Source organism: Peromyscus eremicus, chromosome 14, assembly GCF_949786415.1.
Source record: "Peromyscus eremicus chromosome 14, PerEre_H2_v1, whole genome shotgun sequence".
NCBI lineage: Eukaryota > Metazoa > Chordata > Mammalia > Rodentia > Cricetidae > Peromyscus > Peromyscus eremicus.
The window spans coordinates 6,050,086-6,122,174 of NC_081430.1; the positions used below are offsets into that span (position 1 = coordinate 6,050,086).

Sequence of the window (72,089 nt, forward strand, 5' to 3'; positions counted from 1 at the left end):
TGGCCCCTGGCACACAGGGATGCATTTCAATGTATGTTAAGACTTAAGGATAAAATAGGAAACTGTGATAGAGAGACTGAAAGGATGTGTTGTTCTTCTTCCTATTCTAGACTGTTCCTTAGAGATGACATTTTAAACGAATAGACACATATAGGTCTGAGGAAGAATTTTTTTTTTCAGTATGGCCTTACTATGGAGCTCTGGCTGGCCTAGAACTCACTATGTAGACTAGGCTAGTCTCAATGTCACAGAGAGATCAATTAACTCACCTCTGCCTCCCAAGTGCTAGGATTAAAAGTGTGCACCCCCACACCCGGATCATATTTCAAGCAAAAGGAAGAAGGAAAAGGGTTTGCAGAGGGAGAGGTTGAGACGGTCTGTGTCTATGCTAATGGGAATGCTGGTCACGCTATTCCGACTACAGGAATTCAGACATGTCTTCTTGTATTTATAATATATGGATGTATTTTCTACAATTGACATGGATTTATTTCAACAAAGAATAAAAATGTAAGTAGTGAATTGCCCCTCCGTAGACATACACCAGGAGGGAGTTTCCCAAAATGCTTGCTTACAGTAGCAAAGGCGAGATCTTGATATGGACAGGGGGTGGGCCTCATTCTACCACCTACTGTTCTAACAGTCTATGTTGCTGTGGCACAGCAGTACTGATAACTGAGTGCCCCCGCCCGCCGCTCCCCTCCCTACTGTGCTGTGGCACAGCAGGACTGATGGTAGCTGAGTGCCCCCTGCCCTCTGCTCCCCTCCCTACTTTTCCAAGCCTCTGTCTGCAGCTAAACTATTGCTCCAGGTCCCTTTACATTGAGTTTTACGAAGTTTACCTGCCTTGAACATCACACTACAATGAATATGTGAATCATCACAATGTTCTATAAAATGTGGTCTTTATGTTCCAATTTAAATAAAAGGATGAAATTAGCAGGAAACAGCTATCCTTTTCACATGACTTCCAGTAACACAAGTCCACAAATAAAGACAGACCGGCTAGACTTGATCTTACAAATGGAACATTCCAGGACCAGCATGACTTTCTAGGCAGTAGCTAGGGGTGGGGGACCAATAAGACATCTGCTTTCTATTGATTATGTAGGGAGCAACTCACTGAATCACCGAATATCTTTCCAGTGAAATAAATCCTTGGGCTTCAGTCTATTTTCTGATAAGAGGTAAACAAATGATCACAGGGAAAAGGCTCATTTGAAATCACATACTAGAGCTTCTCATTTCAATGATACATTTTTCATTTATATCAATTTGATTTGATCTCCACACACTGGTTGTTTTTCATGGCAGCAGAAAGCAGTGTGATTAGAACTCCATGGCAGGCTGGTTAGCTCACTAAAGACACAGAAGGATAATATGAAGTCCACAGGGCAAATGTTCTTTGAGAAAAAGAGGGAGAGGCTTTGACCTCTGCTGTGCTAAATTTTTATGAGCCATTGCACCATAAAATCAAAATTAAATATGTGTGAGGTTTGGATAAATTATGCCTTGGGGGATATAGAAAAGGAGGGATTGTTGCTTTGAAGGAAGACCAAGAAGGGGGAAGTAATTTTCCACATAATTGTGGACTTTAGTTTGTTTCTGCCTATGGGACTTTTTGCTTGTATCTCTGAAGTTCTATTAGACACTGCCTTTTAATGAAAAGCAGAATAGGTTCAGCATCCAAAGGGATTCGCTGCACAGAGACAATAGTTAAAACGAAAGCTTGTACAACAGTTCCTTAAATATTTTTAGTCTATTGTTCTTTTAGATGAATTTGTTGTTTCAAAACATTAAATGTCTCTGGTGCTATTTTAAGTTTATGGTTTAAAGAAGTGTATAAGGGAGACATACCTGTTTGTTTCCTATAAACAAAGGAACTATTTCTGTACTAAGTTTATTATGTGATTTCCTTCAACACTATAATAAAATAAATAATGCCCTCCCGGGATATCTGAGTCTTATATTCATGGAACTATGCATACTTAAATGGACTTCAGGATATTGAGTCCTGTGTCCATGGAACTGTGTGGACTAAAATGGACTTCGCACATGCAGCCCGGGATCTTGAGAGGGGGGAATTATTGAAGTGGGCCTGATATAATTATTACAGTTTTAAGAAAAGGGAAGCAGGAGAGTTAGAGGAGACAAAAGGTGGGAATGACACCAGGAAGGGGCCACAAGCCAAGAAATACAGGCAACATTTAGAAGCCGACAAAGGAAAGGAAACAGAATTGCCTTCCCCAGAACAAGAGGCTCGAACCACACAGACATTATCCACGAGACTCATTTCTGATCTCTGACTTCCAGAATTGAAAATAGGGAACTTGTGTTATTTTAGGCTACCATGTGGATGGTAATTTCTTACAAAGGCAACAGGAAACAGACATAAACAGATATGTTCAAAATACACAACTGTATGTGCCACCTCACTTGTCTGGTTACTGGGGTTAGTATTTGATTTCTACACAACTACTGTAAATGGAACACATTGTTATCAAAGTACAATCTGCCACTGGCTCAGACTGCCTATGATGACCTGAGAAAGGATTATATACAGAGAGAAAATGATGAAGTTAAAAGTTAGAATTAAAAAAATCAGATAATGGGTGGCTGACCATTTACCAAAGGATGTTTTGTTTAAGAACAAAATGATTGCATGAGTTTTAAAAATTCTGAAACCACACAAAATACTTCAAAAGTAAGCAAATTATTGAAATTGCAAATTACTTCCGAATTCTGGTAAGTGCATCTACTTCATGCTGGAGCAAGCAGAGAAGTAAGAAAAGGACCTGACCATTCATGCAAGTACCCACTCTTCAGACTTGAGTGTTCAACCTGAAGGCTTCACCTTTGTTCAGCTAGTCCCTGTGCTGAGCATAAACACCTCTGAAATAGGTCTACATCCTGGGTCATCTGCTTTACTTTAGATTCTGCACTAGTTCTAGAGTGTACCAAATTATGACGATGAAACTCTCTGAAGAGGGCTGAATTGGGGCAGGTATAGAAGAAGTATTGGCAGAGTGAATAAAGGTACTGGCAGCCGCCGCAGGGGCCAGCAGTGTTTGCAGGAAAGCGATGGACCTGTCCCCAGCTAATGCTGTCCCCAGCTTATGCTGACAGATTGCAGCCTTTCATCTCTCTCAGTGGGACAGCAGGGAGCAGGCCCCTTCCCTCTGGCCTAGTGCCTGGGCCTCCATTAATAGCTCATGTCTTCCAGATAGCCTCCAGGGCAATCACTTCTTACTGGTATTAGAGAATCTGTGAGCAAGAACCATGAATTTCAAACATATGTATTTTACTTCAGAGCTCTCTTAAAAATGAGAAACCCTGTCTCGAAAAACCAACCAAACAAACAAACAAACAAAAGAGGGAGCATGAAAACAAGTGTTTATTCTGGAACATCATTTTTGTCTTTATGCAAAATGCCTGATGGCTTTCTATCTCTTCATTTTTGTCAACTGCATATCAGTAAAATATTTCCCACTAAGACTGTAGGGAGGAAACCTTTCTCAAAACCACATAGAGCATATAACCAGTTATGGCCTACCGTAACTGCTTGTCAAGAGAAGCTGTTCCAGAGTTCAGCTAGCTAGTGGCTGACAAGCATGCAGACTAACTCATTTTGGAGTGACTCTGATGACGAGTTTACACTTCACAGCAGATTGGAGGCGTCTCACCCTCCAGCCACGATCTGATCTGTTGGAAGCAGAGTAGAGTGCTGATCTCACACTTCTAGGCCTGCACTGAAGACAGTGGGGAGAAGTTCTGTTTTGTTCCCACTGCCCATCACATCCACATAATTTGAGACATTTTGTTTAACTGAAATCCATACCACTCAGACAGAAATGGAGCGCTGGTAGTGCCTAGAACTGACTAAACAGAAAGATTTGCAGTCAATAAGTCTTTCTAACCTAAGTCAGTGTGTGACATCCCCCCCCCCCCGCCCCCGCCAGTGCAGTGGAGTCTAAAGGTCTCTTGCTGTGTTTGCAGCTAGCTGTCCTCAACATTGTGTGAACCGTTTTAAAGCAGTATTCTCACCGGGGATGCTCTTGCTTCCTGGGGCCATTTCATGACGTTGGGAGCCATTACAGAACGCTGCTGGTGTTGGTAAGGAGAGCAATGAGATTCTGTGAAGCATCCTGCTGTGCTCAGCCCAGCAAGGAATGACACATTCAGAAATGGGATGGTACTAAGGCTGCTGGACAGCACCAGATGAGGGAATGATGAGAACGGGAGATAGGAGGAGACTTGCTGTGAGAGAAAGCAAGGGCTTTTGTTCCTACAAAGCCTTCTGCTGGTTTCCTAGCTGCAAATTTGCAAGGTTAACTATTACTGGAGAGGAAGAAAAGTGTCCCTGCTGAACGGGAGATACAGATGTGAACCCATGGTGGCTCTGTCACCAAGCAATGCTCAGGAGTACAGCCCCTCTGTCTACAAAACAGAGATTTATATGCCTCATCTTCTTGGTCTACTTCTGAAAGGAGCACCCATGAGGAATTCTATTTGCTCTGCACAGAAGAATTCTCTGATTGGAGTTCTGTCTGTATCAGGAAGTAATTAATTTACAGTGGGCAGTCCTGGATGCCTTTCTGCTGAAGACTCAGTGTATACAGGCAAACCCCAGGCCTTGCCTGTGAATCCTCAATATTCAAGGTGCCAGCCCCTGTTGGGTGCATAGCATGGGAGAGCTTGGTACAAATGTAGATTCTTAGGACCTGTCCCAGCTACTGAATCAGTCTGGATGACAACAGATCCCTAAGGGGATCTTCCTGCAGGAGGAAGATCAAAAAGCATTGCTGGTACTTCTCATTCCTAGTAACGTGGACCTCAGTTTTATGTGGACTTTTGTGAGAGCCGCTGTGTTGTATGAAGAGAGTTGGTTTACCTCTTGGACATCATAATTCTCATTTACAAAGGCAAAAAGAAAAAAATAAACAAAAAAGAGTGAGGACAAGAGGATTGCTAAGTGGCTTCTTCCTAATGTTAACCCATAATTATTGGGGTTTTCCTGGTGTGAGACAGTGTGAGAAGCAAAAGGTCACTGGCCAATAGATATATTAACTAACACACACTAGTCATATATGCTAGCTAAGCTATGCTAAATAACAATCACTTAATTCTTTTGCAATTCTACGTCCAAATTGGAACGGAACCTGCTGAGGTGATGAGGTGTGCCTGTCCCTTGCTACCTGAATCTACTCTTCATCTAAGCATTCTTTCACAATCTAGTTGCATGGACATCATTTATAAATTAACCACGAAGTACTAATCTGGTCTGTAGAGAGTCTGGAAGTAAGACCAGATGAAAACAAAAGGTCTGGGCATCAAGGGATCTCAAAACAGCCCAGAGAGTTGAGGAGGGACCTGCAATTCAGCATTTTCCTCTGGAGAGTGATTTGCAGAGATGCTCTCTTCCTTACACAGAAACTGCCTTGTACTCCTGTGGTGATCACTATGTGAAGTATGCACACAGCAAAATGCTGAACTGTGAACTTGAAATGGTTATCATTATTCTGTCAATTATACTTCAATAAGGCTATGGCCTAGCTGGGTGTGTGCTGCACAGTCACTTTAATCCTTTCACTCAGGAGGCAGAAGCAGGTGGATATCTAAGTTCCAGCCAGCCTGGTCTACATAGTGAGTTCTAGGACATACATAGAGATATTCGGTCTTAAAATAAAATGGGTGTAAGCTATATATGAAAATGAAAAAATGCTGAATTATGTACAACCCAATTAATATTTGTTTGGCTAAATTTTATTCTAAACAACAACACCAAAAAAAAAAAAGAAAGTGGACAATAAGGTGAGAGAAAATGATGCCAGCCTCCATTGCCCTCTATCCTGTGACATCGTGGAGGGGCATGTGGGGCTGTTTCATTTGAAGTACAATAATAAAATATCTTTGTGTCATTAACCAAGCATGGGGAAAATGTTTATTATGAGGCTGTCAATGAATGCTCCTCTGTGAGTTACACCTGAGCTCAGATGCCATTCACCAGGAGCAGCAAGTCCAGCCTGATTTCTGCTTCTTTCACTGAAGACCTCAGAGATCTGTGTCTGGTTCCTTGGGCACCTACCTGGAGTAGTTGTCCTGACTGATTACGAATGTAAACCCGTAGTAGGCTCTGGTGCCAGGCTTGACATACACATGGCTAGGTGGCATCATGGGCCCATCTACACTCTGCTTCCTGCCTGGCCCACAGGGTTCTCTGCAGATTGTGTCACACCATGGGAACCACTCAACTGCATTTAAATTGTGGAGAATCCCTATCCTCCCTCATTGCTGGAGGATGTCTTTCTGTATGCTGTGAATATGTGTTGTTCCCTTTGGTTAATAAATGGACTGCTTTGGCCTATGGCAAGGCAGCTTATAGGCAGGTGGGAAATCCAGGACAGAGACAGGAAAAGGAGAGGCACAGGCAGAGAGGAGACACCAGCGGCCACTGCCAGGAGAAGCAAGATGTGAAAGTACTGGTAAGCCACAGCCACATGGCAACTTACAGATTAATAGAAATGGGTTAAGTTATAGGAACTGACTATAGAGAAGCCTGAGCCATTAGGTCATACAGTTTGTAAGTAATATAAACTTTTGTGTGTTTATTTGTCCAAGCAGCTGCAAGACAGGCAGGATACAGGAAAACTTCTGACTACATCTCATAAGGCCAGCTGGCATAATTCATAATGATTTTGATGATTCATGTCATATCCTCCAGACCCTTGATGATTTTTCTTTTAATTGAAGCGTTTTAAGGATCGGATTTCTCAATTATTTACAATGTGAGCACTAAAAGAACAGGGGGAGAATCAGCTCCTATGAACTTGTGAACATGAGCTACAAGTTGAACTGTGAATATTATCAGTCTCTCCCAGCAGTAGTGATGTCTGGTATCAGAGTTGTGGGCAGAATGATTTTCTTTTGTTCATTACATTCCTTGCTTTGCTCTATTTTATTTCATTACTTATATGCAAATTATTCCAAAGAGAGCTGGTAACAAAGGGGGACTTGAGTTTGATGACAAGAGGTAAAGTAATACAGTACACACAGGAAAAATAACTTAGTAAAAAGAGATGAAATGGAATGGGTTAATGTAAGCCAGAGAGAGTGGGAACACAGCAACTGCATATGCGGATGTCACCAAGCATCACCCCAGTTCTGCCCTGTGTTCTAAGCCTCCTGGTGCTCCAAATAAAAGAGAAAGCCGCTTGTTTTTTGATGAAGAGAAAACACGTTCTTTTCCTAGTTCTAGCCATGAAAACAAAACCATGTGAGTCTTATCCAAAAGATTTAAATGTGATAGCTACAGTAAATTGACTCACATGTCTCACAGACTGCTTTCAGTACTAACTCTCGATGAAACTAAGATTTGAAAAACAAAAACAAAGACAATGGAATTTTCTACAGATTGTCGAAACAGCATAGCTGACAAGGAGTATTTTGATACTCAAGTTTGAACAAAAGAAACTTTGGGATCTATTTATAAATGACATGGAGCAGAGACCATAGCAAATACTTCAGGTGCAGAGATAATGTTAAGGTCTTCACAAAGTGAAAAACTTGACTGGGAAATGGGAGGCAGAGGGGAGCAAGTTCTTACGCTGTGAGTGCTGTGGGAAGATGGCGCATTCCTGTAGGATAGAAAATGCAGGGGATGTGTTGCAAATTGTATCTGAAAATACAAACTGAGCCACAAGGAAATATGAGAAAAGAGCCTGGGATTTCGTTCCACAAGAGAGACTGTTTCAATGTTTTCTTTGGAACACTAGCAAAATGTGAAAGATTTTTGTAAAGAGTTCAGATGTCAAGTTTGAAATAATCTGCACACCAGTTCTTTTGAAAGTTATAATCTACTCTAACACATTAAAAATGTTTAGCAAAGGGAACTAATTAACTTCTTTTTTGCCCAGGTTTTTCCTGAACTCATTTGATCACAAGGTCTCCATACCAACATCTTATATCACTTACATTTGTAAATAGAATATTAAACACTTTGTAGCTAGATTCTGAAAATAGGGACTCAACATGCTATTGAGATGAAATCACCAAGAACATGTCATTGTGAAGAAGGTTAGGGCAAGCAGAACAGTAGACATTAACACAAAGCTCTTGGATACCTTTCGAGATTCTTTCTGATTTACCTCAAACAAATGTAAAATGGAAGCAAGGAGTTCTCAAAATCCCCCAAACCCACTGAAAGTTTACACGTTGAAAGCATCAGAGCTACTCATATGTCAGCATTCCTTGCTACACCATGAAATCTGTTAATTACCTCCCTTGTGAAATTAATTTTTATTTTTGTATCTTTGAATATTTTTATTTATTTATTTGACAATTTCATGCATGTACCATGTTCAGAAGCAAGGCAAATTATCTCTCTCACCTCCCTGGACTCCTCCAATAGTTCCCCCTCTCACATGTAAGTCCTTTTGATAATTTAATAACCCACTATGTCTGGTTAGTGCTCAAATGGCATGAGCAACCTCCAGTAGCCACATCCCTGAAGAAAAATGACTGCTCTCCCACTGGAGCCCTCCCCATGCATACTGAAGTGTTGACTGACTTGATCTCTTGTAGGTAACCACAGCTGCTGTGAGTTCACAAGAGCAACGGCTAAGACCAGAAGCAGCACTTCCTTACACTCCTGCCCGTCTTCCAGCTCTCACATTCTTCCTGTCTTTAAATGTCCATTTTGCAGTTAAGGTTTTTTATTGATACATACACAGAGATTTTGCAAGTGTTCTTTGTACCGGGACTTACACTGATTTCTAGATGAATGTAGGAAAGAGAATGCTTGCTTTGAGTGTGCAGTGGGTTATCCTTCATTTCATACTTTCTTTGAATCAAAGAGAGAAACCTGAAACTTGGCAAGATGGCCAAATCATTCTAAAATATGTTTATAATACTTTTGTATATTTAAAAGAGCATTTCAGTTAAACATCAGTTTACATTTTAGCCTTAACTCCATCAGATAGAGGGATAATTCTTCAATAAATGCAAGAATAACCTGATTTGGATCCAGTGTAAAATCTTGGAGGAAAACTGTAAATGCTCAAGTCAGGCATATATTTAAATCAGTGATTCACACCTCATTGTGTCCTACCACAGAAAACCACCCGGAAATACAGCAGAACCCCCATGCAAGGATTCACTTTTGTGGTTCTGTTACTCACAGTCAACCATGGTCTCAAGACACTAAATAGAAAACCACAGGACTATAAACTGACCTTATTGTGTGATAATCAAATCAGTTCCAATATTAGAGTTGAAATTTCTGTTCAAATAAAACACTGAATCAGTACCTGGCAAGGTGTTTCTAAAGGACAATAGTTTAACAGCTTGTGATTTGTTCTCATTCAGTGGGCTTCCCTTGGACTCCATGAAGTGATAATATCCTGAGAGAGGTTTGAAAAAACAAACTTACTATTTTTTCACACAAGCACTTTAGTTACAGAGTTACAAAATTACCCTCAAAATACCTGTGTTAATTTTGAATGCAGAAAACTACTTGAAGATGTGTATGTGAGTATAATGTCTAACCCACTTCAGGAAAGCCTTGTTTTTCTTCTAGGAATCAGGCCAATTTGTATGGTGATTTGCAACCAGCAGACACATTATGAAGACCCTTCCTTAGAAACATGTGTGAGGCTGTGAGCAATGCGTTTCCTGACTCCTGACATGAGGCAAACATCTGGAGAAGGCAAGGCTGCAGTGTGCTCTTCCACACAAGCTTGCTCTCTACAGCAAGGTTGGAGCCTCCCGGGCACCACTGTCTCGCTCATAAAGTGCAGTCTCTTTTCTTGGTCCAGAGGGACTTAAAGGTAGGAGGATCAACAGGAAGTATTACCAAACCTTTCTGGCTGTTCTCTGAAACAGCAAAGTCGCTGTAGCCTGGGAGAATACACAGAGTAACTCTTCCTATAGAAATTATGAAAATGGAGATGTTTCCATTCCAACTGCATCATTCCTTAAAATCTGAAACATTTGTGTTGATTTCTAATGGCTACTATAATGAATTACTGCATTTATTGGTTTAGAATAACACAAATGTTACTTTAATAGATCCAGAGCAGTGGTTTTCAACCTTCCCAATATGAGCTTTTTTAATACAGTTCCTCATGTGGTGACCCCAAACTATAAAATTATTTCCATTATTACTTCATAACTGTAATTTTGCTAATGCTACAAACTGTAAATATCTGATATGTGAACAAAGGAGTCATGACCCACCACAGGTTGAGAACTTATGAACTAGAGGATGCTAGCTCTGAAATCAAGCCATCAGCAAGGCTAGGCTTCTTCTAGAAGCACTAGGGGAGCGCTACTTCCTTGCCTTTTCTGGCCTCTTGGACCATTTTGAATTCTTTGGCACGTGGTCTTGCATCTTCAACAGTATCAGCATAGTGTCTTCTAATATTTCCTGCTCTTCTTTGTTTCTGTTCTCCCTCCCCTCTGACTCGCCAACCTTCCTCTGGAAAGAACTTTTGGTGATTACATTGAGTCTCTCCAGGTACTCCAGGACAGTCTATATGTCTCTGTCAGTCCGTCCGTCCATCTGTCCGTCAGTCATCAGTCAGTCTGTCAGTCGTCAGTCAGTCAGTATATCAGTCAGCTAGTCGTCTGTCTGCTATCTATCTATCTATCTATCTATCTATCTATCTATCTATCATCTCTGTGTTTTGTTTTTTTGACAGGGTTTCTTTATGTAGCTCTGGCTGTCCTAGAACTCACTCTGTAGACCAGGCTGGCCTCGAACTCACAGAGATCCACCTGCCTCTGCTTCCCTGGTGCTGGGATTAAAGGCATGTGCCACCAGTGCCCAGCTAACAGACTTCTCTTAAGAGAGAAGGAATAAGTTGCGGTTTCCAGGATTTCCATCCATGGTTTCTTGGCCATGTCACTGCCCAGTCAGTACACCTTGCAGGAAGGAAATGTAGAAACGTCTGTTCATTTCACTGAACTCAGGAAACACAAAGAGGGGAAGGTTGTAGTCTCAAGTCCCCTTTCAGGACACAACTTCAATGCCTAATATCCCCCCACATGTCCTACGTTTTAAAGGCTCCTTTACCTCTCAATAAAGTGTAACTGAGTGGCAAGACTTGGAGGATGTTTAAGATCCAGTCCATAGCACCTTCCTATCCCTAGGTCCTGAACTCAGTAATAGCTACAAAATATCCCTTGCCACCAAATTAACATAAGCAGGGGTTCTGAAGAAATATAAACATATTTTCTTGACAATTATTCTGTGTATGACAACCATTTGGAGATTTCGATTGCGTTGTAGAAATCTGGTTTAGTAGTTTATTAAAATGGAATCACTAAATTTGCCTCATGGGGATGTAATGATCTAAACTAAGCATCAGGTGGAATGGAAGATAGAGGAAAGCCGTGTGCAGGGCCAGCAGCTCTGCGCTTCGGCAGCAGGTCTACTCAGATATCCCTCCTCATCACTGAATATGAGGCCATGCTACCTCTTTGGCCTCAGTCTCCTCATCTCTAAGAGTGTGAAGTTTTCCATGAATTATTTTTCTGCCTTTCTGTTCTGTTATTTGGAAGTCACTTACAATCAAGAGAATCAAGAGATGATGAGGGCCAGTCATGAGTAAGACAGAAATTTGAGGGTACTCCTCATGCAGGTAAGACTGTAGAATGGATGAGCATGTACAGAACCCAAACCAGAACTAAGACCTATCAAGATGGAAGAGTGTCTGGGGAAGAGACAGTGAGTGGAGACTGGAGAGCTGAGAGGGCTGAGAAAGCGTGAGAGGATAAAAAGGGGGTGTGAGGAGGAAAACTAAAGCCCTGGGAGTCAGGGGAAGAAAGAGTTCGCTGAAGGTATGATGTGATCATCCCCTTAGAAGGCACGTGCCAAGGACTGATGTGAACCACGGCAACCCAGTAACACAGAAAGGAAGAACTGTGGACGTGAGGAGACAAAAACAACTTCCGAGCAAGGCAAACAAATTAGGGGGAGGACCATGCTTTCCCAAATTTGATGGTAACCTGTCCACAGGGAGGTCTACAGAAGTCGGGAAGTTAAAGAAGAAAGCATCGAAGCTTATTTTTAACTCCAAAGAATAAAAAGAAATGGTTAGGTCTAGGAACCTCTCCTCCTATGTATTACAGGAAAGCAAAGGCTAGGGATGGTAGTGCTGAAGAGATAAAGGTATAGGGAAACACTGGGTGAGGTTACTGATTTTATCAGTAAAACTGGAAGCAAGGTCATCTGCAAAATGTAAGACAGGAATCACAACTACCACCCACTTCCTCGGAGTGTCCAACACCCTAGGGTCAGCAGTCTTGGAAGCCATTGAACTGAGTGCAGAGATCAGAAAGATTATACTCATGTATCATTATGCAGTGATATATAGTAAGAGATGTGATGCAGACTGTTTTGATGCGTACACATCACATCACCGAGTATACTGTCCAAACCTCAGGGGTGTGGTCCACTGCACAATTTTGCTGTCATGTATGGTCACCAACATAAACACACTAGTCGTTAGGGATGGTTAGGGATATCACTTTAAAGCTTGAATTTGCTCAGATGAAATACTGAGAGAGAACTTAAAACATTTTACATGAAAGACTTGGTGCTGGCCTTCCTATAAAGACGACCTCCACCTAGCAATCATGTGAGGGTACAGGAACTGCTTTCTTTATACAGACAGAAAGAAGAATTTGCATGAAAACACTTCTCATACTTGGTTATTTTATTATCATATATCATTGTTTACATTTTCTTTTTGACATTTAAGGATATTATAAACAAAAATCTCTGCATGGCATATGTAAGCAATAACAGTCTGAAGGATAGCAGGCAGGCAGCTGTGTAAACCTAAGATCTACTCACACTGAAACAAGCTGGCTTGTGCAGAGTAACAACTGGAAGAGGTTAACACAATGGCATATTGGTTAAGTGCTCAGGTGTGTTACAATAGCTGGATGGGAAGAACTCCAGTCTCACACACAGCCTTAGATGTGGATTTCATCTACAAGTTAATCCCTCGGTCCAGTAGTGCTTTGATAACTTCTTTTGTTTGGCATTTAGCAATACAGACAAAATGCATATTCAATTTAATGTGATTTTATTGTTCTTAGATGTTTTAGTCATTTTATATAGATAAAAAAACACACTATATTGCCTTTAAAACTTTCAGTTTTATAAGTGCATAATTAAATGTTACCATACTTACAACGTCCCAAGTAATTTTAATTGAACACTTGTTAACATGTAGCAGAGATTGACAAAATGGTTTCTATGACAACTTTTAATGAAAATGGAACATAAACCCAGACCACTGGACTAAACGCTTAGTGATACCTCATGCTGGAAGCAAATTGTGAAATGTCTTAGACAGTCGTTTCTCAATGCTTAATCCTAAAGATTCAGAATTTTGACTGAAAATGCATGGAATTGAAAAATCCTTTTACCTGAAGCCATGTTTACAAACCTTCATTTTCCAAAAGAAAAATAAAAGAGCCTGTATTTCAGTGGTTCTCAACCTTCCTAATGCTGCAACCCTTTATTATAGTTCCCCAGGTAGTGGTGACCCACAACAATGCATTTATTTTCATTGCTACTTTGTAACTGTAATTTTGCTACTGTTATGAATTATAATATAAATATCTGTGTTTTCTGATGATCTTTGGTGGCTCCTGTGAAAGGGTTGTGTGACCCCCAAAGAGGTCAAGACCTACAGATTGAGAACCATTGCTGTATTTTAATACTCCATCTCAGTTTGGGATCTCATCAGATTTTTTTACAATATATGAAAAACAGGTCCATGTCCTTCATATATTATATCTAAGTAAATGGCAAAACAATGACAGACCCCAGCATTTTTCTTTTCTTTAAGCCATTTTAGAAGAGTAAATTTTGCAGAGTGACAAATTTGCCATATTGGCAGCAAAGGTTATACAAACAATGTATGGAGGTGAACCAATTATATTTATCTTTATCTTAATACCAGCTCAAAAGCCTCAACTCATTATTTGATTTCTTAACAAGATACACTGAAAAAAATATGCATATGAGATAAGGACTAGTCTTCAATGAAAACTGAAAATATTTTACAGATTATTTTGTTCGTTACATTTATGCAGTGCACCATTCATTTCATTCATTAAACTACCTTGCACCAAACATGGCATCTTCAATCTTAACACTCCTCAAATATGAGAAAAACTAACAGCTTCCACTAGTCTAAGAAGTGAAATTTATAAGGTCAACATAACAAAAAGAATTGCAGACCCAACATAGCTTTTAAAGACAATTTATACACAATGAAATGAGTGCTTTGCTTACTAACTACAGAGCTAGACAAACTCCACTTCCCTTCCCTGCAGCTTGGTGAAGACGGCTGCCTTGAGCACTTTCCATGGTGGTATTCCGTTATCAATACGGAGGTGTCAGGGAAAGCAAACAGTGGCGTTCTCAGAAAACACTGTTAAAATGTAAGTGCTACTGTCTTAATATTTATGTAATAATTAAATAATTTTGGTAACATGTTATTTTCCAAATTTTCAACGTAAGGCACAGAGGAACATCCAAAGTCCAGAGTAAGTATGTTCCATAATAAATAGTTCTCTCTCAGTCATCTTTGCCCTTTCTCTGAAGGAAGAGGACAAGTAGTGCAGTAAAAACATGCCCGAATTAATAAAAATGATGGGATGTAGGAAACTCCAGTAATAATTGTGTGCAGAAAGAATATTAATTCAAAAAAAGATAAAAAATATTTATATAAAATAGACACCCTATTGTGTTACAGGTAGATAGAAAAAAATGTGAGGCACTTGTATTAACAGTGCAGAAGGAAAACATTGAGATTTTTCTTTTGATAAAAGCACCAAACCATTTATTTTAACATCTGAGACAAAAACAAGTTAAAAAATAGGAAATTAATTAGTCTTGTAACTCTGTATTTGGTATACTAACAAGAATCCTGAAGTTCAAAGCTCAAAGTACTTCACTGTTTTTCTGGCTGAAGTCACTGAGCAGAGAAGTTCAAATTTCCAGAGTCCTAAAGTTCTTCGCAGTGAGCACTGTGCACCCCGAGGTACGGAAGCCATGTAAATGCATGTGGTCTCTCCCTACGCTCCCAGGGAGCTTCCCATTCTATAGGTGACTGACAATATGTTTTTAAACTCCTTTTCTAAACACAAAGATTCAAATCTTGTTTGGAAAAAGAGTCCTGATGCCCAGCATTGACAGTTCCTGAATGAATTTCATCCTGGGCTTGAAGCTACAGGAATCCACCGGGTGTGATATCAGGAAAAGACCTGGCTTCTGCTGGATGATGAAGATGAGCAGCAGTCTGAGTGTGACCAACACTGTTTAATTCAGACGAATAGGTTTCATTTAACACTCCCCGATTCTGAAACTGAAAACAAAAACAGCAGAGTGACTTGTTAAGATCTCTAAACAACACCTTAAAAGAACGCTGTAGACCCTTCAATCTGCATGATTCTTGCTGTTCCAATAACATTACATGATAGGTATGATTTAATAAATTTATTTGTAATACATGTTTAATGAACTTTTCTGCGAGTTACCAAATGGAAAATGCTTGCCTGCTGTGTTGGCTGGTTTTATGTCAACTTGACACAAGCTAGAGTCATCAGAAAGGAGGAAACCTCAATTGAGAAAATGCCTCCAAAGATTGGATGGTAGGCCAGCTGGGGCTGAAGAATCAGCTGTTTTCTGAGAGCACAGAGAAGCTGTGTTCCAGAGGCAGCCAAGGTGGCACCATGTGCTGATAGCTGAACCTGGTAGTGTTAGCGTCACCCAGGTGGTACTGGTTTTGAAGGCATGAAAAGGTTATGGAGAGCGGCTGAGGCTTGGCGCTGTGAGAGGCCAGGAGGTCATTGGTGAAAATGCAGCTTCAGTGGCAGTTGAAAGCCCACAATTAAATGTGGTCATGAAGGGAACTTGAGGCTTGGCACCATGAAGAGAGTCCAGGACAGACTATTGGTGAAAGCGCAGCCCAGTTGCAGCAGAAGACCCCAGCATTTTGGAGATGCCAGTACCATGGGGTGACCACCAAGAACAGCAGCAGCTACAGTGGGGCCACTGGATCTTAGAAGATCAACTGTTATGCTGCAGAGGTGGAGCCTGAAGAGTAACCCATGCCCTTTGGAGGAGCCCAGAACATTGGACACTGAGTTATTTAGAGTTGGAGTTTGGTTTTGCTTTGATTTTATTGTGATTGTGCCTTGGCTCTTTCCTCTTGAAGTTAGACGGTATTTAATTGTATTTTGATTTATAGGACTCCGCAGCTTAAAGACTTTGAACTTTTAAAAGAGATTTTGGATTTTAGAAGATATTGGATATTTTAAAGAAATCAAACTTTGAATGTGTTCAAATTTATAAAGACCATGGGACTTTTAAAGTCATTTATCTTTTACATTTTATATATTTACATTTATCTCTTATATATCTTTTATATTAATATTAATGTGCCATCTTGGGGATAAATGAGAAAGGAAAGGTTGACTGAAAAGTGATGTTTTGTGTGTCAAGTTGACAAAGGGTCAGTACTGGCTAGTTTTATGTCAACTTGACTCAGTTAAAATTACTGGAGAGGATACAGCCTCAATTGAGAAATTGCCTCCATAAGATCTGGCTGTAGGCAAAAGCCTGTAGAACATTTTCTTAACTAGTGGTTGATGTGGGAGGGCCCAGCCCTTTGTGTGGGTTCCACAAGAAAGCAGGCTGAGCAAGCTATGGAAAGCAAGAAAGTAAGGAGCATTCCTCTATGACATCTGCATGAGCTCCTGTCTCCAGGTTTCTGCCCTGCTTGAGTTCCAGCCCGTTTTTTGATGATGAACTGTTATATGAAACTGTGAGTGAAATAAACCCTTTTCTCCTCAAGTTGCTATTGGTCATGGCATGTCACCACAGCAATAGTAACCATAACTAAGACACTTGCCTTCTTACACTAAAACTAGTCTCATTTTCAGAACTGCTGGAAAAAAGGAAGAACAAATATAAGAGTTCTGTAGGGGCCCACAGAGGCTCCCTAGTAAGGCCTTACTCAAGGTCAGAAAGTCTGAGCTTGCTTTACCCAGCAAGGCTGCACAATAGGATGATTTGGCCAAAGGCATAGTTACCAGGTGTTTTGAAGGGTCTACACTTGGTTGTACATTTTGCTTTGATCTTGAAAGGGGAGGTCTTTTGCTTCTCCCCTTGCTAATTTATAGAAAGCTCATTAGAAATAAACTCAAGGTTGCTGGGTATTGACCCAGGGTCCTCCCAAAGCTATCCCAAAGCTATCCTGCATCTCTATCCTTTTTCTTCATCTACTTCTATATTTCCTTACTAGGGAGCCTCTGTGGGCCCCCACAGAGCTCACAGTCTATAGAACCTTCACATTATAGTGTATAGTTGATGAAATAAAATAAAGTAAGATAAGTCATAAAATCATTCCTGAGCTGCTTCAATTAACTCATTTATTTTGTAGTGCTGGAGATCCAGTGAAGGGCCTTGCCAACCTTCTAGATCCAGCTAGTACATGCTAGTTCAGTGCTCCACCATGGAGCTATACTCAGGACCTTTTTGCAATTTTATTCTGTCTCACTGTTTTTCCAGGTTGCCTTTGAACTCACTCTATAGCCCCAACACCAGGCATGAGAAGCACCCTTTTGAACTGTTGGTCACGGTTTCATATACCTACAAGTAATGTATAGACTGTACAGGTTGTATTTGTATATTTTGGAACACACACACAACTGCACATGCCAACAATTAAAGAGATCATCAATTTGAAAGAGAGCAAGGGAGGATAGACAGTAAAGGTTGGAGGAAGGAATGGGAAGGGGGAAAGGATGTAATTATATTTTAATTTCAAAAAAAGAAACTATTTAAAAAAATAAAATTTCATGTGTATGGGTGTTTTGCCTGCATGTATACATGTGTGACACAAGTGTGCAGTGTTCAAGGAGGCAGAAGAGGTCACTGGATCCCTGGGAACTGAATTATCAACAGTTGTGAGCTGCCCGTGTGGGTGCTGGGAATCAAATACAGGACCTTTAGTAGAACAAGCAAGTGTTAATTGATGAGCTATTTCTCCAGGTCCAAAATGTTAGTTTTTGTAATTGTCACATAATGACTCATATGTACATTCATTTATCATTTACATTAGGAACATTTGGATTCCTTTTTCAAGTAATGTTGAATCATACAGGGAATTACTGCTGACTACTGTCGTCCTACTATGTGTTCCTGTTATCTGTCTATCAGTACCCAGTGAATTACTGCTGACTACTGTCGTCCTACTATGTGTTCCTGTTGTCTATCAGTACCCAGTGAATTACTGCTGACTACTGTCGTCCTACTATGTGTTCCTGTTACCTGTCTATCAGTACCCAGTGAATTACTGCTGACTACTGTCGTCCTACTATGTGTTCCTGTTGTCTATCAGTACCCAGTGAATTACTGCTGACTACTGTCGTCCTACTATGTGTTCCTGTTACCTGTCTATCAGTACCCAGTGAATTACTGCTGACTACTGTCGTCCTACTATGTGTTCCTGTTACCTGTCTATCAGTACCCAGTGAATTACTGCTGACTACTGTCGTCCTACTATGTGTTCCTGTTACCTGTCTATCAGTACCCAGTGAATTACTGCTGACTACTGTCGTCCTACTATGTGTTCCTGTTGTCTATCAGTACCCAGTGAATTACTGCTGACTACTGTCGTCCTACTATGTGTTCCTGTTACCTGTCTATCAGTACCCAGCGGCCAGCATGGTTCTGCTGCCATTTCCAGTGTCTGAGGAATCAGCCGTGGGAGTTTCCACACATGGATGTGCTAAACAGTTCTGTTCTGTGTTCTGGCCTCCAGAGGCACCGCTTTGGGGCAAATGATAATATTCCATTCTTTTATGACCAAGTATATCCAATGCACGATTAATCAATTTTCTTTATGATAAATATTAAATTTGAATGGACTTGAAGGCTATCAGGAAAAATATTAAGAAAAATCACCATCATCATTCTCCGCCAAAAAAAAAAAAAATCCCACACAATCAGATAAAGCAGACATATTAATAAAGTAGAAGAAACAATCAGGATTGAGATTCAAGCCACACTCAAACTGCAAACAGGGCAATGAACTTAATGTTAGTCAAGATATATCTATTCAGCTCTAAAAGCCCTTACCTTGTTTGGAAAAGCCTGGGAGGCTGGAATTGCAGGGCTGTACTGCATCTGGTCCACAGAGGTGGGCTGAGGCCCTGGCTGACACTGGTACATGGACATGGCCCCAGCATAGTAGGCCTGAGGAGGGACCACAGCTGACTGTGCATTCATCCCATGTCTTTGGTTTTCAGGAACTTGTAAACAAGTGACAAAATCTTCTAAATTAGAAGTAGTGGGGTGCAGGGGCGGCTCAAAACCCTTTCCAGGAAAGTCCAACTGTGCACACTTAGAGTGTTGTGGTAGCACAGACTGATTACAGGGAGCAAAGTTCTGTGTGTAAGGCATGCTGTCCACCTCCGATTTGTAGGGAAACTCCTGAACAGTCCCCTGTAAGTCTGAAAAGGCATTGTAATGTTTCAGTTCCTGCTGAGGACAGTTGAAAGGCACAGGAGGGGTGGGGTTCCAACTTGCAAACATGTCATTGACTTGCATATGCTTCATTTTCTGACCCAGCTCTTGATGCTGGGGTTCCATCTGAGGCAAGTGATGCTGGGGTTCCATCTGAGGCAAGTGATGCTGGGGTTCCATCTGAGGGCACAGCTGATGCTGGAGTTCCATCTGAGGACCCAGCTGATGCTGGGGTTTCATCTGTGCCAGCTGATGCTGGGGCTCCATCTGAGGACCCAGCTGATGCTGGGGTTCCATCTGAGGGCACAGCTGATGCTGGGGTTCCATCTGAGGACCCAGCTGATGCTGGGGTTCCATCTGAGGACACAGCTGATGCTGGGGCTCCATCTGAGAACCCAGCTGTTGCTGGGGTTCCACTGCCTGAATTTGGTGCTGCTGTAGCTGCTGCTGCTGTTCTAAATGCAGGCATTCCTGCAGCATACAGCTTAGGTGCTGAGTCACGGGCTGTTGCTGGCTGGCTGAATTCAGCAAGGTCGACTTGTTTAGAGAATCTTGCACATATGTCAGGATTTCGTCTGTTATGTTGATGTCTCTGAAGTCAACCTCACCAGGCAGGTCAGTCCTGAAGAACTCCTCACTCTGCATGTGTCTGATATCATCAAAATCAATCCCTAGGTTTCTCATGATGCTGTACAAGTCGTTGTTATTTTTATTGTCTGGAAAGAACCCCGGGGGGCCTCCAGAGAGTGCAAGGTTCATGTCCTGAGCGTGTCCAAGCTGCTCCTGTTTCCACACAGCCTCACTCCCTATCGGTGCAATGCTGTCTTGCCAGCCACTGCACTCACTCACAGAGTCTGTGAGAAAATGGCTGTTTAATGGTGCAGGACCTGAAGCAGGGCAGAGATAGACGGACTCATCCTGCGGGATCATGTCATTCATCAGGGAACTGGGGTGGAGAGAATCCTTACTTGGGGTTGACTGGGGAGCCCAGTCCTTCCCACTCGTGCTGCTTTTGGTCTGGGTTGGTAAGGACTCCATCATGGGCAGGAAGGGGCTGGAGATCTCATACAGTACAGCCTCCCCGGTAGCAAACATGAATGGCAGCATCGTCCTTCGCTTCTGTAAGTGCTCTCTTCCTTCCTCCTCCCTAACAGGGTGGGCGAGAACGTCCGCATACATTAACACTGCATCATACATGCTTTAAGCAAGGTATTTTTAAAAGGAGAAAAAAATAATTAAAATGTACTGGAGCAGAGCCTGATAACACAGAACATGGATTTTATTTTGAAACAAATTCTTATGATTACTGTTATGTGAATATAGCTAAAACTATACAGGAAAAATATATAAATATTGAAAAATTGTAAACAAAGTCATAACTAGGAGACATAAATGAAATAGAAGACAAATGGACAACAGTAAAATCAATAAATGAAATGCTTGAGCCTGGAGGAGACTAACGAAGGCAGAGGTCTGCTTGCTCTATCAGTCGATGGATCTGTGAAGCACATGTCCATGTACTCTTATGGAGAACACAAACATTCACTATGATTGATGACTTAGTTCTGGACAGATGTTAATTCTTCTCCCAAAAAACTACATCATCAAAGTCCCATCAGTTTCATTGTTGTTGGGAATTTACAATGAATTCTAAAGTGCATTTGGAAACAAAGTGTAATAAAGAGTCAACAATCATGAATGAGAATAACATCTATACAAAAACAAAATAAAGACATGCATTCACAAATCAAAACTGCTAATAAAGACAGGACATTCAGGTCACGTGATGAAAGAGACAGACAGAGGGACGGGACCAGCAACTCAAGAAACAAGAAGAAGGGCCACTCTCACAGGCAGAGCAGTGGGCCTAGACGGGTCTTTAAGAGTTTGTCTCTTTAATAAATTCTATTGGTCAATATTCAAAAGGAGAAGATCGGTCAGGATTCCTACTTCAGCTGCACCCAGAGAAGCAATTCTCATGGATAGAGCCCTCATAATGCAAACATTTCACAAAAGACTCCTTTCTGGAATATGTGAGAATCTTCCAGACCACTGGGTACACACCATAGTGTTCGCAAGTTTTTTTTTTTTAACTGTAAAGATGTCTTGGACTTGTCATCTCCCCTTAAATTGGAGGAGTCGGATTCTTTGGCTTTATCTGCTTGGCTGCTCAATGGAGCTTGTCACTTTTGCTTTTCAGCATTTCTCACCTTTGCCCTGTTCTCTCTAGATACATTCTTTTAACTTTTTAACTTTAGTTACAAGTTCAACTGCCTTAAGATTGTTTTTAATTTTCCATGGAAGGAGAGTTATGAAAACACAAAACCAGTACATGCCCTCTTAGCAAGCTTACGTTAGCGGTCTCTGAGTTGCGATGATGTAATCTGGTCTTCCATTTCTATAAATCAAGCGTGCATTGGACTGGACCCACCTCCATCGACTGTGCTTTGCCAGAAGCCTGAAAACTGTCATGCCACTTTCTCCAGTCTTAATCACTAAAAATAAACATTTAAAACAAGGTTAAACCCCATATCAATATAGTAGAGAAAATTCCTGCAACAGAGCCCCTCTGCAGAGCTGAAGAGATGGCACATTGGTTAAGGGCACTTGGTGTTCCTGCAGAGGACTTAGTTTGGTCCCCAGCAGCCACACTGGTGGCTCACAACCTCCTATAACCCAGCCCCAGGGGAATGGAAGCCCTCTTACGGCATCTAAGTTCATCTACATCCATGTGCACATACTCCCACAGAGACAAATACACATACACAAAACATAAAACAAAAATTTTAAAAAGCCATTCTGACATATTTCATTAACCAGCAATTTTGATAATATCTCAAAAACTTTTAAACACAGTAAACACAGTGAAAGGCAAGGAAACATTTCTTCAGAGTTGGTGCTTTCCCATTTTAGATGAAGATTAGCATGTAAAATATAAAGAGTAATATCAAGAGTAGGCCAGACAGTTTTGGTAACACATGAGAAGAGCTTAGCTTGGGAGAAAAGTAAACATGAAGACTTTTCATGTTAAATGAGCAATGTTTTTAGTATGTCCTGACTTTATATTAACATACATGTATGAGTTAAAGATGCCATTAAAGATCCTCTGAGCAAAACCAGTGGCAAAAATAGTTATTTTCATACTCATTAGACCACTATGTTACTGCAGGGCAGCTGAGAGGATTTAGGAAATAAAAAGGAAAGCTGGTTAATGAATCACAGGGCTGGGGAGATGCCTCAGCAGGTAAAGGTGCTTGCGACCAAGCCTGACTATTTGAGGTTGATCCTAGGGATCCACAAAGTGGAAGACAACTGACTCCTACAAGTTGTCCCTGACCACCTCACACACACACACACACACACACAAGAATGAGTAAATGTTTTAAAAAGCTTAACATGTTCTAGTCCATGTGCCATTTGCCAGGCAGGTCATAAGAACTCCAACTCACTTCGGATGTGGTATTCTGCGCAGTAAAGCATGTCAGCAGCATGAATAAACTGGTATCCTGAGCCTTTTGTGCACAGCTCTACTTCTGTGTAGCCCAGAACAAGCTGTCCTCTGTTTAAAAAAGCATCACATTGTAACAGAATCACGACACAGTCACCGGCTATACATTATTTCTACACTACAAACAATGTAGCTGACATTCGAAGTTTTCACGTTGGTACATAGAAAACATCCCTTTTAATTTTAATTGATTTTCTTACTTCTAGCTATGAATTTTCATTGTTAGCCTATTTTCTTCTTTTGAATAAGGCCATTAAAATTAGGATGGTCGAAAATGAATCCAGCAGCGTTAACTATAAAAGTAAAACAAATTCTAAAACTAAAACCATGGAGTGCTCAGACTGAGTTCAGAGAGGGTCTGCTAAGTCACTGCACTGCATTCCCCATAGGAAAGGAGAAAAATTAAAATGCTTTGATATAAATTCTTGTTTGTTAGCTAATTAACTTTAGATAGTGATTTCATTTCTAAATCTAAAAATTAAATAATATTTTTACAAAATGTAAGATAAACCAATGTCCTAAGACTAAGTCTTACATTATGATAAATAATACAAAATAATAAGATTATTGTCAGATTGATGAAATTACCTTATTTTAGTAGGCTATACTGAAAGAAAACGAGTAATTGCTAACATAGTAGTAAATAACATTAAAACCTAAGCCAAACATTCCACACAATCGGAGAACTGCTAAAATAAAGTACACATTTCACGAAATAAGAGTGAAAGGTTTCCCTTACTTGGCGTCACAACCAATAGGTGTGAAGTCCAGTTTGTGTTTGGTCCTGAAGATGAAGTTTTTGGTTCGAATCTCCAGTATGGACGGTGGCTGAAGCGGGGTAGCTATCGCAAACAAAGCCAGCTGTGGGGGGAGTAAGGTGCCATCCTTCCCTTTCTTGTTCTGTCCATGGAGATACTTTAGCCTCCCTTGGAAATTCATCGCCTTTAAAAAGTCATGAAAATTAATAGTGTAGAACAGTGTCATTTTCAAAGTTTCCATTATGGCTCTTCTGGGGTTCTTGGTACTGTAGGACAGTTCCCAAGGCTTAGAACGGCTACCCCTTTCCACTCTGCTCTCTACAGAAAGCCCATGAGAATTCCAAGAGCAGAGTGGGGACATAAGGGCTGCTGAGTGAAGAACCCTTGTCCCAGCATCATGACAGGAGAGCCCTGTCCTCTTTGTGCCTGAGACCACCTGACCAGTTTCACCCTCTACGGCTCTCTGCACACCAGGCACTCAATACGTATCTTAAAGGAAAGAGTGGTGATCAAGTCACATGGTGCATATTAATTTTCAGACTTTCATGATCTATATGCCATAGCTTGCCATAATCTTTCCTGAGGAAAAAAATACAATTTTATAAAACAGTAGACTGAACCTTATAAAACTGTATAAATGCAGAGATCAAAGATAAAGAATGATTTTAGAAGACAGAGGCCAAAGAGAATTTCAACACGGGTGTGATAAACTTAGCTGGCCTGGGAGCCCGTGAGACTCTTGAACACACTTCTGATACAGCAGCACATGGTAGAAGAAACCCTTCGCACACAGAAATCTCATCTAACCCGGTTAACCGATCTTAGTCACCTCAGTACACAGCTCTAACTCCAGGTCAGCAAAACAATTCTAAAGCATAATACACTAGCAAAAAGCACCGATTTGTAAGGCTTAAGATGTCACCCCTCTCAGGCTGTGGCTGGAGATGGTGCTGCTGTCTGGACCCCGCCAGGTGGCTCCCCAGGGCTACCTCTTGTAGCAGCATTCCTATCAGATGGTAACTCCGAACCACAAATACGAGCATTTTATTTGCACTTATCCCAGACACAGATACATCTATGCATTTCCTGTGTGGATCGCATACAACTCCCAAATGCCAGGCATCCTATTGAAGAGTGGCTAGCTAATTCTTAGACTTAAAAAATGTTTCAAAACACTCAAAGTACAAGTTCCATGCTATGCCACTCAATTTCTACAACTTCATCTTAAATGATAGGGTTTTATGAGCTACAGAAGATGCCCCCCCCTGCAAAACCCAAAATACTAATTTGTGTGTGTGTGTATGCATATGTGGGGTGTGTGTGTGTGTGTGTGTGTGTGTGTGTGTGTGTGTGCATGTGGATGAGTACATATGTGTTTGTGGTGTTTGGGTATAATCTTCCAGGATGCTTCAGTTTTCTCCTTTCATCTACTGAATTACAGGTGCAGATCATCACACCAGGTTTTTACACGGGTTTTTGGGGTCCAAATCAGGTTCCCATTCTTACAAAGCAAACATTTTACCAACTGAGCCTTTTTACTGGCCCTGAAATGTTAATTTTTCATGGTTGCTTTCTTTTATTATACTAAATCATTTCAAAAGCCGGTGTTTTAAGATTTTGCACCTCACCAGAAAACCAGATGAATTATCCAGGAGACACCTCAGGCGGCACACGAAGCACCTCTCCATGGAAGAAACGTTCTCTGGAGGAAGCTGGTCTGCCTTGAAATAGACTGCTGGCAGTTGTGGGAGGCCATGAGCTTCTGTAGAAACGAAACAGCAGTCTACCTTATATGTGCTGTAAAACTAAGATTTTCTATAGTTAAAACTGTGATAAATTTTAAACTGGAGTCTGTATTTGGAATTCAAAATACCATTTCAAAACTAATTCAAAAGCCCAAACTTATTGACACATCCATCCTGGAGAACTTGACATATTTCTTATTTGTATTTCTGAGCTACTGCTGTCAACTATGTCTGTATTTCTGACAGTGGTTTTCTCTTCCTACCAGCTGCACAGATATCTTAAAACAATGCTGACATCAGGAAACCCCTTCTATTTTTGCACAGGCTGGTGTATGCTTTTATGGATACATTTTGGTAAGGATGATTTGCACTCTTGAGCTGCAACCCTGCATATTCCTCCATCTTTCACGTGGTACCCCAGTTGGTTTTATAAAACATAGCACTGCTTTGGGCTCAGGTCATAGCTCAATTGGTAAAGGGCTTACAATGCAAGCATGACACTGAGTTTGATCCCTAGAACCTATGTCAAGAAAAGCTAAGCACAGGGGCACATGCTTGTAATCTCAGTGATGGGGAGGTGCAGATTGTAGGGTCCCTGTGGCTCCCATCAGCCTAGACTTTGTGGTGATCTCCAGGCCAATGAAGGATCTTGTTTAAAAAAAAAAAATAAGATGGAGGGTGTACAAAGAATGACACCCAACGTCGGTGACCTTTGACTTCCACACATGTACACACAAGTGGGCACAGACACACACATTGCTGGCAGTGCCAACCCTCTGATTTTTGACATTTTTCATGGCTCTCTCATCTGCTAAATTTTCCTTAGCTCCAGATCCTCTTGCAGTCCAGCTCTGATCTATGGCTACAGGCTCACACCACCTGACTAGTTCCCTTTCTTCAGCATGGAGCTTCACGCCCTACACCTTCTCAGCCTCTCTTCACAGATATTCAGAAAGCATCAACACAGCCTTCTGATAAACGTTCTTACCATCCACTCCTTGTGCAGAGTCTGGGCACTGTGCGGGGTTTAGAGGCCAGTGAAGCTGGCGCTGGAATTCAGCTCGGTCTTCTGTATGGATAAGCTCATAGACGCTCTGATGTATAACATCAGACTAAAGAAAAGGAGCATGAGAAAATAGTGATTAAACCATGATAAGCTTTAGCAAACAGTTTCAAAATGTCTAGATCAGTAGGCACCTCTTATGATGATGAACTGAATACAAATGATGGTATGCAGAGCCCCTAAGTCATTCACAACAGGAAAACTTACAGACCAGCCCTGTAACTGATTCAACAAATTATCTGCCATCACCTGCTGACATGAATACTCTGGTTCATAAGGCATTTTCTGTTCTTCAAATGTACCAATTTAAGATCTGCTCACATTCCTTGTCCATTTCATGCCAGCTGATGACATTATAGCCCAGTGGTTCTCAACCTGTGGGTTGTGACACCTTTGAGGTCACATATCAGATATCTACATTACAATTCATAACAGCAGCAAAATTACAGTTATGAAGTAGCAACAAGGTAATTTTATGGTTGGGGGTCACCACAACATGAGGAACTGTATTAAAGGATCACAGCGTTAGGAAGGTTGAGAACCTCTGCTCCAGATCCTATGTCACCCATGAATTCCTCTGCTAGCATCTCATTCTGTCTTCTCTAATCTTAACAGCATTTCATTTGTATCTCCTTGGCAGTTTCATGTGTGTTTTCTTTATAGTAACTTTCTTTCCAAGTAGACTCCATAGACTCCGCACCAAGGGTCACAGCCTCTATGGCACCTGCCCCTCTCACCCCTCACCCCTGATGTCTCTCAGCCTTGACTTCAGTGCTGAATGCTTGGTCTTTGGTAGAGTCTTTCTTTTATCTTTCCCACTGAAACTCACAGCATCTAATGCATTTTCCATCCATCCTACACAAACATATACATGCAGAAAAGTTCCAGGTAGCATCTTTATTTGTAATAATACCCAACATTATCATTTTACTTTATTGCATACTAAGCTGTGAAAGAGGAATTTCGATTCTTATCCACTGTACTGCCTGAATTATTTCCCACTAATATGTCATAACTTTTAGTTTTTAAGACTGGACTCTTAATCCCACATCAGAAAGAATATACAAGGTATGCATATATATGAGAAAACTAAGTTGGAACATAGCTCATTTCTTAGTTTATTTTCATTTGTATTTTTTTGGTGTGGTTGAGACAGAGTCTCATTATACAGCCCTGGCTGTCCTGGCACTCACTATGTGGAGCAGGTTGACCTCAAATTCACAGAGATCTGCATGCCTCTGCCTCCTAGTACTGGAATTTAAAGGTGTCACCACACCTGAATTTCTTTTATTTGAGATTTTTTTAACTGATAGAAATCATAGTATCTTCATTAAAACCTTAAGTGATTCCCTATGTTTCAAACAGGCTTTCTACAGACAGTATATTGTTTAAAATGAAGAAAACGAAGATTCAGGCTTGTGACAGTGGCCAAACTCCATTACTGTAATTGTCTTCCCTTAAGTCTCCCTGGGAACTAAATTTACAGTCATCTTTCTGCAGCCATTACGTAGTTGCCAGAGTGATCTGAGACAAAGCTAAGCACCCATTTTCTCTCTAATGAAAACTGTCAGTGGACTAGAGTCTATACATGTGTGTGAAACAGTCTGGGGTGTGCAGGCCAGCAGCCTTGTGAGATTCACAGAAATGCAAACTCATGGGCCACACTATGACCTACTGAAACGGAGTATCTGGGAATGGAGCCCAAAGATCTTATCGAGTATTTCAGGTGATGCTTATGACATTACAATGTGAGAACCAGATACATAAGAACAGCAAGCATTCAAGTGTACTTCTGGCCTGTTCTCAGATCATATCGGATGTTCCCGTCCCTCAAATACACCAACGTTTCATAATTCTATTAACACACTGTCTTGTTACTTTTCTCTTGGGGGCCACCACACACCATCTATTCAAGACTGCCTATGCATAGGAAGCACTCACCTCCTTCAAGGACTTCTTGTCTACTGCTAACACACTTCTCCCTTCCCTTATGCTCCCTCACCAACCATCTGTGCACTCTACATGCTTTCGCTCACTCTCAATACCCTTCTTTCAAGGCGATACTCATAATCCAGATGTGTCAGAACTAAAAGTATACACCACAGCACTTTACATGTGCCTCCTCATAGCATCTCAATAATTTCGTAACCGTTTTACTCTGTAGCCCACGCCTTCTAATGGCAAATGTTCTGTCTGCTTCGAACCCTGACCTTTAAGTTTCCCCCCTGGCTGCTCCTGCCAGGCTAACAGCTGAACCTAGTATAGCAGGTACTATACAGCACAGAGATACATTGGCAGGGTCCTGAAAGTTTCATATATATATGATTATTGACAGATGCAAAAGAAACACAACAGCCATGAAACAAAGCATCAGTGTTACACATTATCAACACTGAAAAAAAATGCAACAGCCTAAAATATATTTTCAACTCTTATAGCACACACTTTAGTCAAGACTTTCTGTGTAGAAATGGCCAACTTTGATCTTACATTGGAAAATAGATAAAACAGCAGAAAGTTTGCTTTCTAAAAATAATCATTTTAAATGGTATAAGAGAAATGTATTTACTTGCTGAAAGCCCAGGTAGTCTTGGATAGTCGAGGAAGCGTAGAAGACCAAGGCGTCTGCGGTGACAACCAGGACAAAGCCATTCAACGCCTGCAGGACAGGAAGTATAGAACCACTGTCAGGTAGAAGCTGTCTCTTTATCTATGAACACCTTCTCCTCAAAATGACTAGGATTCGTACACTCCCCAAACACAGGCTCACGGCATACGGACCGGGGCAAACCTACCCATCCCTCCCACTGGGCTGAGGGAAAATTACAGCTAAATTTAAAGTCCAACCAGGTACATGAATAAGATATCAGGTCTTCCATTTTTCTTACACTCCAGATTTCTTCTTTTAAATACACTGTGTCTAATTTTTGATAAAATAAACTGCACAGGAAACATTCACTATAATCACATGCCTTCCTTCTTTAGAGAAGACAGCAGGAAAAACTGCTTATTGGACCTTATGTGGAGAAATCTAAGCAGAAGACAGCATAACTTTCAGCCAAAACGCCTCAGGCACTGACTGAAATTTAGATGCTTTCAAAGAATTTTAAAGATATTAAAACTTTTATTGGCAAGCACAATGCATATAAAACGTAGCATCCAAAAAATTCAATATAATTCTCAGCTATAAAACACATAAATTTATTAACATCGAATCTAATTGTGAATATTTTCATGTTTCAGTGTGTTATCTTATATATGCTCCTTCTTTCTATTAGCTCTAGCTACACTGTACCCTTTTCTCCCTCACGCCTGTACTAGTATTATGATTATTCCATGTTTTTCCCTTTTAGTTTGCAAGTTCTTTTTTTATTTTGCTTAGGTTTTTTTCAAGGTCAGTGTGAATTAGAGGTTTATTTTCCTCTTGAATAACAAAAGTATATGTGCTCACTTCAACTAATTCAAAAAGCTCTCACTATGTTACACTTGAATTCAGTCCGAAGTCTCTCCCGAGACTCAAGGCAATCTCTTAGTTGTAACCCCTATAAAATTAAAAAGCAAATTACATATTCCCAACATATAATGGCAGAAAATACACATTATTGTTTCAAAAGGGAGGAATGGGCGCACAGCGAGGAATTTCTGGACCCAAGCAAGACTGGAACCCAGCAGGGCAAACAGCACATCCTGTAGCTCCGTGTGCAGACAGGGAGTGGAGTGTGGCAAGGATGGGAAATGCCCCCCTTAGTCCTGGGCAGCCTGGTGGAGCTGGTGAGGCGGGGCCTTGCTGGGGGCAGCCAGTCAGTGGGGACGAGCCCTGAGCTCATAGTCCTACCCTATCTTAGTTCTCTTCTCTCTGTGTTGCGTTCACATTGCTGCTCCCGCAGTCCTGCCCGCTGCTTCCTGCCTTTCTTCCCCACCATGATGGACTCTAGCCTGCTGGTTCTGGGAGCCCAAGTAAGCTGTTCCCTCTGTAGGTCACTTTTAGTCATGGTGTCTCATTACAGCAACAGAAAAGAACTGCCACAGCCCCATTCCAGCAACAAAGTTAGCAGAACCTCCACCAGGCTGTTTCAGTTCATGGGCTGGTGTAGTGGGTAGCCATTCCAGCTTTGATCTGGAAGTTCCAACCCCCATTGAGGCTTTGGTAACTGTCACGCCTACAAGGTGGGGCCAAGAGAGGGCCCTGAAGACCCGAGATCCGGATGGGCCAGCTTTCTTGGTTCCTGGACCCTGGACGCTGGAGGTAGACCAAGCAGAGCTCCAGAGAACACCGCAGGACTGCGCTACGTCTTTCCCAGACCCTGCAACCTACCTATCCCTTCATTTGTAAGTTATGCCACTAAATAAACCTCCCTTTTAACTACGTGGAGTGGCCTTAATAATTTCACCAATAGGCTGGGGCTGAGCGCAATCGGGGAACGGCTCCAGCACTATCACAGCACACTCACGCCTTCCATTTTATTTCCACAAAATCACTGAGTATCTGCTCACACTGTAAGAACCAAGCACAGTGTACCCTCTAAGAAGATACAATTCACGTTTTTAAGAATGTATCCACAGCAAACCTATTAGAAACTCCCAAATTCTAAAGCACAAAATGAGGGCCTATAGTTGTTGGGGAAATCTGTAACATGTTCACATCACTGCTAAAGTGAAATATGTTACAATATTACATATTAAAAATAAAATTCAGATTAAGAACAATGTTTTTATATTGAACACATACTTTAATTCTCTACATGGGCAACATTCTTGAAAGGACACACAGATCCATCAAGCAACAGGAAGGATGACTAGACCTGATCAATCCAGTCCCCATAGTCCCAGGGTGATCAGACCTGATCAATCCACTTCTCATAATCCCATCTGCCAGGTACTGGAGAATACCACTGTGCAATTCACATGAAAGTGGACAGTGAGTCTTCAATGATGTAGAGGAATCAGGACCAATGAACCTCCCACCTGTGATCACTACTGGGAAGAACTGCATCACTAGAATTACCTGTAATAAGAACTCCCCTTCCAGCAAGTCCAGCCCATCTCTGAATTGTGCTTGACACTGATCTTGGCCTCCATTCCTGTCAGCAGGGGAGGATTTTAATGCAACTATGGGGGAAAGAAGAAGAAGTAATGGTACAAAAGGTACATATTTAAACAAGCAACACTAAAAGACTAGAATAAAAACCATCAAAGGGATGGTCTGAAACACTGTGTGCACGTGGGTAGTGAGAGGCAACACAACTGTACAGAATCATTATGGCCCCCCTTCACCTCAGCATTTCATCAGGCACTAACAAGTCTCATTTGAAAATATGTGGCTCATGCATCTGGCCGAGTCAGCTGCAAATCTCAGCCCTGCCGTTTGCCAAACATCTCAGCTCCTGAGCCTGCTTTAACTAGACTGTGAAAGGGCAGTTTAAAACAGTCCATCCTGCAAAGCTACGGTGAAGAGCAATGAGAATGTACATGTAGTTCCTGACACGGTGGACCAACAGCTCAATAAACAGTCTCTCTAATTAGTGTTTACAAGAGCTGAAGGATTGCATTATTAGAAAGAATAATCTGCTAAATGCCTCAAATTCTTATCTTCCCTGATCCCTTTCTAACCTGTGATATTTAAATACTGACTCACAGTCCTCAAGAATTATTTTATTGTATTTTTATGTTCCCCTGGCTCGGGGAAAGCTTTCTTAGTGAGCAGAGCATCACACGAACCATTCTCACATTTACACTCTCTGGTAAATCATCAGTGCGGCGTGTGTCACACCAGGACCTCATGCCAAGCTCCCACCTGCCTTTGCAGAAGCTGCCAGATATCGCTGTGAGAGAAGAGGCCAGGGCGTGGCCTCTGTGTGTAAAAATTTCAAAAGGCCACAGAACAGACTTCCTCAGGCCAAAAAATAGTGTAAGTTAAATTGATCTGTTAATCAAGACTGAAAGGAAATACTTCAGTGCTTCTCAATGAAACGCAGACAGGGAATGGCTGTTTCTGGTCTGTGCAGCAGCTACTGCTGCCGCCTACTTCATGGGGAACTTTACGGGAAAGCACGGCCTGCTCACAACACCAATGTTAAAGACTCTTCTACTGTGCCAAGTGCTTCCACAGAAAGAACAGTGTAGGATTTTACCAAGTAAGACCCACTGTCAAAAAATGGGAACAAACCCAAACCCAAACCCCCACATTCTTACAAAATAAGCAGTAGCAGTCTAAACCAGAACAGATATAGTGTTAGACAAAAAGACCTTGATTATCAACTGGAATCTCTTCACATTAATTTTTTCAATCAACAGAAGTCATGTCAGTACCAACTAGAGTCACCGATAGGAGAAAATAACAGCTCAGCATTTACATACATTCTGAATCACCAGAACAGTGACTGAGGAACCAGAGATATTTGTCTCAGTCATGTACCACTTGTTAATGAGCTTGTATTGAGGTTAGTAACCAAGGAAATTAGACTTGGCCAGTCTTTAAGGATGATGTACAAGCTACAGAAATAAAGAACTAGAGGAGAACGTCAGAGTCAAGAATCAGAATAGGTTCACAAAGCATTACAGAAAGTGTTGCGATGATAAAAAGAAGAGCAAGCTCTTCGTAAGGTGTAGTAACTCTTGGAGTTTTAAATGTTGGAAGCACAATATTTGAAGAAACAGACCAGACTGATATTTCTGTTGTTTAGCCCCTAGTGAAGGCCTAAAGTAAAACTGCACAAACTCAAGTCCGGAAACAGTGTGCGCACTCACTTCCCAAGGTCCCCACAAGACACCTCTGTGACATTTTAGAAAGCATCCTTTATGCCTACAATTCTCAGTCCAGACTAAGTCATTTTAACCTTTTATGATGTATCCCTAGAAGTTTCAGGCTCATAACTATTATCGCTCCCTTTTTAAAATGCTATATTAATACTCTATATTAATACTCTTTCTTCTTGCGTTCAAGTTGCTTAATTTAAGAAATCAACGGAAGACAGCAATTGCTTCCTACCATTTAAATTACTCTATTTACTGAATAATAATGTATGATCTTGGGGCTATAATCTATGCCCAGCACTTCCAAACTATTATGTCCCATTTAATTTCCATAACAACTTTATGCGAGTGGTATTGTTTGTTTAATATGATATGAAACTAAGACATAAAGAGATGAAGAAACTTTGTCCGAGTTGCCAAATTTTAAGAGGTGAAGCTGGATGAAAATCCGGGCAGCCTGCCCCCAGTGTGCAGGCGATGACCTACTCGTCCCACAGTTCTCACACTGAGCCAACCTCTTTTCACCTCTAGTTTTCTTGCCTGTAAATGAGAGCAATGCTATCACTTGAGATGAATTCTGGTGAGCGTAAAATAACATGCAGCCTACTCAGGGACAGTCAAGGGCAGAGATAATAAACCCTTCCCTGTGTTTACACATGCTGAGACCACTACAAAAAACTTACAGTAAACTGCACGGAGGCTAACCATTTCCACACCTTTAAATGGAGAACACTGATGAACATCAACTAGAATTCCTATGATGACTATATGGCACCTGAAATCTTTCAAATGTTAAGTGTTGCACAAATCATGTATATAATCCAATGTATCTGATCCTTGAAACTTAACAGCTCTGGAATATGTGACAGCTTGTAGAAATAAAACACAGTATCCCAAAATGTCACTGATTGTACCACCTGAGCAGCACCTGCTGAAGTTTAACAGACATCTGTTAGACCTCCTCAGCAATAGGTTATATACCTCCTTCTGAAGTGACAGGAATAGAAAAAGAGCACAAAATAAAGACAGGCAAATGCCAGGGTATTTCAAGTATGTCTCCATTTGGAGGTATCTGAAGCAATTACATAGCACAAAGAACTGATTTTACTCAATGATGGAATTTAGTGTGTATACGTACTTAGCCAGATCCCAGCACCCATAACTCCAATCCTAATCCAACCAACATTTACCCAATTTACATTTTCTAACATAGTACTTTCCTCTTTTGTATATTATTTTGAATTGTTAAGGAAGGAAAAGTCATAAGATAAAATACTGGATTGTGGTAAACTACATCTTGAACTCTGTTCTTATAAGTTTACTTTTAAATTGAAATGTAGTATGATACAGTTTGTATGGGAAAACTATGTGTTTTATTTATTCTAATAACTGCTATTAATTTAATGTATTTTACAATATTTATTATTTCCTTTATTACTTTGACTGGGAAAGATAAATTCCATCCCAATATTGACGTAAGCATAAGAGAGAAATGGCTTAAAATCAGCAAAACACATAAGCATATACATAATAGACTTGTTTAAGAAACACGGTTTTTATTAATTTAAGAAAAATACCCCCACCTTAGTTTGTATGAATCAATAAATTTCCAAATAATACATCAAGTATACCTAAAGGCAGTTTTCTATATAGTTTGAGATAGAAGATACATGTTACTTTAATACATTGTAAAGTTTTCTTCTGTATATGAAGGGTGTTCTTTTTAAATATATATATATATATATATATATATATAATTGTGTGTATGGGTGTTTTTGCAGCAGGTGTGTCTGTGGACCACAAGCATGCCTGGTGCTCTCAGAGGCCTCAGATCCCCTGGGACTGAATTACAAATATTTGTGGCCATCATGTGGGCACTGGGCATCAAACCTGGGTCGTCTGGAAGAACAGTAAGTGCTGTTAGCTACTGAGCCATTTCTGCACCCCCTACAGTGTGTTCCTCTGAGGCAAGGTGGGGCTGCATCTGTGCCTGTGATAGCAGTTTGGGAAAGTTACTGTTTTTTAGCAGATCATTTTCAAAGTGCAAATGGCTTTAAAAGTTAGTTCCATTCTGAATTTCAAGTGAAAACTTATTTCCCAAGATCTAGTTATCACACTTCATGTTACACATTCAGTGAGATGCAGTTCTTCTATGTAGTCCCTCCCTGCATTAATGCACCAAAGGCAGAGGTGTCTGTTAGTCTGGGGCTTTTGACAGGGCCATTAACCTTACTGTGTCACACTGTCATTTACATACAAGGGTGAAATTTAAACATGACTTTGAAATGCAGAATGTGACTAATAAATTATACCAGTTACTGTGAAACTTTCACAGACATTAGAGTCACCTGGAAGCACAGTAATTCAAAGACTGGTCCTTGTCAACTTGGGACTCAGGAGCCCGAAGACGGCATCCACAGTTTGCACCGACAATTCCCTGGCAACACTACACACCACACGCCTCTCTCTGAAGACCAGTGACAGAATATCTGGACTTAGGAAACGGTTTAGAAATCTTTTGGGTTCCCGTTTTTTCTGAAGTTATTATAGGCTTAGCGCATACATTTACTAATATGAACATTCGGAGATAACCTCAACAATTTTACCAAGGCTAAAACTGCAGCACCCCATTAAAGCTGACCTATGGGGTGAATACACATACACACTATCCATGGCTCACAGCCTCTCAAACAAGTAACAGCTCTCTTCTCTGAGCATATCTAGACTTGAGCAATGTGCCATTTCTAACAAGAGAAAACATCAGGGGCAAGGTATGGCCCCCTACTCCACTGAGAGAGCTCATTAGCCAAGTCCCACCTGAGTTAAAGCGCAGCATCTCTTCAACACAGGAGGACATTAACTCTGGGTCCCTAAAGGTCCCTAGGCACATTCAGTCACAACAAGGAAGTTCTCCATTAAAACAAACTGTTAATATCCCATAAGAAATGAGTATAGTTTACATGACAACAATTTTAATTATAGAATTCACTCACAGAGCCCTTCCTTTCAACTTCAAGCCATTTCTGACCTCAGAGCAGGAAAGCCTTGTTACTGTTCACAGTGTGGCACAGGAAGATGAAAGGTCCTCTCCAAAGACAACACTAGTCCACGGAGCGATGAGTGACGTGTGCCTCCCCAGCCTGCTCACTCCCATCTTAAGGCACAGATCCTCTGCTGTGTGCTTCCTCCACGGTGCAGAGGAGACATGACCAGGAATCACTGGGATGTTCTGTCATATGACAATAAGACGCACCCCACATCATGTAGGAAAATGTAAAGCAAGAAAAACAAGTTCACAGTGGTCAACTGTAGGTTCATTAAACACCATTTCCTCACTCCGCTCTCTGTCTTCCCTTTTGGAATGGTGGTGTATAGTCTATACCACTGTATGTTGGAAGTCTGTGATCTGCCTTTTTGTTTTCATTTTAAAGAGGGTTACAGTTAAAATATTAGCTTGAGTCTCAGAGGAGACTTTGGACTTTTAAATAGTGTTGACACTGTGAAAGACTAGGTTGACTTTTGAAGTTAGACGGAATGTATTTTGGATTATGCTATAGCTACAAGCTTATGGGGGTCAGGGAGTGGACTGTGGTGGTTTTAAGGAGAATAGCCCCATAGGCTCATGTATTTGGATGCTTGGTCCCCAGTTGGTGGAACAGCTAGAGAAAGATTAGGAGGTGTGGCCGTGGTGGAGCAGGTGTGGCCGTGGTGGAGTAGGTGTGGCCGTGGTGGAGCAGGTGTGGCCGTGGTGGAGCAGGTGTGGCCGTGGTGGAGCAGGTGTGGCCGTGGTGGAGCAGGTGTGGCCGTGGTGGAGTAGGTAGGTCTTGGAGGTATCAAACGCCGACACCAGGCCCAGTCTTTGTCTCTCTAACGACAACTTATGGATCAGGTGTGAGCTCTCTGCCACTGCTCAAAAGTCATGGTGCTGCCTTCGGCCAAAGTGATCATGGACTCACCCTTGAAACTGTAGGCAATCTCCCAGTTAAATGTCGCTTTTATGAGTTGCCTTGGTCATGAAGTTTTATCACATACATAGTAACCCTAAGACAATGTCTAAATGCAGAGCAATTTGAACAAATTATTTATCTTGAAATTTTTAATAGGTAGTAAGAAAATTTCACTCAAACTATAAATGCCAAAATTATTCTTCTTGAGAATAAATTGTTAGCCAGGAGTGGTGGTGGTGCACACACCTTTAATCCCAGCACTCAGGAGGCAGAGGCAGGTGGATCGCTAAGTTGGAGGCCAGCCTGGTCTACAGAGTGATTTCCAGGACAGCCAGGGCTACATAGAGAAATCCTGTCTCGAAAAACCTAAATAGACAAATAAGTAAAAATAAACTGTTACCCCTAATGAGTTGGTCATCAAGAATCATAGTATCTCCTGTTTGATGACTGTGTAAGAGATATGATTCAGGAGAAACACCTTCCTGTTAAAGTCAGTCAATTCCAAGACCTGGATGCAGCCACCCAAATCTTAGTCTCCAGAACTAAACTCCAAGTGATCATAGTCATTGAACTTCTTGAATATTTTCTGCATCAGACATAATAGATAATAGTTTCAAATAAACCACTTCAAACTTCACCCTACCTACAACATGACTAAGCAGTACTAAGTCCTTAAAAGTTGAACTCTGGGATGTTTCCACTAACTAGGAATGGATAAATATTAATGTTTACCTAACATTCAACTGCTGCTTTACAGACAGTAGTGACAGGGCAGTCATCGCTCCCAAGTTTAAGAAGATCAATTCGAGCCGGATTATTTGAACTTGCAATAAATAGATGTATTTTCTTGGAAAAATATCTATTGTTATAGTAAAACTTGAGTTTCCTTTCTAGCAAGATTGTATGATTACTCGTTTATATTGTTCTTTCCGCAGGAATTTACACACCCCCTGTTTGCATCCTGTTATTGATTTGAGCTTCCCTTTGCTCCGCTACACAGTTTCCTTAATAGAGGGACAGTGAGACCAACCATGGACCGGCAGCCTCAGGACGGTCGGAAGCTCCACATCACCTGGTTTGCACAGCACTGTTCTGTGCATGCAGGTACTAAGCTCTACTCTGACACACTGCGGGACCCCTGATGGCCCACAGAAGATGTGTGGTCATCTTGGTTTTAACTGATTTTTATGCCCCTCACTTTCCATCTAACTGTGCTCCTATACGGAACAGCTCAAGATACTGCTCAAAGTGTATACGCACCATTTTAACCACCCCCCCCCAAACACACACACATACACACTTTATAATCTTCCTGAAATTTTGTATATTTTGGTTTTTCCTTTCAAAGGCAAAGCAAACAACTTTTAAAAACTAGCCCTGGGCATAGTGGAGGCCAAACTAAAACACTGTCACAACTTTTGTGGTATATTTGCTCAAATACTGATTCCTTGGTAAAAGTGACCGAATCAGCATAGAACAAGCATTCTCTAGGAGGCATATTTTAACAAAATTTCCAGCTAAGTTTTACACACACTTAAGTGTGAAACCAGTAAGATGGTCTAAAATTAAGGATAATATAATTGATGAGGAATAATATAACTAGGTATTAAACCTGAATAAAAACCCAACTAATTAATGAAGGGCTGAAAAAATACTTTAAACATGCCTGGCACACTACAGCTTTGTTAATAAGGCAGACTTGGGTAACAAGACACATGTCTACACATGCATGTGTGTAAATATAAATATATCTTAAGCAATCATGTATCTTAAAGATAGTGATTATGTAATGCTTACACGGCATAGTAGTTAATCTAAGTAGCTTCAGTGTCATCTCCTACTTTTAAACAGGGGACAATATATATTTTTTCTCACATATACACACACAAACATACACATTATTTTACACACACACACACCCCAACCATTTCTTGGAGGTGAGACACATGCCCCCTGCCCTGGACATGCAACTCTCCAAGGGCAGAGATACCTCCCAGGTCAGGGATGAATGAGGGGATAGGGTGAAGCAGCAAGCAAGGGGTGCATGCAGACACTGAGGTCAGGTACAGAGCCGTGAGGACAGGGTGCATGCAGACACTGAGGTCAGGTACGGAGCCGTGAGGACAGGGTGCATGCAGACACTGAGGTCAGGTACAGAGCCGTGAGGACGGGGTGCATGCAGACACTGAGGTCAGGTACGGAGTCATGAGGACGGGGTGCATGCAGACACTGAGGTCAGGTACGGAGTCGTGAGGACGGGGTGCATGCAGACACTGAGGTCAGGTACGGAGTCGTGAGGATGGGGTGCATGCAGACACTGAGGTCAGGTACGGAGTCGTGAGGACAGGGTGCATGCAGACACTGAGGTCAGGTACGGAGCCTTGAGGACGGGGTGCATGCAGACACTGAGGTCAGGTACGGAGTTGTGAGGACGGGGAGCATGCAGACACTGAGGTCAGGTACAGAGCCGTGAGGACAGGGTGCATACAGACACTGAGGTCAGGTACAGAGCCGTGAGGACGGGGTGCATGCAGACACTGAGGTCAGGTACAGAGCCGTGAGGACGGGGTGCATGAAGACACTGAGGTCAGGTACAGAGCCGTGAGGACAGGGTGCATGCAGACACTGAGGTCAGGTACAGAGCCGTGAGGACGGGGTGTATGCAGACACTGAGGTCAGGTACAGAGCCATGGCACAAGCGCAAGGTTACACAGCGTTGGCTCCATAGCGGTCGCAGTATCTGCCCTCAGTGACTGATCCTGCAGGTCCGGGGTTCCTAACAAGCCCTGTCAGTGCTGATGCTGCGTGTCTGGAGACGGCACTTTTAAGAGCCAGAGATAAACACAAGTTCTCCGGACTTTGCAGAGAGGGGAGGCACAGAACTACAGGTAGAAACAATAAAAGGAATCGAGAAGGCTGGGCTCAGCCTTAGCTCTACCAAGAGGAGGCTACCACAGACAAGGATGCTCAGAGACACCACTGAGCACTGCACAGGAAGCCAGGATGAAGGGCGGAGTAGATGGAACTGCTACGAAACTATGCATGATCTCACTACTGTAGGGTCAGTGTGCACTGCAGACCACATGGAATCACTACTGTAGGGGTCAGTGTGCACTGTAGATCACATGGAATCACTACTGTAGGAGTCAGTGTGCACTGCAGACCACATGGAATCACTACTGTAGGGTCAGTGTGCACTGCAGACCACATGGAATCACTACTGTAGGGTCAGTGTGCACTGCAGATCACATGGAATCACTACTGTAGGGGTCAGTGTGCACTGCAGACCACATGGAATCACTACTGTAGGGTCAGTTTACACTGTAGATCACATGGAATCACTACTGTAGGGGTCAGTGTGCACTGCAGACCACATGGAATCACTACTGTAGGGTCAGTGTGCACTGCAGGTCTCATGGAATCACTACTGTAGGGGTCAGTGTGCACTGCAGGTCTCATGGAATCACTACTGTAGGGTCAGTGTGCACTGCAGACCACATGGAATCACTACTGTAGGGTCAGTGTGCACTACAGATCTTATGGAATCACTACTGTACATTGACAGACTACAATTATTAAAACACAAAGAACAATGCAATCAAAGTTGCTCAAACAAAATACATCAAATCACATAAGTCTGAAGGGAAGTGACTTTCTTGGCAATCCTCTAAGATACACTGCAGATATGAGGAGGTGCTGCCTGGTGACCTGGACGGCCATCATCAGCACCATCTGAGTGTGCAGACGGGAAAACATCTGCATTTCAACATGATGCCTATCGAGTGATAAGCGCCCTGCAGTTTGAGAAGCTGGGGTATTGTCCACTGAGATCTCGATATCAATCCATTCACTAAAGTTCGTGAAAGAATATGATGCTTTGAAAAGCATTTCCTTAAGAAATCAATGTTTGATTTATAAACAAAATAAGGCACTCGGGAACAGCTTTGCAGGGAAGGGCTCTTGCCATTTAAGCACGACACCTTTAGTTTCAATCCCCAGATCACATGCAAAAGATAACTGAGGAATTATTTTACAGGAAAAAATATGTTAGAACACTAATTTCAAATAGGAATGCCATTTTACAAACGCTGTGGTGATGAAAGACTGGATGGTTAGTTAACACGTAACAAACAACACTGGGCCACTTAGCCCCACAGCCAGCCTCACAGCTGAGTTACGGCTGAGGTACAGGAAGCTCCCTGGCACGATCAAAGGCAAACAGTGTTAATGGCACTGTGAAGTATGAAATCCAACACTGTTGATTCCCAAATTTAAGTGTTCTTTCTAGGGTTGGGGATTTAGCTCAGTGGTAGAGCGCTTGCCTAGCAAGCGCAAGGCCCTGGGTTCGATCCTCAGCTCAAGAAAAAGAAGTGTTCTTTCTAATTGTAAACCATTTAACTACATTTTCCTGATGCAAACATACACTAATATAAATCAGCAGAGGTCTATATAATTTTGAAAGACTAGATGATTTGACATCCATAAAAACAGAAAATATGGGAACAATATATTACTGTCTCGTGTGTGTGTCAAAGAGAGAATGTGTATGTGTGTGTAGGATACAAGCGTACACATGTGTGTGTGCGCACATGCAGAGGCCAGAGAAAGACTTGTATGTCCTTCCCTATCACTGTGTGCCTTATTCCCAAGGATGCTCACAACCCTGTAGATAAGCTGGCTGCCAGAAAGCCCCAGAACCAGTCTGTCTCTGTCGCCTGCTGTGCTAGGGATACAGGCCTGTGAGGTAACTCCAAGCTTTTCAGTGGGTATTGGAGATTTAAACTCAGATCTTCATGTCTGTACAGCAAATACTCTCTTATCCACTTAGTCAGAGCCCAGCCCTCATCACAGTCTTCAAGTATTTTGTTATTTCTTTCTAAAAATGAAGCCTGAGTATAGCTTCTAAATGTATGACTTTCAAAGAAAGATACCATATAGCATTCAAATGGCTATATTTGTCTGATGAATGAGACAGGAGGGTTAATTTAACAATAGTTACAAATTTAGCTTTGTCACTTAATTATTTTTTTATGACAAAAATTAAAACATTTTCACTCGTGGATAGTTTTTATAGTCATCAACATTAAAAGAAGCATATTTAACATTAGTATTTTACAAGTTATTGCTGGAAAAGTCAACCCTGCTATCTTACCATTAAAGAAGCTCTTGGCCCTCAGGTAGCTGACACTAAGCCTGAGAACTGAGAGTTTGTCCAGCTTATTAATAACATCTTGTGGGAAGGGCAGCAGGCTGGCCAGACGGTCCAACTCTGTGTTCAGTCGGTCTCTGTGTCGCTTAGAAGGATTTGACTTGATTCCTTCAGCAGGAACTGGCTTTACTCTGAAAAACAAAGAATCACAAAAGCCTTTAGAAAACACAGCAAAATGTCTCTTTAGACGCCTCTCTAGTAGAATGAACTTTAAAGATCTACTTCGAGTTTGCAAAGATCATGCCCAAATCTTCCTTTCATAACTTAATTAAGAAAACCAGGGGAAGGGGAAAGCCTTGACTGGTGTGTCATTAAAAGCTTATAGACTCATGGGGAAATGTTAAACACATCTTACAAAAGTGCTTACTCACTTCACATATCTGTAGTGTAGTAACCGCCAATGAACAAGTCTACTAGATTTTATTTTCCCCTCAAAAACAGTAGTTAGTCATTGCCAAAGGAATGGAAATTTCTTTACTACAGTGTATTGAAATCACACTTCGGCAGTCTTCCAGATAAGCAGCCTAGCGCTGCTTCTGAGGATGGCAGAAAAGCCAGAAACAGAAGGACCGGCTGCTTCCTGTACACATCCCGTTCAAAAACGGCTTCCCCCACCCTTCTGGAACCTGAAGATGGCCCACTACCTACTGATATGGTCCTTAAACACAAACAAGAATAAATCTGAATTCAGGTATTCATGTTTGTTACATGTCAAATATTCTACTTTCACGGCTAGGCTAAATCTATGTAACGATTAGCTTTCATGGTGTGCATCTCAATTAAAAAGCCAAGGAGTCCCTGACAATGTAGTATGATGTTCCTTTTAGAGAAAAAAACAAAACAAAACACAAAGAAACAAAGAAAAAGGTAGACACGGGTAGGAGATGAACCTGAGTTTTACAGAAAGGCCAAATCTGAGATTTCAAAGTAAAACTTAATAACTTACAGTCAACTGACAGATCAGCAGACGCCCATGCTAAAACAGAGATGATATTAAATGGACTAGTGAGATGGCTCGGTGGGAAAACGTGCCCACCTCCAAGCCTGCAGAACAGAGTTCAATTTCCAGGATCCACACGGTGGAAAAAGGTGAGGGACTCCCTATGCTGCTCTGATATCCACAGGCATACCAGGGCCTGCATGTGTATACACACACACACACACACACACACACACACACACACACACACATTTTTAAAAGAAACCAAATAAAATTAGAAAACCAAATAAAGTTTTAGACCACATCTCTACACCTTTCCCTAAGATCCATACAACAAAAGCCACTTAGACACAACAAATGAAATTAGTGTCATACAAAGCAGAAATTGACTGGGCAGAATAGCACTAATTTGATTGAAAAGGCATTTTTAGATAATTTATATCTTCAATAATATAAGTGGAAAAGAAATATTTCACATAGAAAGATGACAAAAGTTCAGAATTTTAACATGCTTTTTACACTTCTCTAAAAAATTTCTTCAACAACATGTCTTTCTTATATTAGAATTCATACTATTTCTGTAAAAAAAAAAAAAGAGTAAAGAGGTTTACCGATAAAAATCAATCCTTTCTTTAAAGTGTTTGTATAATTCTTCATTAAGCAGAAATTGGTTACTGTTTCCCTATTTCTTTCTCCCAGTCATATGCATATAATCAAATTCAAGTTACAGCTAATTACCATATTTCTCAATTAACCAGCCAAATTTCAATCTTTATTCATAATGTGTGTCTACCTCATTCTGTAATTCTTTCTCTAGTGGTTAATTAGAGACTTTGACATTATTTATTTAGCTATGTCCTATCCTGGACAGTCTAGAAAGATATTAGTTTGTTATATTAAAAGCTATGTGGGAGCTCCATAAAATGTAGAACTGCTTGAAAAGGGATCATTCACACACAGTGGGACCTGACCCAGACCTCAGGTAAGGCTGAGGTGACATGTGAAGCCAGGTCTACCTACCTTGTACAGATGCTGACCACTCAGATGTGAAATTAGCACCCAAAACCTTTCCTTCATTCTTGTGTTGCAGTTGGGGGACAGGGAACTAAACCAGTGCCCACACGTCCAATGTTTGCATCTGGTGTCTGTTTAAAGCAAAGGAAGGAAGGACCAGTGGAGGTGCTGATTGTAAGAGACAGGGAAGTCTGTCTGACGTTTCAGTAGGCGTTTCAGAGATGAAGGAGAGCATCACGTGGCTGAAAACGGAGGAAGCACCAGGCTTCCTCAACGCCATAGTAGAAAACTGGATTCTGACATCTGAAGTTATCTTAAGCTCTGAGCTGGGATCTACCCTATCAGTTCTGTGTTTGGCCAAGCTGCCCTTGGTCACAGAGAATATGGACACAGGGCAGGGCTCACTTAAGTTCCAACTGAGTCATGAGAAACTTCTTTCTAAATCACGGATCTAACGCTGCTTCTCTATCATAACTTTTAGTAGCACTGGACCCCTGGTTAACAGAGCCCTTGGCGATCTTCTGGCTTGTATCTGCCCCTTTGGCTCTGCTTTATCTGGGCACAGTCTCCTTTGACCATTATACTCCAGAGCTAAGAAGTCCCTACAGCTATCAGCAAGTACTTTGGTGCTCTCATGCACCTCCTCGTTCTGACTCACTCCCTTCAAGTCTACAATGGAAGACTTTTAAGAAGCCTTTTATGACCTGCCTTGCAATGGACTGCTATCCTAGCCCCTATCTGCTGAACCTTTCCCAAAACCATCAGGCAACGTTCCATTAAGGAATAAGCCATATAAATAACTACATGTGTGTTGAAAGTCTATATTCAATCTGGTCATGCACACTTAATTGCTTTGCAGTAACAACCATGAAACAATCAGAAGAATAACATAAACAGTCGCAAGATCCCTGAGATGACACAGAGAAGTAACAGTAACCCAGAGCCACAGCCCACGTGGTACCACCGCTCCCTGTCTTGGGATGGCTCCTTGCAGTCATTAACCCTGTACTAGATTCTGAGACTGTTTCTTTACACAAATCAAAAGCGTCTACCATTTAATGCATTACCATGTACCTTATGCAATGTTTAACATGGGACCAAATTCCCAAAGTTGTTAAAGTTAGAATTAAATCAAACAGCATATTCTTGTTCACATGTTGCTCTTACTGTGAAAACACAATCATTTCTATATTCTCAGAGCTCAGCATAGTACTTGATACAGACTGGACTCCTAGAGAATCTTTGCTAGCTAGAAGTGTTCAGAGAAGTAATCAGAGTCTGACCCCAGGCTGTGATTAGAGGAGTGAGGAGTACCTAAAGAGAGATTTAATCCAGATTCAAATATTGGCCAATTACACCAAACTGATATGCAATGGAAGGGTAAGGAAAACTGTGAAGAGTGACTGTAAACAACTCTGAGACTTGCAGGCTAGAAAAAGAACTGATTCCTAATGGGAGGTCCACTGAACAAAATACTGACATTTAGGGATGGAGCTAAGGAAGGGATGGGCAAAGAGAACAAGAGAAGAGACAGAAAAAGACAAGATTAGCATATATGAAGGTCCTAGTGCAAAGTTAAATGCACAGAAAGGTCTAGAAAGTTTGAGCGAAGAAGGGGTGCTGTGGGATGGTCTGTATGTCAAATGTTCTGATTGGTCAATAAATAAAACACTGATTGTCCAGTGGCCAGGCAGGAAGTATAGGCGGGAATAACAGAGAGGAGAATTGAGAGAACAGGAAGGCAGAGGGAGTCACTGCCAGCCGCCGCCATGACAAGCAGCATGTGAAGATGCCAGTAAGCCACAAGCCATGTGGCAAGGTATAGATTTATAGAAATTGATTAATTTAAGATGTAAGAACTAGATAGCTAGAAGCCTGAGCCATTAGGCCAAACAGTTTAAATAATATAAGCGTCTGGGTGTTTATTTTATAAGTGGGCTGTCGGACTGCCGGGGCTTGGTAAGACACAGAGAGAAAACTCTCCAGCTACAAAGGGGACCTTCGATTCAGTAATTCCCCAGGATTTGAAGCTGTTGAACTATCAGGCAGGTGACACAATACATTTGGCTTAGTTTTCCACTGATAATGAGAGATCTACTAAAATTATTTTATAAAGATATTTCATACATTTTCATACATATGGAAGACACCCAGAATAACATAGAGAGGCAGCACAGACCTGGAGGATGCTAGTATATTTACTCTTCTGTGGTCTTTAAATCTGTACTGCCATGCTTGCCAACCGTTAGATGCTTAAATAAAAGCTGCTCCACACAAGAGAATAACCTGTACGCTTGGATTAAGGAGAAATGAAGTTCAGACATGTGACAGAGAGACTACAAGATGCTGATGAGGCAAAGACACAATTCATGATTTGTTTAAAGATTAACCTTAAAAATCCTGTCCCTACCTGTCGATCATAGGCTCCAGCTGAGTGCAGGCAAGCAAGTTTGTTTCAGAAGTCCAGCTCACGGTACCTGGTGCTGTGTTTTAATGCCAGAGTGTCTACAATCTCTAAGGACTTACCAGTTTAATATACATCTGTTAGGCTCAAAGTGGAGAAAAATGAACAATTCGATTTATTCATAAGTTAATGTTATTGGAGGTGTTTGGCAATGCAAACATATAGTTTCAGTAATCCTAGACAGAGTGGCGTCTTCTAACACCATTCTAGATTCCAAGCTCACTCTCTTGGCTTTTTCTTCTGCATCTTGATCTACTCCTACTGCCTCGGTCTACTCACTAGTGCTTACATATCTCTAAGTCTCGTCCTGTTTCATACTTCCTGGAACCTAGGCTCCCCGTCTCCTTATCTTGTAGGGTGCTACTCTCTACCCAGGAAATCTGAAATATTTCTTAATAAACCTCTCTATTATAGTAGCTACACCCAACTATTCTTTTTTCTCACTAGCATAATTATGATAAAAGGTCAGATAATAGCAAATACTTCCAAAAATATAAAGAGGTCCACAACATTCATGCATAAATACACTAAAACCATTGAGTTGTACAATTAAAACAGAAGTATTTCCATAATTGAAAGGGCCTTTAAGTAAAAATTTATTTTAAAGCAAATTTTACTTAGAAAATTATTAAACATGCTTTTGGCTTTAGAATGTATAATGTTTATTGATTTATATAGTCAATCATTTACATATTGGTTAGCACTGATGCTCGAATTTCTACTTCCTTAATCTTCCTTAAAGATTTTCCTTTATCCTCACACAGACTAAGACTAACTGTGCTGTTATTACAGTTACTTTTATGGCCTTGATACAGAACCACAATCTTCTCTTTTTGATTAGATTTAAGTCCTGCCCCATGGGATGGAACTCATACTTGACACTGTCAATGAGCCCAAGAAACTGTGGCTAGATAGGTTGTGGGTCCTTGGGGAAAACCTACTACTATTAGTCTGTTCAATGGACATAGCAATAAAATGATTCCTAATGACTTATTGCCACACCCATAGATTAGAGCGTTGTTCACCTCTCATCAGAGAAGCTTTTTGTTTTAGTGGATAGCCATTAGCAGACACCCACAACTAGCAAACATGTAGAAAATAAAGAAAAAGAGGATAAAAAGCATGCTCAACTCTAATTCAGAGGTTTATATCACACCCTTCTCCACAATGTTCAAGAATCTACATGGAAGAAGGGGCAGAACTACCCTAAGAGTCAGAGGTGGTGGGTGACATCAGGGCAGAGAACATATCGACCCCACAGAGACTGTGACAATTTCCAAGGCCTACAGAAGCTCCAGCCAGACAAAACCCCAGCAGGAAGGAGAGGAGGTCCGCCTGAAGTCCCCACCTCCTGCTGAGAAGCTATTGTTATCTGACTGCTGCTTGGAGAAAAAAGTCAAGTTTTCTACAATGCTGTGACACACACCCAGAGTCGTTGGACAAACAACAGATGAGATGGTTTTAAGGTACAGACAGAGAGGGGATGGGGGAGTTGGGTGGGTAGAGAGGCAGGGAGGATCTGGGGAAGAGTTGGGGAGGGGATGAATATGATCAAAATACATTGTATCAAATTCTTGGAGAAAAACATTTTTTTAAAAAGTGGAAAGCAAGCGAACAAGATATCTGATTCTGGCGCACACACACACACAGACACACACACACACACACAGAGAGAGAGAGAGAGAGAGAGAGAGAGAGAGAGAGAGAGAGAGAGAGAGAGAGAGAGAGTAGGGGAACAGTTTCAGATGAAGAGAACACACCCAGCCCTTAACCCCATGCATTCTTCAGTGTGCTCCCCCAGCTCCAGCACATGGACATGGGTCTCTGAATGAGAATTTCAAATGTGAACCATCATAAACTATGTGCTTAATTCAAAATGACAGGGAGATCGATGGCGCGGATTTCATTGCTAGCCTAGTTCAGCTTGCTGTTTTATTTTCCTATAGGAGAAGCCACACTGAGTCAGTCAGTTCTCTGGCCCCTGTGCTGTTGCTGTTCTCCAGTTGTGCTGGATTCTGTACTGTCCGGTTGGCCTTAGTTAAGGAGAGGCTTGTGTGTAAAAAGCAGGTGCTCACACAAGAAATACATAGCAAAGAAAAAAAAAAGGAAAATGAGGTATGTCCTAGAAATGAGAAATGATTCCGCAGGTGATCGTGAGTTCAGGACGAATGCTCTCTCCTCTCTCTCTCTCTCTCAAGCATATGCACATTCTCTTTCAGTATTACCCTGAAAGCCCACATAACAGATCCAATATACCACCATCACCAAGACAGGACCTGGAAACTGGTAAGTGGCGATCAACTGGTAGCTTAGTAAAGCTCAACACTTACTATGTAGGAAGCTCTGGCCCCTGTGAAGACAAATGTAACAGCTCTGCTTTTCCTACCAGGAGCAAACATATTCTACAGCAAGGCAAACAGGTCTAATGCATCGCTCAGTGATGCAGGTGGTTTAGCAGCGATGGTCAAGAGTTCATAAAGATGCAGGCCTCTAAATCAGGTGTTAAACAGAAGCAAGACATTCCGGACTCATAATGGCAGAATACAGCACTTTCTGCAACTATCATCCGCTTTCAGAACTAAAGACAAAAAAAGGAAAGCAAAGGCAGAAACTGTCTCTCATAAACCTAAGACATTGTACACACATGGAAAAGGATGTGACGATGGAAATGGTGAGAGTTACCAATGGATACTAGTGGAGGAAAAGGCAATCACAGAACATTACTTATCTCAGCAACAAAGAATTTTTACACAGTTGAAAAGAGTGAAGTGCTGAAAACATATTTAATCCCAAACTCGGAGGTGAGGGGAGATGAGGAGAACTCAGGAGAGCTGGGATGCTGAGGTCCTAAAGCATCACAGGCAATGCCCAGTGCACTGGGTGCCGGATGCCACTGCATGTATGCTACTGACTTCTTAAATGTGCATGCATGTTAGAGGGATTCAGTGCAAAACGAGAGAAAGAACCAACTAAGGAGCTGAAGAATTAGACAAAGTCAATATGGAAAGGAGAAAATCTGAAACCCACATCCTACCACTGCACACAAGCACAGTCCCAGCATGCAAGCTCAACCACCCCCATACTTTGCCTGTAAACATGGTAATATTTTTAAGTAAAATACACAGATACAGGCATGTTTCATAGACAACCAATGGAAGTAACTCATAAAAATCTTATAATTTGACCCTATATCTAAGTGTAACACATGGTTCAACCTTAAGAGTATCTATACACCTTTGTGCCCCCAAATTCTACCTAAAGAGGTTTGTCCTATGGCAATAACACATTTATATAAGAATTTACAAATATCCAGGGTATTCTCTGAAACACCAGTTAAATTACTGAAATGTTAGAAGTGGCATACGCCCCCTATAAAGGAAGACACTGAAGCTACTCCACAGAACACCACACGGTGATTAAAAACGCTTTACAGGGAGAGGTGTGCAACAGTGCAGGAAGCTGGGGTAAGAGTCTAAGAAGAAAAGACAAACACAAAAGTAAGAGATGAGCAAGTGCAGCCCAAGTCCTGAAATGGCAGGTAAGTGTTTTCAGGCTCAATGCTATTCTGAAAGATGCAGAGGGTAACAAGCCATCCCCAGCAGAGGCCATCATGCTCACTGATCAACCTATTCACCTAGGCCGTCCTGCCCAGTGGTAAGAACATTATGTGTTGGAGCCAACAACTAGAAATTCAATGCCCAAAGTCTGGTTTTTCACTTACTACATGAACCAACTTTGAATGTGAACCTTAGGTCCCAGTGACATGACAGAAATAATAACATTATTTCCATAGTACTACTTTAAAAATGAAATTAAAATGTATATGGAAAATTATGTGCTCAATGCTCCTCTCAGAGGAGCTTTTTTTTTTTTTTTTGCTATATTACACTGCTAAGCAAAACAAAATTTTTAAAGAAGTTAGAAGTAGAAGAGTACTGTTAAGATTTGCACAGTGCCCACTTCTAAAAAGGTGTTAACAGAGGAAGAAGCCTGCACTGAGTTCACTGGCTGGGAATGCCAGAGTCAGCCATGTCTGTAAGTCCGGCCTTGGGCCTGCAGCTGCTAGCTAGCAGCACTTAGAGAACAGGCCTTCACTTCGGTCTCCGCAGCCTTCCGGTTTAGCAGACCTTCTGTTTTCTGGCTTAGCTGTGAGGACAGCAGTCGAGGAGACTGTCCTGCCAGTCTTAAAAGAACCTTGACTGGGGAAGGGAGAGAGAAAGGACATGAAGTGGGGGGGGGGGGGGACCCAGGATGAGCTGCAGGAGGAGAAGAATAAGATCAAAAGATACAGTGTGAAAAGAAATAACACAGACTAACAACAACAACGACTCTGACCTGACTAACAGCAGTGAGAAGCTAGGCCTTTTTTAACAGTTGGGATCTGTGGGGGCTTCTGCTCAGTTTGATGTGAGCCCTTGTGCTTCGATCCAGCCACGGGTTAATTAATGTGAGGCATATCCACAGCCTCAACACAGATGCTCTCTCAATAATGCTACTTCAGAGAAAATGATAAAGAGAAAGATCTGGAAGGACCTTGAATTTTCAGTGCTCTCTGGAAGAGGGCACCACACCATAGTTCTGTGGAAAAGTTAGTATTACATAATGTAACAAACTTTCAGTGAGGGTTAGCACATAGGTGAGGCCCATAGTGTCTTAACAGAGTGAAGGGCTTCCACATTCCTTCAGCATCACCAGCGCATCAATAAGGTAAAAGCTGTTATTGATGAGCCTCAGCGGCAGCTCGTGGAACTCTTGAAGGCCACTGTCCTGACACCCAATGATGGCTGTCTCGATTATCACCACTACCGTCTCATCTTCAAATGCAGATTTTCCTTACTGAACAACTATTTGCTAACAAGTTTTACTGATTTTCTAGAAACATGATAAGCTAAAATAGCAGTAAGACCATTTCTGTCTTAAAGCTGCAAAAATATATTTAAAGAATAATCATCGCACAGTAGGTATTTTCAGCCATCTTCATGAGATGGAAAAACTAAACAAATACACAAAACATTTACCTTTCCAAAGAGAATAGCAAGAACAGGATTTAAATGAAAACATTTGTTCATTTTCTGGAGCTGACTTACTAAGTATGGGACAGTGAGCTAAGAAATGTTGCCGAAGATTCTACTCTTGGGGCAGTCTTTGACATTTTGTCCTTGAAGATGAGGATATGGGCTAGATACAAGGCTGCTTCGAGTCTTTTAATTTTCTAACTTTCATTGCACCAAAGAGGAAGGAAACAATTATTCACAGTCAACTGCATGCAGGACACTGTACAGGGATCAAATTGAACACATTTCAAATTTAGTTCCTACTAAAGATAATTGCCATGGCGAGACCAGCCACTAGAGGGCGCTCTTTTTGCCTGCAGACCCTCATTAGAAGACTGAAAGCTTCAGGTTAAAGTCAAGTCACCTACTTTACTCCAAATTCTCACGGAACTGCATATTTAAAGGGGCATTTTTTAAAACCGTACAATAACGGTGCATATGCTCTCTGAGTTAAAAAAAAAAAAGGCTATCCTGTAAAGGGCCCAAGTTAAGTAAAATGAGAAAGCATGGCCAACCCAAAGACGTGTTTTCCCTGAAGTTGAGGGGTACTGGGGCCTCACTGAACACAACCTAGTATGTTAACTTAAAGATTCACACTAAAGTTTAATAACCTAACTGTTAAGAGTGAGCTTAGATTAAGTGCATTATAAAGTTAACTAGTTTCCATTCAGGGGAAAACGTAAGAAATTTGGCTAGATAATCTAACTGCCAACACTGAGCTCTTGTACAAAGCAAGTTGGTGACCTTTAAAACCGTGAAAGGTTACAGTCAATCCACAGTGCTCAGTCAAGTCGGATAAACTGCAGCTACCAACCAAGTAAAAAAACCTGAGTGGGGAAAACAGTTCAGTTATAAGAAATTATCAAATACAAGTTTATCACAGTGTGAGGGATGTAAGAAAAATACTGAGACAGTAATAAAAGTTGTATCTTAAAGGGAAGTGTTGTAATGTTAAAAAGGAAGCTCTCTTTATTAACTAGAAACAAAAAACATTAAACGTTATCACAAATAAAAACTAAGATAACAAACTTTGTATAGAAAGCAGCTTATGTCCTTAAGTGACACAATGAAAATAGGTCACTTAAAAACCCACAAGGAGCTTCAGATCTTTATGTCCATCTACACAAAATCGGAGATACGGCCATTTCACCTCGTGCTGAGTTAGTACTGAAAACAGGGAACAGGCACTTGAACGCCTTTCAAACTTTAACCACCAGGAACAAAGTCAAATTGAGCAAACACATTTTAATAAAAGAAACCATTCTACGAAACAGCAAAGCATTGGAAGCCAGGGTCCTCGGAACGCCTGCGGCAGAAAACTGCTGAGTCAGCAATATTGGCATCCGATCCCCTATACTGCAAAACTTCCAAATTCTGGTCCGACTATTTACACACAAACATCTTCTCTCAATACTAACTTATAAGTCGAGATATTGAGAGGGCCAGGCAAATAGCATGACAGGCTCCTAACCTAGTTAAGAACTAGGGCTCAGTTTCTGCAGGTACTAGGCCTGTGCCAAACTTCTACCTCCCCCACTCCCCAACAGGTGATAACCAAATCAGGACAGAGCCTGGGGTTTGTCCAGACTTGCCCAAGAATGGAAAAGCTGTAGCCTTAGCCCACCCCTGCTAGCCCTAACCAATTAGAAACGTACTAATATGATTGCCAATTGAGTAAAAAAAAATGTAGATAGAATGACCTAACTGCCCTAGGAACCCCCCTTAGCTGTGCTTAAAAGGAGCCCACACATTCCTCCCTGGGTCGTGGCCATTTTGTACAGGTGAGCGGCCCCACACGAGTGTAGTATAAATGAACGCTCTTACTGACTGCATCGTGACTGGTGGTCTTTAGGGGACTTCAGGCAGACCCTAACAATATGAGAAACTAGGACAGGTGAAATTCTTCGAGGAAATTAAAATTCGCAAATAACCCAACTTCTAAGCTAGTAACTAGTTGTAAATCTTAAAATGTTATTTTTCTGGTTCACTTGTGTGATAGATAAGTCAAGTTTTAAGCAAAATGCACATTACGGATTGTCTGGTAGTGTTCCTAAAACTATTTATGAAAAACTGGGCAATGGTAACTTGTAGAAACTGCAAGATATTGTGAATAAATGCATACAATACAGCCAACTCCTAAATGGAAACCTGTCTCAAGCATGATGGGTCTCTTTTTCTGGGGAAAATTATTTAGAAGTATTTCCCATCTCACACATCGAAACAAAGTCCAAAGACTGTAATCACCCTGCTAGAATTAGCAAGACTTTTTAAGTGAGGGGAAATGAATTACAGGTAGACACAGAATAATTTATAAGTAAGTCCAGTTCCTCCTCCTCTTCTTTTTCTTCTCCTTTTAATTTTATAGGCCCTAAACCTACTCCAAAAGGAGGAAGAAAGCTTCACCGAAGGGTGGCTAAGAATGCCACCAAGCCACTGGGACACCTGCCCGCTGCACACTCTGCTCCTCTACTGAGCGCTGCAAAACGGCTGCCTAGTAAGTAAACGAGATAGCAAAACAGAAAGCTAGTTGTTGAGAACAGAAAGGAATTCCTTCAGAGGCACAGGACCCCCTCCTTCAAACCCAGCACCTCGCCGCCGCAGCGAGCTGTGGTCTACCAAGGATCCTACATGTCCTCTGCAGCTCACCAAGGTGGCGATCTCGAGTGGAGAAGGATTTCAAGACAGGCTTAGCTAAGTAATCCAGAGCGGCACTAGGTAGGTCAGACCTGTCAACGAATCAGGTCCAGCGAAGGTCACCGAGCTGCGCGGGTGCGGTGCCCGGAGCTGGGATGGGTTTTACATGCATGGACTGGACCCGGCTCCCGGCTGGCAGCCCGCGTGGGGACCCCCCGCACCCGCCGGCCCGCCGCCGTCACTCACGTTTTCTGCACCGGCTTGCGCCGCTTGCGGCTGGCATAGGTGATGTTGGCGCCGCTGCTCATGGTGCCCGCGCCCTGCCCGCTCCACCTGCGTCCCGGAGGCGGCGCCCGGCCCGCGCTGCGCCCAGGTGAGCCGCCGCCGCCTCTGCCGCCGCTGCCGAGGGCGGGACCGACCGCGACGCGCAGGTGCGGGCGAACGACCGAGGGGACGCGGGGCTGCGGGGGCTGGCCGCGGAGGAGGAGCCCGCACCCCCGCCGCGCCGCGTCCCGGGGGGCCGGGAGGCACCGGCCGCGGAGCTCAGGGGCTTGCCGGCTCCCGCCGGGTGCCGCCGCCGCGCCGCGCAGAGCCCCGCTCCGCCGCCGGGTCCGTCCACCAGCCGGTCGGCGCGCTCGCCCCGGGCCGAGCCTCTCCGGAGCACGCGTGGGGCACCGCGCGTCGAGGGGACCGCACACACGCGCTGCCGCCCGCCGCGGACCAGCTCCTCCGCAGCCGCGACCCTGCGCGGCCCGGCCCGCCCCCGGCCCCGCCCCCGGCCCCGCCCCCGGCCCCGGCCCCGCCCCACCTGCTCGGCCCCGCCCCTCGCGGCTCCCAGGGGGGCCCCACCCTCATCCCAGCACGTGATGACGCAGGACGCCGTGACTCCCTGCCTTAGCCGTCTTGCAGAGGTTCTGGGTTTGGGGCGGTCCTCGCCCTGTACCTGTTTTCCAGCCTGGAAGGGGGTGTGAGGCCAGATAGGCCTAGGCAGATTCCCTGTAGCCAGACATCGAGATGTACCAGGCAAAGAGCTTAGCTCCTCCTAGGGCTGAGTCACCTCATTTTTGGCAAAGGATTACAACAAGCTGGTAGATAAATACTGCGACCAGAGAGCGTTCTAGTGGGGAAGGCTTCAGAAATGCCCTGCAAAGTCGAGGCCTCTAAGCTAGAGCTTTATAGTCCTTCCCTCCTCCCACTTTTACTGTATCTGCAGTAGACAGTAAAGTATCTTTTCCTCGAAAGTAGCACGGGAGTGCTGAGGCATTGGAGCATGGGCACCAAGTCTGGTGTGATCAGTGGGGCTTTTGTTGGTAGTCTGGTAGAGCTGGGGAGAAAAACTGGAGTGGATATCCAGAATTTCTAGGAAAAAAAATCCTAAAGCCTTGATGAGGAATTTGGGTTTCAGTCTATAAGCAATGGAAGGCTTTTAAAGGTTTAATTTGGAAGATGATGTTCCTGCTGTCTCAGGGAAGTTCCTGTGGGAAACTGAAAATTCTGTTACTGGGGAGCAAAATGGATGAAGAAAGAGTCGTTGGAGAATTGATGAAGTGGTCCCAGGTCCAAGTCCAGTGACCGCGGTGGGGATGACGAACAGAGCGGAGATGAAGGAGGGAAGATATGTTAACCTCAAGAGAACAGAGGCAGAGAAGTGCATCTTGGGAGTCAGGGAGGTGATGGTGGAGATGGAGAGGAAGTTTGATTTGTTTTATAGATTTTGGGGAGGTATTAGAAGAGAGGGTATACAAGGATGTATCTGGAAACCTAAGTCGCACAAATGGTGGCAAGGTTGTGGAGAAAGAAAAATTGTTAGTCACTGCGATGGTTGTGTAAACTGGTCCAGCCACCATGGAACCTGTGTGGAGTTTCTCCACCGACTAAAAACAGCTACAATATGGCCAGCTATACCACTCCTGTGTACATACCTGAAGGACTCTCAGTCCTAACAGCTTAAGAAGTGGACCTAGGCTAGATGCACTTCGAAATGTGGAATTTTATTGGACCATACGGAAAAAGGGATCACGACATTTGCAGGTAAATGAATGGAACCGGAAATTACTATGCTAAGCATGGTAGACACAGAAGGACAAATGCCTCATGTTTTCTCTCTTGTAGGTCCTAGATTTTGATGTTTATACATGAAACTAGAAGAGGGAAATGAGAAAGGAAAAGGAGCTGTTGTGGTGGGGGGAGAAGAGGAAATAAGAGGATAACTACATATGACTTGAAAGCAGAAGAGGGACTCCTGGGGGACAGGAGGAGCAGCAGGCATGGGGCGAGGAGCTGGGGGAGTCAACAGAACCGGAGCATGAAAATGCCTGCATTTCATTAAGCCCATTGATTTGTATGCTAAGTTTAGGAACAAGGTTAAGAGTTAAAAGTAATAGTTTTCCCAGCCATGTTTCTGGCTGAGTAATAAGGACACACACTACCAGGAAGAAATTATAAACTTGGCTTCATACTTCTTAGGATTGAAATATATCTAAGCCATCTAAGAAAAGATGTTGAGTGGGCCAACTCAAGAAGCACAAGCTGGAGCCATGGTTTAGAAGTCGTTTACGGGTGGACAAGGAAGAGAGCACAGTGCTGCCATGGGAGAACTGCAGAAGGACCGCCAGGACTGGGGACTCAGGAGTTCCACACTGGAGTGCTGGGTCTGGCTGGGTTCAGGGGGGGAGCAGAAGGTGAAAGCAAGCCTGTAGATTCAACTGCTTGGAAGACAGACAAGGGAACCCCGATTCAGGGACCAGTCTGAACTGTGTTGTGAGGGCCCATTATTAATTATTAATTAGCAATAATATGGGGAGGTTAGTGAGTGCTACTTCTTCAGAAAAGGGGAGGGAAGTTGACTGTAGGGAAGACAAAGGGCAATAAGGAACGGTAGATATTAGTGGGAAAGTACCAAAACGAGATCAGGGCTGTAGTGGACCTGCTGACAGCCGAGGTGGCTGAGGTGACCAACGCTTCAGGTGCTTTTCAAAGTCCTCCATATCTTCTCATGGGAACCAGGGCCTTCGTGACTCACACCTGTCATCCCAGCACCTGCTGTGCTGAGGCAGGATGGTGGCTACAAGTTCAAGGCCAGTCTAAGCAAGGGAGTATGGTTTTTATCTTAAGAGGGGAGGGGCACAAAAAGAAATGTAGAATCTCTGAGTGTCCAGTGTCCTTACGGAGTCAGACTATGACCTTCATAAGGTCTTCCAGGTGATCCAACTGTTTGAGGTTGAGTCCTATGTAGTGGGTGGAGGGAGAGAGGATACATGAGTGAGACAGAGTAGACTGGTAAAGTTTATAATGGAAATGCAATAGGGAGGGAATTTAGCCTGAGCTGTAGAGGAATGGGTATGCCCTGTGGTTGGTAGTTTTCATTTTAATTTAGTTTTAGAAAAGCTTGCATTAGAAGTGATCTGGGAAGTGGCAACAGGAAGATGGGCATTAGCACTGTGTCCCTGATACGTAAGCCTCCCAAACAACCCGGCACTGTGGGGGGAGTTACTTCCTATAGGAAGTGATCGTCCTACTGAGAGTTGCCTTTTACTTAAAGCAATGAATTAGATGAATGGATGAAGGAATGAATGAATAGATAGATAGATAGATAGATAGATAGATAGATAGATAGATAGATAGATAGACAGACAAATAAAGAAAGAAGACCATTTACATTGATCAGCAAACCAAGGGCACAAACCAAACATCTCCATGTTACCTTTTCTTCCATTTCTTCACCTGCATAGATGGAACACATTCATTCTATCCCAACATGTATTAAGTGGAAAAGAATAACTTCCTCTTAGAACAGCAACCTAAAGTGTAAACCCCACGAAACAGTCTGTTGACTGGACAGGTCACAGCTCCTCTACAGCAAGGGGTTGTACTACATACACTCTTGGGGTTTGTTTGTTTTTAAAGTCATTTTAAAATGGTGGTTATTTTCCTATCATACTTTCTGTGTTGGGTTAAAACATTATCTAGGAGTCGTATCATGCTATGTTCTCATATTCAGTCTTAGGTCATCAATTTTTGTATAGCCAAAATTAGCAGTCTAATGTTCACACCCAAACTTCAGGAATCCATTTCTTTTCAGTAATGACAGTATAAAGTCTTCTTAAGAGTTTGTGTCCTAATAAAGCCAGTCTTTACCGCGAGCTATTAAGAACAACAGTATAACACAGCTGACACTTTCTCAAAAACAGTGCTTCCAGTTACTACTGCAGAGCATGGCTCTCAAATTGTCATTTGTGGCCACCTACAAAGATTTTCAGTTGCCTGTCAGCAAGTAACATGATATTTTTCTTGCAATAATTTGTTTTTAAGAATTCACTAACACCCAACTCCTTTGCCCAGTATGAGAACAGCATGTTTTAGGAATATTATAAATATAGTTATTCTATGAGGAAGAAAAATAACTAAAATAATCCTAAGCCAATTCTGTATCAATACTGGTATCCATCCCTATCACTAATGTATTTAATTCCTGCAAGAAGCCAGACACCGTGATACACTAGCAATGATAGACAGGCTCCCTCATAGAGCCCACCTTGTAATAGAAGAGAAAACAACTAATCAAGGAGTTGCATATGTAACTGTGCAACTGCATTTTTCATGCATGCTTTGAGGAATACTATGGAATGTGTCACGGGTGTGCTTGATTCGTTTGGGGCAGTTACTCTGAAGCAGCCAAGCTGAGTCTCACAGTGAGAATGGGTATTTTGCAAGTGTAGAGGGGAGGGAAGGCTATTTGAAGCAGACCAGCATTTGTAACACTTGCTTTTTTTCCTCCTCCAGTTCTGTAGCTCTTTACCACCTGCCTTCAAAAGTACCCACCACACCCTTCTATTTCTCAGGTGACACACCTTAAGTTTTTTGTTTCTTTGTTTTTGTTTTTAAGGACCATAGTCCATACCTTCCAAACTGTCTACTGAGGTGACCTAAATGACAACTCAAAGGGCGACTGTGATGGATAGACATTTAAATTTTGAAGGCCAACATCACAGACATCACTTGCATACCACATATACAACTGACTTGAGATAGTCCAAACTTCAACATTTAACTATTCCATTCCTCTTGACCTGTTGGTGTGAGGCTAAGTTTCTATACATTGCTATCATAAAATACAATGAGGGAATTATTTTGGAACACAAAATAAAGATGGTTCCGATCTGATTATAAGTAAAATACCACATATATGAATATCCTATTATGAATGAAATAAAACATCTCAGGTATGCCTATGATTTTTTAAATAGCTTCTGAGTTGGTAGGCTTTTAAGCATGTATAAATTTGAACCTAACTACTTAATAAATGCAACTGCTTTTTTCCTACAAATCATGTAAAACTTACAATACACTAAAATATAGTAAAAAGAGAAAGGGTAGGAACCCTGACATAGTTCAACTCTTCATTTAAGAAGCTGGAAAATTCAGGCCCAGGAAGACAAGTTTAGATTCTAGGGCTTGTCAATCATACTGCAGCTCAAATATAGTTTATCGCTGTCTAATCTGCTTTAATTCATTTCTTAAACATAGTCAATTTATACATTGCTTATTTGTAATGCAGCACTGAAGACTCTAGGATATAGTTATGTGTCTCATCTATGTCTAAATGTGTAATTTCTTCTTTACTGGCTTGGGTATTCTACTACAGTGTCTTAGTCAGAAGGTACGAACAAAGATGAACAGAGGTTCAGGTATTCTGTAAATAAGGGTTAGACTGACAATGGTAATTGGTATTATGCTTGACAAAGAACCTAAAATAAAATGTAAGAATAATTTGTTATCATTCAAAATTATTTTCCTTACCTTAGGGGAAAATCAAGGAGTTTTATTCACATGTATCTCTCTCTATCTATCTATCTATCTATCTATCTATCTATCTATCTATCTATCTATCTATGTGGAAGAGGGCACTGGATATAATGAGCAAATGTGTGTCAGAGCATACATGTATAAGTCAGAGGACAACTTGTGGGAGTTCATACTTTTCTTCCACCATGTTAGTTCCGGGGACTGAACTCAGGCCAGCAGGCTTGGTCTTGAGGAACTTTACCTACCAGCATCCCTGCTGGCCCAACATTCTTCAGTTTAAATGCTAATGTTCTATTTTCTGGGCCTCTTATTTTAATATATATGATTTCAATCATGGGGAAGTTAATGAAGCAGCTTTATATTTCACATATTAAGATTTATTTTCTGTTTAGTACGCATTTTTAAATATATGTATAAAGATAAATTTTTGTAAAGATATTCAACTTCAGAAATAAATGCCTTTGATTTGATCTTGAAATAATAACATGTGCTTTCTGCAATTTAAGCCAAAAAAAAAGAAAGAAAATAAAAAGAAGATAAATTTATTCTAAAAAAAATCGTATTAGCTTTTGAGATGTTAAGGAAAGATAAATGATAATGGAACTGAATCTAAAAATGTATGTTTTTAAGTTTGCTAAACTGGAAAAGACTAACGCGTTCTTATGCATAGTAAATGACACAGCAATATATTCTTGAGAAATATTTAACTTGCATTAACCAGTCTTGCAGACAGTGATCCTTAATCTGTTTTACATACTATTCTAACCAGGAAGAGCCAAAGAACATATGTATAGTTGGTTGGGTAATTCAAGAACAAGCTAAGCAAAATTATTCATATTTATGTATATAAATACCCTAAAACAAACACCAACAGTATTTCATACAAATACTTTGTCATTAGTCCTTAACTACAGGCCAGTTGTCTTTCATGTACTTTCCTTGTTAACAAGGCTTTATCATACATATGTAGTCAGGATTTATACTTACATATTAAAATGACAGGTTTTGATAACCACTTTGGGAAAAGTCCTATTCAAAGAAGGTGCCATAAGGCATCCAAAAAACATCTGCCTTTACCTGATTGGTAAGTCTAACGATAGAGGAGATCTAGTTACATATTTAAGGAAAAGGATACAGCCAAAGTGAAATGTTCCAAAAAGCCGCATGTTCTGAGCCCTCTCTCCAAATCAAGCTGCAAGAATTTCCCCTGTGAAACTCTGAATTTGAGCTGAGTGACTTCCCTGCCTACACACAGATGGAATTCCCAGATGTATAGAGGAGGTCTAACAGAAATGAGTTAGAGGATTCAGTTTATTTTGCTCCATAGACAAATCTGACATTCTGTCCATCTTTGCTTTGAGTCGAATCTCTTTGATTATGCTAAAGAATCACATAGGGTTGGGCTTATCTCAGTAGACCGCTTGCCTAGTATGCACAAAGCCCTGGGTTCAATCTCCACTACTATAGAAAATAAATAAATGAGCAAGTATATAGATTTACATTGAGCAAATGTGCCAAGGCGAAAATCATACAAATCATAAAGTTAAGTGACAACACATTGGTAATTAAAAACTATATTAAAAAACATTAAATCAATTTTTCGGTAGCGTGAACCTATTTAAACCTAGAAATCAAGTTTTGGATATTTACTTTAAGACATTTGTATGTCATTTTCCCATAATATATACCTATAGAAGCACATTTTGCTTGTGTCCTATTTATGCCAAATATTCAAAAGACTTTTTTAAAGCACATCACCATTGGGAGGAAAAGTCAGTATACACTCATATAAAATCCCCAATCTGAACCCCGCTGGAATGCTTTGATTGTAGAAGAGGTAAAGTGAAAACTGTGATTCTTTTGGGCTACCCTAGAGGAGTTCAGAGTGAAAAGCTAACCTCAGCAAAAATGGCATTAGCGGAGCCACGTGACAAAAGGAAGCCAGTGTCAGGCAGCACGGTGCCCCAACCACTGGGGTTCATTCGTCAAACTTGTCTTTGGGGGTGGCAAATAAAAGTTGACATTCTGATAGACTTCCCCCCAATTACTTGTAAACCTATCCTACACAATAGATCCATAAAGGAAATAGCCTTAGATAAAACGGATCATACTTTAGACAGTTTATTCAATGTACCAACTGATTAGAAGTTGGCTGTGGTTTACTGGCACAAAACTGTCCTTACTTTCAAAGCCTTCATTATAAGTCATTCGAAAGAAAGCAAATGTCACAGCAACATGAACAAGTACATAACTGCTGCCACTTAATAGCTGTTTCCTTGTATTTTCAAATTCTCCAAAAGAAGAAAGAAAAATCCACTATTGCTGAAAGTGAAATGAGACACTTTTCAATTAAAAGCTCTGTCATTATATCTAAAGTGCCAAGTCACTAAGTAGCAATTTGCTTAAAGTTTTTGGGAAAACTCCAATTTATAAATGACCTAATCAACTCAAGACTGTGACGACTTGATGCCCTATCACTTCATCCTTAATAGCACATACATTGTTAAAAACTGGGAATTCCTCTGTCAAGGTTTCTATAGCACAAAGCCAATAGATACACTCCTGCCAACAAATTCAGGTCAATAATACCATTTGTTTTTAGAGAGGAAACTGATCTATTGTTAGCTAACTTGAATGGCTGAATCCTTATATAAATTCCAGCATCTCTTGAATTTTAACCTAATATTTCACTTAAGTCTAAACAGAATTTCCCCAATTACCTATGAACATGGCATCCATGATATATTAATAAAGGAAACAGCCTTAAATATAACAAACTAACAAAAACAGCTTGATTATAAATGTAAACAGAAGCATACTATGAATTCACATTTTCTTTTAAGGTGTAGACTAGGAAATTTTATACTTACATCATTGAGCATATACACACACACACACACACACACACACACACACACACACACACGTTGCTTTAAGATGTATTTGCAAAAAAAGTATGATGTAATTGAAAATGAATATTACGGGTCCACTCAATTTTTCCATTTTATCCATATGTTTTATTTGCAGATTACATAATACTTAACATTAAGTTATACATCTAAGAGAATTTGATTTTGAAATCTTACATACTATTTTCTGTTGTGCAGGATTAAAACTCAAGAGAATTTAATATCTCAACTCTTTCCTTTTTCTGGGTATGGTCAGCAGACAGCACAAATTAAAATAAAGAAAAAGAGACAGACATTGCCACTTGGTAGCTTTCACTGGCACAAAGAAAGCCCCTAACGCAGCTTGTGATAATATTCTTTCCCCCTGCTAATAAGGAGCTTGTGTAGTGCTGACATTAAAAGGATTAAACAGCAAGCCTGCTGAGAAAAATGCTCAGAGGTATTAAAGCCCAGCAGTGTTGGTTTAACTGTAAGTACTGTAGAATGAGATTAAGTCCAGGTTTGGAAGGAAAACTAGGTTTGACAGAAGACTAAAAGGTAACAATATTCACAGATGCTTGAATTAATGCTTCAGTGAAAAATATAATTAGCACAAGATTTGAAAATATGTCTCCTTTGGCAAATGTCTCCAGAGCAATCAGAACTGCGGACTGATGGAGTGGAAAGAGTGCTGGGCAAAGGGCCAGAATCTTGGAGTTCAAGCTGGTTACTGTGGCATTCGCCAGCTCCGTGACCTCAGATAAGAAATTTCCCAAAACTTTGAATCTCCGGAAGATGGGTATGGTCAATTGTAACCATTCTTGCTTCTTTATAAAGTGCATTTCTGCACTACAGAGACCAAAGGGCTGAAAATAGAATTCCCAGATTTCCATGCCATTGAAGTTTCAGAAAGCAGATTAGGTTCAGTTAGAAGCACTTGTGAAGATTCAGAGGCGAAAGTCATCTTCCCGCCACTTGCTTGCTTCTTGCTAAGTGACCTTGTAGAGGAAAGGCTCCTCTGTAACTGTCTTCTGCATCTGACTTCTGCATTAGTCCAAGAGGCTCTTGAGTGACAGCTGCGATGGTCCCTGGTCCTTTCATTCTATTGCGGTGGGATATTTGACGATGATTTTATAAGAACTTCTATATTTGCCATCTTCCTCACTGAGGCAGAAACAGTAGTCCCCCTACTAGTCAATTGCAGAATATTCTGGAAACATTTCTCTATGCCCAGCCTAGAGTTTCTATCTCTAGCCTTTCCAATTATTTTGTAAGCTTTTAATGCCTTGTAGATAATCTCTGTCTACTTAAAATGCCCAGAGATTATACTGTCTCCCAATGAGTTCTAATTGATATACAGGTAAATCTTATTCTTTTAAGTCTTTGAGAAGACCAAACAGGTATACATACACTCTTGAAAAAATAGCCACATCTGCCAACCAGCGGCTGTTGAATTACTTCATTGTATTCTGTTACTATTAATTTTAACAAAATATTATATGTATAAACATATTTCATAAAATTATGGGCACATAATATAAAACAAATTATTGCATATTTCAAAGTGTCCAGATATTATAAGGCTTCCATTTGCCAAGAAGAGTCATGTGCTTATATGACATAATTTTTATGGCTGAAATGGAGAGATTATTTCTGAGTTATATTTTTCGGTTTCTGGACCCATTTTCTGTAATAACAGCATCAGAAATATGGTGATAACTCTGCATGTGGGAGGGAGCTGACACCCACCTCCATGTGTGGAGAGACTGGGAAGGTGCAGAACACTTTGTTCTGTATTATTTGTCTCTGCATCTTCTAAAGGAATAAAACCATCCTCTTTTTTTTCCCATCAGTTTATGTGTTGTTGTACCCATGGAACCAAGAGACTCTCACACCAGCCCTCCCTCTCCTCTCTTTCCTGGTGTTGTGAACTAAAGTTAAAACTGAAAAGAAAGATTGTGTCTATCAGGAGATTGTTCAGTTAATACTTGGGAAACCATTTAATGTTTGTGGCTTTCTCTGAATGAGTGTAGTGGATGTTCTTTGAAGTGACAGTCTTAAGACTTATTTATTCCTCAGAAATCCCATATTCTGAAGAGCAGAATTTCCTGAAGCAACTGTGACTCACTAAGTCACCTCTGAGAATACTGTGTCAACCTGTCACAGAACAAATTAATACCACATTTGTGTTTGGGCAAGGGCGTTTAAACATTTAGTGCAGCATGTGCAACGTTCGGGAATGCAGAACCAAAAATAGTCACACATGCTTCTTACAGTGTAAGGTGTCTTTACAACATGCTGTAGCGCTGATTGGAATGAAAGGCTCCTTGCTACATATTATGTCTGCAGGATGCTATGGGGTGGCATGATTTAGTTCTCACAGTTGAAAGGTTTTTATACTGTAAGTTAAAGCTCCATTAATAATGATATGAAATTCTGGCATAGTTATTGTGGTTACATAGGATTTTCATATGGTGTAATGACCAACACATTTACAGGGATTCAGTAATTGTGTGTGTGCATGATTAGTTTCTTTTGCTTACTTTAATGTTTCAAAGTTCATCTATGTCATAGCATGTATCAGTACTTCATTCTTTTACATGAATAGACAAAATGTGAAATATGCAAATAATATTTAGTTGTGTGCATATTCCACATTTTGTCATTCATTCATCAGTTGATAAACATTTGGGTAGTTTCTGTTTAGGGACATTCTGAATAATATTCATGTACAAGTTTCTTGTGTGAGCTTATTTTCAGGATTTGCATGTGAAATGTCGCCAATAGGCTTTTATGATGGAATAGCTGGTAGGTACTGCTTTGAGAGGTTATGGAACCTTAAGACGTAAGTCCTGCCTGGCATCTGTGGGTCACCAGGTTTATGGGGTATAGCCTAGCTGGGTTCTGTGCTTCCTGTCTACAGGTGACCAGGTGCAAGCTTCTCACCAAAGGTTGTGCACAGCCACTGAGCCACCATGAGCTGAAATAGCTCCTTCATGGTTATGTCTTGTCAGAAGTTTGTCATAGTACAAAGAAAAGCAACATATACACTTCTCTTTTCATTTCCTGGAGTTTGTGTGTAGGAGTAAGGTTGTTGGGTTCTAGTAACTAGTAACGATAGCTAACTTTTTGAGGAGCTGCCAGACTGTTTTCTCAGTGGCTGAACCACTGAGAACATTCCCACCAGCATCGGAGGAGGTCACAGTTTTCTGTATTCTTGCCGAATCTCATTGCTGTTCTTTTTTATAAACATTTTTCTGAGACAGGGTTTCTCTTTGTAGCCCTGGCTGGCCTGGAGTTCAGTCTATAGACCAGGCTGGCCTTGAACTCACAGACATCTGCTTGACTCTGCCTCCCAAGTGCTGGAATTAAAGGTGTGCACCACCACAGCCTGGCTACTACAGTCATTTAATGAGTGTACAGTAATATTTTACTATGATCTTGATTTCCATTTCCCTAATAACGAAGGATCTGAGCACCTTTTTGTAGTTTTTATGTCTTCTCTGGAGAAATGTTTACTCAAATCCTTTGTCAATTGCTAAATCGGATTATTTTATTGTTGAATTGTGTATGTATGTGTATATATATACACATGCATATTATATATGAGTGTATTATATATAATATAGATATATATTCTGGTATTAAACATATTTATAAATAAGTGTTTATTTATTAAATTTATATAAATGACTTTAAATAATTTGTCCCCTTTGACTGTCTTTTTACTTTCCTGGTAATGTCTCCTGAGGTACAAACATTTTTAACTTTAATAAAACCCCATTTGCCTAGTTTGTTTCTGGTGCCGGTAGTGTCACTGCTAAACATGTCAAACCTGAGATTCAAACATGTTGTCTATGTTTTCCTCTAAGAGTTTCACAGTTCTAGTTATTATAGCTTTGGTTTTTAAATTCTTACTACATTTTTGTGAGTGGGATGACATATACATGGAGCAGCATGTATGTGAATGTCAGTGGGCAACTTGTGGGACACAGTTCTCCTTTCCACCACGTGGTTCCGAGGGATGGAGCTGAGGTCATCAGGCCTGTTGGCAAGGGCCTTTCTGCACCGAGCCACCAGTGACCCCTGTCTCTCTACTTTGTGTTAACTGCTGTAGGTTTCCTGAGGTCCAGCTTATTCACTGCCACCATATTTTGAAGCAGATCATCACTGGCTTCCAGGTCATTTCTATCCTCCAATTATGATTTTTTAAAATCACACTTATTACATAAAACGAATCTTTATCAAGGAGGTAATCTAGGAAAAATCACCTCACTTATATCCTCAATAGAACAATTTTCTCTTTATGTGTATCAACTTGTCAAAGAATCAAAGGTTTAAAAAATCAAACTTCTAAAAGATTGTACAAAAACCATGAATGACAAATTAAATATAATGATAGTCAGACCCCTTACATAATATGCTTTAAAACACATATGTCTAGAGGACATGGCCATGTCCATGTCCAAAGGTGTTCTGTTGTGGTTTCTTTGCTATACAGTGAAGCCTACCCTCAAAGGCAAAGGAAACTTGAGTAGCCCTTGTTATGCACACACTAGTGGGCCTAGACACTGCATCAGCATCACTTATGGAATAAAGAAACTGCAGGAAATAAGTGGCCATATCAAATCCCTATGGTGAGGGCACAGAAGAGTAAGGAGCAATTCATTTTAGCCCAGTGAGGTACATAGAAATTATCTTCCTCAGGGTTTCTATTGCTGTGAAGAGACACCATGACCATGGCAACTTTTATAAAGTAAAACATTTAATTGGGGCTGGTTTACAGTTTCAGAGGTTTAGTCCATTATCATCATGGCTAGAATTATGGTGGCATGCAGGCAGATATGGTGCTGGAGAAGGAGCTTAGAGTATTACATCTTGATTCACAGACAAGAGAAAGTGAACTGTCCCACACTGAATGTAGCTTGAGCATATATGAGATCTCAAAGCCTGTCTCCACAGTGACACACTTCCTCCAGCAAGGCCACACCTACTCCAGCAAAGCCACCCCTTCTAATAGTGCCACTCCAAATAGGCCAAGCATTCAAACACATGAGTCTTTGGGGGCCACACCTCTTCAAACTACCACATAAAGTATACCACGTGAAAAGGCGTTGAAAATAAAGCTCTTTTAGGATAAGATGGAAGTGCAAGCATCCTGCTAGGTAGCATGAAAGGCTGAGAAAAGGAGGTGTGTCAGTTAGCTTTCACATGTCATCAGTCACAATGCCTGATTGAGATAATTTAAAGGGGGTATGTGGGTTAGCTTTCACATCACTGTGGTCAGAGTACCTGATAGGAGGACAGATGACCTTTGGATTATGGTTCCCAGGGACTTCTGTCTTCATGGTAGAAAACACATGTTAGAGAAGTTCAGTTCATGACAGTGGGAGTGTGGGGTAGAGACTGTTCACATCGTGGTGAACCGTGAGGCAGAAAGCAAGGGAGGAAGCAAAGGCCCAGATACAATCTTTAAAGGCCCCACATTAGTGGCCTATTTCTCCAAGCTAGGCCCCACCTCCTAAAAGTTCTGCAGCTCTCAAAATAGACAACCATCTGGGGAATAGGCATTAAAAATATAACCATGTCCAAGGCACTTCCATTTCAAATCATAACTCAAGAAAAGCAAGCACAATATGCTGGGAGAAAGATTAGTGGTTTGGTGTGACTAGATGCCAGAATGAGATAGGAAATGTTCTGGCAATCGAAAACCGAGAGCAAACATCAATGGGGTTAAAGCTGTGGACTTGAGCATGTACACCACTGAGAATCACAGTTTTCAAGTGGACATTTTCCTGTATTTCTCACAGTGTGTGCTGCTATTGCCAAGATCTGCTTCTAAGTGTGAACTGCTATGAGATAGGCAGCACACTATAGTGATCACAAACTCAGACCCTGGAGCCTGGAAAATTCAAGTTAAATTCAGCCTTCTCAGATAAGTAGTTAGTTGACTTTAATTGGGTGACATCATCACCTCTATAAATCAAAACTTTATAGGTGTATTGTAAGATGTGATGATATAGAAAAGCTATTTGCACACTTCTAGGTTATATTGCATGCTCAGTAAATAATAGTTACAAATCATAAAATAATCTTTGAAAGCAAAGACTTCCTTGTCTCTCCAGTGTCAGATATGGTATGTTGGCCTTCAATCAGATTAGACTGACTGAGTGAACAGTTTAGGAGCACTTACAAATACAGATCTAGAGTTCAAGATGAAGTTGCTAGTCACCAACTCTGATCGGGTTATCATTCAGATGTAGAAAGCAAATGAAGCTCTGACAGTTGTAGAGGGTAGACATGCAGAGCAAAATAATAAAAAGAGAGTCTTACTCAGGAGGAAATGCTGAGAAGGCAGCCTTTTCTTATTCTATTTTTGATATTATAATGTAAATATCGTTTCTCCTTTCCCTTCCATCCTCTAAAACTTCCCATATATCCCTCCTTTCTCTCTTTCAAATTCATGACATCTTGTAATTATTGTTACATGCAAAAATGTACACACGCACACACGCATATTTCTAAATATTACTCATATATATGTTTTCACAGCTGATCATTTGGTATTTGATAACCAATTGGTGAGGACTATCTCTCCAACTGTTAGCATTCCTTGAGAAGGCAAATTTTTAAAAATATTTTTAACAAAATAAAATATACTAAGATAAAATGAAAACCATCATATTGAAGTTGGACAAGACAAGACAACATAAAAAATAAAAGAGCTCCAAGAGAAGCTACAAGTGATGGGTGATGTTTGTTGCTCTGTATGCTATGAATGTGTTGCTCTGATTAGTTGATAAATAAAATGCTGGCCAATAGCCAGCAGGAAGTATAGGCGGGATTATCAGAGAAGGAGAATTCTGGGAGAAGAAGGCTGAGTCAGGAGATGCCAGCTCGCTGTCCAGGGAACAGCATGTAATGACACACAGGTAAAGCCACGGAAAACGTGGAGACACATAGATTAACAGAAATGGGCTGAGTTTAAGTGTAAGAGCTAGTCAGTAGTTAGCCTGAGCTAAAGGCCGAGCAGTTTTAATTAATATTAAGCCTCTGTGTGTTCATTTGGGTCTGAGTGGATGCAGGACTGAGGGACCACAGGAGCCGGGTAGGACCAGAAAAACTTCAGCTACATACAAGAATCAGAGACATACTCATTTTCATATTCAGGAATCCCATAAAAGTACTAAACAGGAAGCTACAGTATATATGTAGAAGACCTGGTGCACACCTGTGTAGGCCCTGTGCCTGATGCTGCAGTCTCTGTGAATTCCTATAAGCTTTGCCCAGTTGCTTTAGAGGGCTTTGTTCTCCTGATGCGCTCCATCCCCTCTATCTCCCTCACGTTTTTCTGCCTCCTCTTCCACAGGGTCCCTGAGCTCTGCGGGGAGGAAGTTGATGGAGATATCTAGTTTGGAACTGTGTGCTCCAAGGGGTCTCTCTCTCTCTCTCTCTCTCTCTCTCTCTCTCTCTCTCTGCATAATGTTTTGCTATGAATCTATGTATTCCCATCTGGTGCAGTAGAAAATCTCTCTGATGAGGGCTGAATAAGGTACCAATCTATGAGAGCTGAATATCATTAGGAGTCATTTTATTATTACTTTTATTTTTAGACAGTAATTTGATTTTGCCCTAGGTCTCTGAGCTAACTAGTCTCTGGTTCTTGGTCATCAAGCAGTGTTGGGTGTGGGTTCTATTTCTTGGAGTTGCCCTTAAGTTAAATCAGGGTTGGCTACTCCCACAGAGCTTGTGTTGCACTAGTATATTTTGCAGATTGGAGAGATTGTAGATTAAAGGTTTTGTGGTCGGTTTGGCGTTCACTTTTCTCTAGACTTTATGGGTGGACTGGAGCTAGGGGAGGGGGGATGAGAACAGGGGGATCTGGTGGGATGGGGGAGGAGATATAGGAATTGAGGGGAGAGTCAGCTAGAACTGAAGAGCACTTGAGGGATGCCATGGAAGCCTAGTGCAGTAGAAACTTCCTATAGTATACAAAGGCGATCCTTCTTAATGAAGTCCTTCCTGCTTGCTATCTCTCATCATCAAATGACACTCACAGTGCCAGGACTGGGTTGTTGGCCCAAAGAAACAAGGCTGTTGCCAAGACAATGGGTTGCTCTCCACAAACGGGCAGCAAGGCCCCACTGCAGAAGTCAACACCCACACAACTCATTCAACATGAAGAGCTTGAGCTGGTGCCTACACAGACCTTCACCCCATGTTCCACTGTCTGTAACACAGAGGAGGCAACTTGCAATGGATGCTTTCCTTGTTGAGCTCCCACCTTTTAAAATTTCCCACAACTACCTCATTTTCCAAGGAAAATCCATGTATGCAGGATGATTTACATGAAATGCTTGGTTTGTGCTAGGTGTTTGTGGGCACCATAGATTTGCCCCAAGAACTTCTGATTTAAGAAATGATAAAATAATGCACAACAAATATGTGAGTCCTAGAAAAGGAGGAAAAAGTTCATTCTGGAATCTGTTTCTCCCACTGCAGACCCAGTTAACATTCAGCTTGCCCAGCCTTTCCCCTGGTATGTCCTCCTCCTCTTCAGTCCCTCCCTCTCTAATTCATCAGATTTGTGTCTGTGTCCCTGGTTTCACTATGTCTTGTCTGATTCACTGTTTCCTTGGGTCATACTATTACCAGACAGACTACACTGATATCTTACACATTCTCTTATCAGAAAAGAGAGAATGTGTTTCAAGATATGGGTTCTGCAGACATCCTACATTTTACATGTCTAAGG

At 41.4% G+C, this 72,089-nt stretch overlaps 1 protein-coding gene across 1 annotated transcript; it reads right to left on the reverse strand.

Moving 5' to 3' along the window:
- Nucleotides 1–12,714: 12,714 nt before the first annotated feature.
- On the reverse strand, nucleotides 12,715–54,949 carry Ahr (aryl hydrocarbon receptor). The gene is made up of 12 exons (XM_059279854.1): nucleotides 54,888–54,949; nucleotides 43,035–43,193; nucleotides 42,479–42,666; nucleotides 31,632–31,735; nucleotides 29,196–29,285; nucleotides 26,552–26,675; nucleotides 25,447–25,580; nucleotides 23,800–24,002; nucleotides 23,002–23,111; nucleotides 21,906–22,047; nucleotides 19,166–20,699; nucleotides 12,715–15,386 (listed from the first exon to the last, which is right to left on the reverse strand). Exons 1-12 carry the CDS (start codon nucleotides 54,947–54,949, stop codon nucleotides 15,249–15,251), a joined length of 2,988 nt encoding a protein of 995 aa, XP_059135837.1. The 3' UTR covers nucleotides 12,715–15,248.
- Between the last annotated feature and the right edge of the window lie 17,140 nt (nucleotides 54,950–72,089).

Coding starts and splice junctions, on each gene's coding strand:
- Ahr (XM_059279854.1), bottom strand. CDS start 54,949: ATGAGCAGCGGCGCCAACATCACCTATGCCAGCCGCAAGCGGCGCAAG. Junction 31,736..42,478: donor GGCCAAGAGCTTCTTTAATG/GTAAGATAGCAG, acceptor TTTCCCCCATAG/TTGCATTAAAATCCTCCCCT. Junction 26,676..29,195: donor ACTACCTGGGCTTTCAGCAA/GTAAATACATTT, acceptor CCTTTTCTTTAG/TCTGATGTTATACATCAGAG.